Consider the following 70,905-nt stretch of genomic DNA (forward strand, 5'->3'; position numbering starts at 1 on the left):
GGCGCTTGCTGGCTGTGTGAACGCGAGCAGTGAATTCACCCTCCCTGTATCTGGATCTTTGCCTTGGTGAAATAAGGGCATCCACACCTCTCTTGTGAGGATTCTGTGGGAGCTCAGTTATTGGAAAACTTTCTTATTCTTCTTCAGGAAGTGCCTGTTGTACAGATGAGAAGTTTGGAGGCCTGAGAGGAATTGGGACTCCTTAGGCTTCTGAACCATTTGGGGTGGGTTCAGTCCCTCCTGCAGGCGTAGACCAAGGTCCAGCTGTGCTGTGTGAAGTTTTCACAAGCCCTTAGCTTTGGTGCATGTGGGAGGAATCTAAAGGCCAGCCAGGAGCTTCCCTGACTGCTCCCCTCTCTTTGCGGCCCCCCTCCTGTGCCCTGGGTCCTCTGTGTTCCCCTCATCAGAGCACCCGGCACCGGCCCTGTCATTGCTGGTGACTCGTTTCTCTCCTGCTGGGTTGTGCACCCCTAGGGCAGGGCCTGAGTCCTGTTCACTGGTCTGTCTCTGGTGCCTGGGACCCTGGGACCCAGGAGGTGCCCAGTCAACATTTGTTGAGTGAATGATGAACAATCAATGAGGGATTTTGCATTTGGCCAGGAAACCGTGCAGGTGGAAGGTCTGTGTGTGTGTGTGTATGTGTGTGTGTGTGCGTGTGCGTGTGCGTGTGTGTGTGGTGGGCAGGTGGAAGTGGGGTGGGGAATCCGGGAATTTGGGTCAGAGACTTAAAACCATTGGAAGGAAAGGAGGGGACGTATGGGAACAGTGGAGGGACCCAGGCCGTGTCCTTCCCACTAGCCCGAGGTTCTGTGTGGATCCTCCGTGAGCTTGGCCCTCAACCCCACCCTCAAGTCACTTCCATGAGGACCCAGACTCCCTCTCTCCTTCCCTTCCTTCCTCAGTTTGTTGAGCATCTACTATGTGCTAGGTACTGGGGACACAGTGGGGAGTCAAACATTACACTCAATCTCCCTTCCTTCAGGGATAAATCATAGAACTAAGTATGAAATTGCAACAGTGGTCAGCGCAGTAGAGAGAGCTTTGAGAGCCTAATGGGTTTGTCCTAGTCCACAGGACTAGGGTGCAATGGGGTCCCCGTAGGAGCTTTATTCTCTTCTGATCTCCCTGGCCCCTTCCCAGCTACCCCTGCTAATCCTCCAGATTTAGTAAAACACGCGGACCTAGTTATGCAAATGCAGCTCTGAGACAAGCTTGCCCCTTTCCCTGCTTATCTAAGCCCCTTGTCCTGTGTGGACATTTGAGGTCCATGCAGGGAAGGTTTCCTAGAAGAAGTGTCACCCGAGCTGGCATCTTTCTTTCTTTCTCCTTCAATGTCTTCCCCACCCCAGCTGGACTTCCAGCCGTAAAGACACACAGGGAAAGTTTCAGTCTTGGAAAAGGTGATTGAAGGGCTTTAAGTGATGGCATTGTATAATTACAACACTCCTGCCTCTCGGCAGACCTAACCAGGGCCTGTGCACAAACCTCCAATGGCAGAGGGGGAGATGGATTTCCATCCCTACGAACCCATACACTCATTACTTTTGTGCAGTGCCCAACCTGTATATCTGTTCAGGCAATTCTTGAACCCAGCTTGGGGAAGCCAGGGGCAGAGGAGAATTAAAGCTCCATTAGGTGGCCCTGGGGGACAGGAAAACTGTGCCCTTTTCCTGCTTCCAAAGGTCACTCCGCCTGCCTTCAAATGCCCCTTTCTGCTGCCCAGAACGATGAATCCTTGAGTGTCGCTCATCCATGACATGGGCGTGGCAGCCTCTGCCTTGCTGGGCTGGGAGGGCTGAAGGGAAGCATGTGAAAGCACCCAGCATAGGGGCTGGCAGGGTCAGTGCTCAGAAACTGCTATCCCTTCGCCTCATCTTCCTTCACACCTTGTGATGGAATGTCTGTCAGGTGTGCAGTCGGAACTCAACACACACCGGCCCTAAGAACACTTACAAGAGCAGGTGGGCAGGTGCTGGACCTGGAACTCAGGGAAGGGCTGGATGTGTGGATAGCAGTTGGGAGTGCCTTCCAGGCAGCCACTGGCGTGAGTGGAGCCTGAGAGGCTGGAGGCATGCTGGGAGGTGAGGGCTCAGCGAGGAGCAGACCTCTGTTTTGGTGGGGGTGAGGAGAGGGCCTCCCGACAACCTTCTCCTCTTGTCCTCAAGCCTCCCACTCCGAATCCTTTGGGAAGCCAGTGGTGGACTCCCATGGTGCTGAGGAGTGGGGCGCTTGGCCTCCTTCCCACTCACAGAAGCAGTCTGAGGCGGTGGGCAGAGAGGGGGTGATGGGTTAGTGGGGATGGCGAGGGCCTCCTAACACGGTCCCCCTGCCCTGCTCAGCTGGGGGCTGGTGAGCAGGAACCCTCCCTGGGGCCGGGGCTGGGGGGACCCCTCCATCACTGGTGAGGATAAGTGTTTGGGGAGCCAGTGGAGCCCTGCCAGATGTGTGCCTTGTGGGCTCTATGAGAACGAACACTCCCTTCCAGGCCATTTATCAAATTTAGCCATCTCGCCCATATTTTTTCCCTTTTGTTTCAGCCAAGGAAACTTTCTTCTAATGAAGATGAATGCAAAGCACTGAGCATCTTGGCAAACATCAACAGAGTCGTTCAGGGAAGTGAAAACCCTGGGTGGTGCTGAGTTTGGAGAAATATTTCAGAGAGTGCTAAGTGTCCTAGCCCTCAAGGGGTGTCTGAGGCCTGTGGGAGTTGCTTTTCCTGGACCCCTTGATGCCCAAGGACCTGCCACCTCACTGTCGCAAGGACTTAAAACAAGGCTCCATCCAGGACATGTTGCCTGCACTCATCTCTCTAGAATCAATGCATGCCCAACTGGCCAATGTTTGCAGCTTCTGGAATGTTCCAAACAGTTAGATACATTGCTTCCATGTATTGAAAATGCCTTCATTTGATCATTGCAAAAATCCTGAGTGTGGCTTGGGTACCTACTTTGTAGAATAAAACCTGCTGAGTTCAAGGGAAGTTCATAACTTGCCCAGGATGAACAGAAGCAGCAACGTCTGTGTTTTGACTCTTGGTCCAGCACTCTTTCTGCCTCACCCTCAAACTTTTCAATTTCTTCCCATTCTCTCTGTTTACACCATGGTCAGAGACACCACCATCACCTCTCCCTCTAGGTGGGGCACTATGATCAAATGCCCAGCATCCATCTTCCCCTCTCACATTGCGTTTTGGGGGGATGACATTGGGGGATTGATCTCCAGCCCCAAGGGGTCTCTGGTTGGCTTCAACCAATCATAGGGTCCCACTTCCATCATTTGCCAGCAGCAGGTTCAGGATTCCAGGCGAAGCCAATGCCCTTGGCATTCCCCAGGGGACAAGGGCTGCTTTAGGAATGGGCATGTGACAATTTGAGCCAATGAAATTCAAGAAAACCTTGGCTGTGGGTTTCTAGAAAAAGTCCTTGAGACATTACTGAGCCATTGGATTTCCACTTAGGGAACGCAATACATTTCCTTATTGTTCCGAACAGGTGGGGTTGGGTTTTCCACTCCTTGCAGCAGACAGCATTGTAAGTGAAATCCAAGTTATGGGGATTTCAGCAGCCACCTCCAACCTGGAGTCCTCACACCCAGTCCCCATGCTGCAGCTGGAGATGGTCTTGACGCTCATCTGACCAGTCAGCCCCGTCTCTACTGTCACATGGGCTGTTCCCACCTATCATTATTTGCCTGCCTGTCAGTCTCCCCAACTAACAGAGAAGGCTGTGAGGGCAGGGACCATCCCTTTCCATCCCTGGCTCAGTTCCCAGCACAGGGCAGCAGGTACCCACTTAATAGTCTACTGCGGAAGGCTGGGGCCGGAGAGAATGAAGATGCAGTGGATAGAGTTAGGTACCAGGAGAGAGTGCATTTAGTGGGCAGAAGTCATCTCCAAGGTGCAGCTCCATCCCCTCTTCATGGTGCTGGGGAAGGAGCTCCATGGCCTCTCTGGAGCTGCCAGGCATTGCAGAAATGCCCCGGTCCTGGCTGCATGGCCCTGTGCAAGTCCTTCCTCTCTCTGGCCTCAGTCTTCCCAGCTGTTCAACGGGGAGGGGATTGGGCCACATCACCAAGGGTTTTCCAGAGCTGTTATGTTGTGACTATGATTAAACCATAACAATGGGAGGGGGTCTGGGGATCTCCTGAGGACACTAGGGTGAACTTTATGGGACAAGCCAGTGGGAGAATAAATGCATGGGTGATGAGGATTATATTCCACATAGCAGGCCTGTTACACATCACACAAAGACCCGTGGCGCTGTTGCTTCCAGAAAGACAGAGAGAGGTGGGCATGTTGGGGGTTGGGTGGGGTTGGTCCACAGATGGAGGACTCTCCAGAGGGGGCCTGGCCTGGGCTTGCTCACAGCCTTTGCTCCAGGCTGGCTCACCACTGACCAGCTGGGGGAAGCACGTTTGCTGGATTCCAGCTTTTACATCTGCCATTGGGTTTGATAGTGATGCCCTCATTGGCTCAAAGGAAGAGTTGTGAGGCTCAGAAGAGGACGCAGGTTCAGGGAGAGACAACGTGGACTGAGTGCCTGTTTTGTCCCAGGCATGACATCATTTAGGTTTTACGATCATCTGAGGATTATTATCTTTTGTTTACTAAGGTAGAATCTGAGACTCAGAGAGGTGCGTTGACTTGTTCAAGGTTACAGAGGATGTGGAGGGACTGACTCAGGCCTGTCTGACTCTACAGATCCTGTTCCCAGTCACTGTACCCTGCTGCCTTCTCCCTGGGAGGGCTATCCCTGGGCAGGAGAAGGGCTTGGCCCAGGAATAGGTTTGGCTTTCAACCTGGGACGAGTTCTGACTGACCGGTATGGGAGTGGGATGCCGTGTTGAGGACTCTGAAGCTGTCTAGACTTAGTGGGAAAGTGTGCAGGGATGGACTGTGATGTCTGCCCGGATGAAGAAATAGGGAGAGGTAGTACGTGAGCTACACTTTCCCATTCCTGGGCTAGACCTTGTTAGGGTCTTTTCTAGGCCTGGGAAGCTGGCTTGCAAGATGACTCCCTGCCTTCATATTCAGCACAGATAGGATCTAGAGACTGAGCTCATTCTCCTCTGGGAGAGGAAGAGTGTTCCTGAAAGAGGGGATTGGCTGGGGCCAGGGCTCAAGGCTTGGCTGGGAAGGCAGCTCTGGGACTCCCAGGGGCTGTGTCAGATCATCGACCTGCCCTGACGGCAGGTGACCCACACTTACCCCTGCAGGCAAGAGTGAGCATTGCAGGGGGGTAGCGAGGGCGGGGAGTGACGGCCCCAGAATATCAAGCTTTTAGGGTAAGGCTGCTGGGAATGCTGAGGGAAGGCAGCAGATTCCAGGCCCGACTCCGCATGTGAAACAATGGGAGGTGGGAAGCAGAGGCCAGCACTAGGAGGTCCCTAGGTGTTATCTAGCCCAACACTCCCATTTTGCAAATGGAGAAACTGAGGTCCAGACTGCTTCCTCCACGACGTCCACGATGTGTTTTTCTTCAAATTTAAAAAATGTGGAATGGGCTGGGTTGGCAGAAAGTTTGGAGTCAAGCAGAAGGGAATTCAAATCCTGCCCTTTGTCCCACTAGCTGCATGACCCTGGCTAAGAAATCACGTCTTGCCTCTGAGTCTTAGTTCCCTGCCTTTAATGGAATAGGTCATCACGAGTTGGCTGAGGGCTAGAGCCTCCGTGTATCGGGCCCTCTGGGTGTCAGGCAGCATGATAAGTACTTTACCGACATTATCTCACGGAACCTCCCATGAGACGGATACCAGCCCCACTTTACAGGTGAGAAGCTGGGATCCAGAGGGGCTTAGTTCCTCACCGCAGTTATTAGGAGGAAGAACTGGGATCTGGGATCGCAGTCCCGGCCAGTGTAGGCTGTGAGCATGTACCAGAATCCCCCGGGAGCCGGTGAGTAAACTCAGATTCCCCCTCCCTCCCCAGAGGCTCGGACCTGGGAGGTCTGGGTGTGCCCTGAGAAGGCGACTGTTAAACAAGCCCCCCCCCCATCTTAAACGCTGAGGCAGGGGGTCTACAGACCTTATTTTCAGAAATGCCGCACTGGCTGTTATCTATAGCCACCCCCTTCCCAGTGGAGATGCCAGACTTAGAAGGTGATGGATAATAATATGAAGAGAATTCTATTAACAACAGATTAGAGCCTGTATATAGCCCACTATGTGCTAGGCACTCTTTCAAACACTTTCCATGGTTCTTTTAATTCTCACGACAAGCCTCTGAGGTCGTGGCTACTATTGTCCTCACTTCACAGACGAGGAGCTGAGTTACAGAAATCAGTAGCAATTGGTTGGCCAACTTAATTACAAGGATCGTTATTTTTTCTCTTGCTCCTGCACCCACCTGGGCCAGGCTCCCCTGGCGCTCGGGGAGGGGCGTCAGGGAGCCTGTATGCAGGGCAGTAAAGAGGTGTGTGTGTAGAAGACCAGGGAGGGCTGGGCAGCCCAGGTCTGTTTCAGAGATGGAGAGATCCGACTCCAGCCTTGCCCTGAGCCTCAGCCAGGTTTCTAGATGCAAATCTTAGCTGTGAGCTCAGGGAGGGAGGCCGGTGGGCAGTGCCCGGCTGAGGCTCCGGGGAGCCGGCGGGCGGTGGGTGAGGGCTCCCACCTGGCTCATGCAGCCTCCCTTCCCGTGGCCAGGGCCACAGCAGGACCCTCAGGGGCTCCTACCTTCTTCCCCTGGGCAGCTCCCATGGCACGAAGAGGGCGCCAGGCCTGGGGGTCCTCACTGCGGTGCTGTTTCAGGAGCCGGGGCCCGAGGGGTTCCCTGGGCCAGCGCCCCCCGTCCTCCGGCGGCTCATTCTTCTCAGGCACAAAGGCGGCTTTCACAGCTGCTCTAAGCCGGCAGCTCCTCAGACAGGCTTAGGGTGATTGATCCTGACCGAGGGGCCCGGTGTCCCCGGGCGGCCACATGCCCTCCTGGGGTCCCTGTGGCTTCTCAGGGCTTCTCCTGCACCCCCGCCCCTCTCAGGAGGGGACACTGAGGCAGTCGGGGTTGGGGAGAAGCAGAGCGGTCCTCTGCCCTCTGTAGCCGGCAGCTCGGCAGGCGGGTGACCTCTGGCGGCCCGGCGGGCAGGCCTTGACCTTCTCGCCAGCAGACTGGCCCAGACGGTGGAGGCTGCGTGGGGCGGCCGGGGCAGGGGATCGGGCGGGCTTGTGTGGGGATGTGACCTTCAGGCTGCTCAGCACCATTAATAATAGATCTCAGAAGACACTCGGGGCCGGGGCTCTCCCCGAGCAGAGACGCTGCGAGCAGAACCCTTCATTCACTGGGGCGGCTGTCCAGGCAGGGCGGCTGGTCTGGGCTCGGGCCAGGAAAATACCTGGAGGCCGGCTTCCAGGCTGGGAGCCAAGCTCTCAGCATCCCCCCGCAGTCACCCTCCTCCTCACTTCCACCCCTTTCCCTCTGCTTGTCGCCAGCCTGGAGCAAGATTCAGGCTGGAGTCACAGCTCTGTTCCTCACGTGATTTGACCTCTGAGCCACAGGTTCACCTGTGTGCGTGGGGTCAGATAACCACAGCGCACGGGGCTGCTCTGGGGGCTAGAAGGGAAGGCGGGCACAGCTGAAGCCATCGTCTTGTTACAGCTTAAATCAGATCCCGTCACTCCCTGCTTTATACATCTTCCTCTTGACCAAAGCGGACTGACAGTGGTCCCACCCAGTGGGGCTGTGAGGGTGAAATGAGGTAATTCACGTAAAGCTCTGAGCAGAGGATTCGGACGACAATCATTCTCCATAGACTTTAGATGCTGCTGTTATTCTGCTGTTAATACTTCCAGTGATTAACTCACTGCCCACCGCCAAGTCCCGGGTAACCAGTTTGATTAAGCACAATACCCTTTCCCAGGAGCTGGGCGGGTGAGGAAACCCTGGCACCATTCCCTTTCTTCCAGCACAGTGCCTGGTGCAGTGATGATTTATGACACAGACGATTTATGAAATGGCAGTTGGTGGTGAAGAGTCAAGGATTAGGTATTCTAGATCCAACTTTGCCCATAGAATGGACTCCCCCCTGGTCCATGAGGTCTGATTTATCAAGTGTTGCTTGCCTCTTGGACTTCGTTTCCCACACCCCTATCTCCCCGACAGTTCCTGGTGTTACCACTTTCCCCTTCACCTCAGGACCTTTGCACTTGCTGCTCTCTCTGCCTGAAATGTATCCCATCTCTCTCCCTGACTCCATTTTTTGATCTTCGCATGATTCTTTCCTCTTTATCCTTCAGGCTCAATTATCACCTCCTCAGAGAAGCCTTCCCTGATTCCCTATTACAAAGTGGCCTCCTGGGCTCTCTGTTTATTATTTATTATAGCACTTGTCAGAAACTGAAATGATCCTATTTCTGTGTTTATTGTTTGTTTTCCCTACCTGAATGGCAGCTCCACGAAGGCTGGGACCTGGTCTGTCTTGTTCATCAGTTTACCCCCTGGGTCTAGAATAGCGCTTGGCATGTTGCAGTCACTCAGTAAATACTGGTGGAGCAGATAAATAAATGATGGAGGATTAGATGAAATAGTCTAAGTGTGTAGAATGCTTAACACAGCCCTGACTCACCGCGAGTGCTCCCTGTATGGCAATCATCAATACTCTTATTGTTGTTGCTGTATTTCCCCCAACACCTTTGCCCCCTCCAGCCAAGCAGAAGTGTGGTTTCTTCCTTCTGCTGCTTCTCCTGGTCCAGCCCCTGCCTCAGTTGCTCCCCGTTCCTTTTCTCCCTGTTCCAGTCATGGCTGGGTACAGTTTCTGATTTCCTGCAGTAAGCAGAGCACCCACAAAATTGGAAAGAGCAGTGACAAAATTAGCAGTCAGCCAGAGCAGGAAAAATGCCGTAAGTCAGCCCTGAAGATCAAACTCCTTTGTCAGCCATCCCATAATTATCCACTGGCTCGGCTCTTGGTGGGATGGGAAGAGAGAAAAGGAATTTTATACATTTATTAATTTTTCCCCATCTGCTTGGAGTCCTGCTGAAATATGGCTTACGAGCCACACTGAAATCCTGCCTGACTGGAGGCCTTGATGGGCTGAAGGTCTGAAGCCCGGCTCCTGGCAGGATGTGGGTCTGAAATGCAACCTTTGGACCCTGTGCCATGCGTAGGAGGAATGAGGATTGTGGCCCCGGAGCCCAGCTCAGGGCCTGACACTGGGGAGATGCTTGGTACACAGACACACATGATTTATGGAATGACGGTTGGTGGTGAAGGGTCAAGACTAGCTGTTCCAGGTCCAGCTTTGCCTGGTCTCACTGTGTGGCCTGGGCACAGCTCTTAACTTCTCTTTCTTCATCTGCAAAACGGGGATAAACTTCTGCTCCTTCCTGACCCACAACCTTGTGGAGACAAGCAAGAACGGCAAAAGGTGGGAGAGTTTTGAAAAGAGGAGTTCCAAACCTCTCAAACCCAGCCCTCTCCATCATTCCCAAAGAATGATGGTAGACGGTGAGACTCTTAACTCAGAAGTTCTGAGCAGTTTTCAAATGTCTTCAGAGGCATGCGGGAGGAGGAGGCAGGGGAGGGGGAGTAAAAGGGGAAGGGTACAGGGGGACAGGAAACACTGTTTACCTTCGAGTAGTTTTAGGGCAAGTGTTTCTGAAGAGGAGTCTGTTTCCTATAGTGATAGAGATAGACTGGAATTCCAATCTTTATTCTGAGGCTCCTTGGCTGTGTGACTTGGGACAAGTCACTTGACCTCTCTGAACCTCATTTTCCTCATGTGTAAAAGGAATAACAAGGATCCCCACCCCAAGGGGCTGTGAGGATGAAATGAGGTAATTCATGTAAAGCTCTGTGCAGAGCATATTTGGACAACAGCAATTCTCCATAGAAGTCAGGTACTACTATTATGACGCTGCTAATGATAGTGGTGTTAAGTCCACTGCCCACTGGTAAGTCCCAGGCAACCAGTCCACTAAGCACAACACCTTTCCCAAGAACTGGGTGACCGCAGGGAAACCTTACCACCCTTCCCTTTCTATCTTGGGCTGCCACCTACTGGCGGGGATCAGAATTACAGCTACTGGAAAGACCTCTCTGTGGCTTGGGGAACAGATACACCTCCTCCCCTCACGGCCCCATCCTCACTCCGGCGGGAGAGCAGTGGCATGTTGGTGGGCAGGGGGTAGGGAAATATAAGACCCAAATTCCGAGGTCATGAGTACCTTGCAGAGATTCCTGAAGGCTTGTCCACCCCGATGATGAGAAAGTCAGTTCCCAAGTCTTGTCCATTTTATTTCCTGAATATCCCTGAGACTGGTCCCCTTTTTCCATCCTGTCTCCTGGCCAAGCCACCACTCTCTCTCCCTGGATGATACAGCAGCTTCCTCACTGGCCTTCCTTCCTCCACTCCCTTCTCCATACATCAGCCAGGAGGAATTTCTTAAAAACTGCATATCTGATCATGTCGACCCCAGCTTAAATCTCTCACTGTGTCCCCAGGGCTCCTGGGCAAAGTCTGAGACCCTTTGGCCAAGCCCACGGGCCCTTTGGGCTCTCAGCTCTGCCGCTCAGCCCTTGGGTCCCACCCTCTGCCCCTTGCAGGCCTGGTTCATGCTCTTGCTTCACCTGGCATACCCCTCCCTCCCCTCTGCCTGGTGAACTCTGACACACCCCAAGCCTCACCGTGGTTGCTGCCTCCTCCAGGGTGCCTTCCCTGCTCCTGCAATCTTTCCCCTAACATGGTCCTTATCAAGCCATATTGCCTCTCGATCTGTGTGCCTCCTAGACTACGAGCAGGAGCCGTGCCTGGTTTTCTTCACCAAGGTATCCCCGGTAAGTACCCAGTTCCTGACACATAGCAGGTGAGCAATAACTTTTTGCTGAGTGAGGAAACTGACTCCTAGTGGGTAATAGACTCAGCGTTACAGACTCAACTCTCTACAGCTGTTGTTTTTGGACTCTCTGTCCTGCCCCAATCTCAAACTGACCTGGGGGTCCCTACAGTGGCCACAGTGCCCTGAGATGACGTTGAGAGTCTGACGGGTGTTGGCCACTTTGTGATGCTCGCCCCAGCGAGGCCCGGGGTGGCCTCGAGAAGTGACATTTAAGGACATTGCCTGCAGGCAGGGTGGTCTTGTCTCTCAGTCCAGGCCTGTGCTCAGTCCCATCCAGCTGGCCACGCCCACTGCCTCTCCTAGGATGGGTCCCCCAGAAGCTGACTTTGGGATGAGGATCTCATGCAGGTGATTTATTAAGGACTGGCCCCTGGGGGGACACAAGTAAGGGAGTGGGGGAGCAGAGGATGGGGAAGTGGAAGCAACTGAGCAAAGGGACGCTTCCAGGCAAAGTCCCAGCTTCAATTTGAGTCCCCAGGGAACTCTGGAGTATAAATTACGCCTCATGGTTGTCCTGCCCCAAGACCAGAAGCTGGGCTTTCACATTCCCAGCCAGGCAGTCATTAGCTATGGACCATCCCGGGCTGATGTGAACTCTGGCGCTTCCTGGCCTCTCTTCTTTTTTTTTTTTTTAATTAATTAATTTATTTTTGGCTGCGTTGGTCTTCCTTGCTGCACGCGGGCTTTTCTCTAGTTGTGGCGAGCAGGGGCTACTCTTCGTTGCAGTGCGCAGGCTTCTCATTGTGGTGGCTTCTCTTGTTGCGGAACACAGGCTCTAGGCTCGCGGGCTTCAGTAGTTGTGGCACACAGGCTCAGTAGTTGTGGTTCACAGGCTCGAGAGCGCAGGCTCAGTAGTTGTGGTGCACGGGCTTAGTTACTCCACGGCATGTGGGATCTTCCCGGACCAGGGATCGAACCCATGTGCCCTGCATTGGCAGGTGGATTCCCAACCACTGCGCCACCAGGAAAGCCCCCTGGCCTCTCTTCTTTGCACCTGGGAGCAAAGAAATTTCAAGTAGCCCAAGGGCAGTTCTCCCAAGAAGAGTGCAGACTGACCAGTCTCAGCACAGGCTGCGAGAGACGACATGGGTGGGGCACCAACCTTCTCGCTGTGCTGCCCTTCCAAGCTCCCTGTCTCCAGGAGACCCTTCCCCGATTCCCTGATTCATCCTGTTGACGTTTTCTTTTCTTTTAATATTTATTTTATTTATTTATTGGTTGCCTGGGTCTTAGTTGCGGCTGGCGGGCTCCTTAGTTGCAGCTTGCCATATCCTTAGTTGTGGCACACGGGCTCCTTAGTTGCAGCATGTGGGCTCGTTAGTTGTGGCATGCTGGATCTTTTTTAGTTGCTGCATGCAGACTCTCAGTTGCAACTTGCTGGCTTCTTAGTTGTGGCATGTGAACTCTTAGTTGTGGCATGCAGGTGGGATCTAATTCCCTGACCAGGGATCAAACCTGGGCCCACTGCACTGGGAGCAGAGTCTTAACCGCTGCGCCACCAGGGAAGCCCCCCGCATTGACATTTTCTTCCTTCTTTGAAGTGTTGTGCAATGCAGCTTCTAAAAAAGTACCACAACCAGGTGGTCCTTTTTAAAGAGTGGCCCCTGCTGAGAGCTCTGCCTAGCCCTGTTCCTGGCTATGAACTCACTTTAGCAGTCTTTTTGGTCCTCTTTTAATTTTATAAGGTATTTTTGCTTGTTTTAAAGAAAAAAAATCAAAAATACAGAAGTCGTGTGTGGTAATCATGGACACTGCCTGCACCTTCATCCCCAGAGAGGGTATCTGGCCAGATGTTTTCCCAAACATCTTATATACATATTTTCTTCTTTGACTTCTGCTGATGTGGCTATTTTATCTTATTTAATGTCCACAAGCCCCTGAGAGACTGATACCCTCCCCGCATTTCTCAAAGGAGAACTGTGGCTCAGAGAGGTGACGTGACCTGCTCGTGTCCAGCTACCGGGTAGCAGGGCCAGTGCTCAGAGCCGGGCCAGGCTTTCTGTCCGGCCATGCTGCCTGCGAGGTGTAACTACCCATTAGAATGGAAGTGAGTCAGCTAAGAGAAACTGAGGGGCTTGGTCAGGGTCCAGGGCCTTCAGAAGCACCCTCCCCCCACCCCAGGATTGACCAATTGGTCCTGGGGGTCAGGAAGGAAGGGCACTGGGGTTCAGGGGCAGCCCTTTGTCAGCACGTCAGGTGTGGGAGGAGGGTCCTGCCACTTGGAACAAAAAGGGAGGATCGGAGCAAATCCATTTGCTCCCAGTGCTGTCAAGCGGTACATGGATGTGGGCGTCTGTGTAAGTGGTCGGGGGCGGGGGGGCTGCCAGCAAACTCTCCCCTGAGAGTGAGCTACTGTGCTTGGGGGAGGAGGGGCTATGGAACCGGCAGGTGGCTGGCTGGGCGCCTTCTGCTGACTTCCTCAGTCAAGCCTGCTCAAGGCCCTCTGAGCTGGCCGTGATCATGGATCACGACTGCAGCCCCTGTCCCAGCCTGCCATGGCCCCTGTCACAGGTTCCCGCACTCTGTCCTTCTCTACCTCAGGCCCTCTTGGCCCGTTTGAAGCCCTGCCTGTCCCCAGAGCTTGGTAACTGTGAGCCCCACGCCAGTGGAGTGCACAGGACTTCAGCTTCTGCTGTCCCCCTGCTTGGGGCGTTTGCCCTTGGGGCCTGGACATCTTCTCCACGAGCCTTGCAGTCTCCCCGGTACACCCTCCAGGAACCCGAGTACCGGTGTTCTCTGCTCCCATGCCTCTCCCAGGATTTGGTCTGCCCCCTGCCCCCCGCCCTTCTCAGAGACCCCAGTCTGGGTCTTACCACCATATCCCTTGGGCCTCACCACTTCAGTGGCCTCCAGCAGCTGGTATTGACATCTCTCGGCCAAGGACTCTCTGCAAAGGCAAGAAGGCCGCTCTTTCCCACACAGGTCAGACCAGAAGGGCCCAGGAATTCACATCAGCCCCAACACCAGCAGCCCTCCAACGATGGCCGATGGGAGTTGGTGTATAAGTACCCCAGCTCCCTCCCCTCTGCCTGAGATCTCTGAGGTGTGTGTCCTGCACCGATTCCTAAGGGTTCCCCGTGGGATTAAGTTCCACTCACCCCCAGCAGTAGCTGAGTCGACAACACACCCCTTCCTGGCTGCCTTCTCTTTTCTGTCTTACTTTCCCATCTGCTATGGGTGTTTTCTAGAATCACTTCCCAAATAAACAACCTGCACTCGAATCCTTATCTCGGGGCTGCTCCCGAGGGAACCCACACAGAGACAGCCGGGATGTTTTCCCCGAAGCCTTTCGGTCTGGCTGTTCCTTGCAGCCTTTCTCAGATCTCCTTGCTTCCTTCCCCTCTCCAGATCTGGATTTTCTCCAGCTCGCACTCAAGCAGCAGGTGAAGACAGTGTTCTCCGTGTCTGCTCCTCTGGCTGTCTCTGTTGCTGTGGATCTTACCCCTCACACTGGGAGCCAAGGATTCTTTCACACCTAAAAGTAATCCCTACGGAGCCGACCTCCTTTCTAGCTGCTTAACCAGGTGCTTGAAGCCGTCACCAACCTGTTGGAACTTGTGGCCGAGCAGACTCAGTCTAGACCACCCCAGGGGAAACGCTGCACATCAAGGGGTGGGAAAGTTTGTTCAAAATCATCAAAAATAAAATTTAATTGTGCTCAGGTGCAGGCAGTCCGTCCTGTCCTTCCTTGGGAGCCACAGTCAGCAGTCCCTGAAGGAAAGCACACCTGTTCTCTCCACAGACAGCCGGCTCCGGAAGCACCCTCTGAGGCTGGCCACCTCCAGGTAGGACGCCTCCACCCAGGGGGGGCTTTGTTTCCAACGGGGGAAGCGTGCAGGGTACTGGAGGACCCTCAGCACGTTCCACACTTCCGTTCCCTCTCCTGTCTCCTCCTCTGCTGGCCGTCTCCTCCTGTCAGTCTGGCTCGCAGTGAGCCTGGGCTCTGACTCCTAAGTCAGGCAGGAGCATCCTCAGGCCCTGGCCCAGGAAGAGCAACAGTCGCCCTAATATACCTTCTGGGGCACACAGCCCTCCAGCTCCAGCAGCTCCGGCCAGCCGTCATATTTATTCACGTCTGGGCTGTTCTTTAAGAACTAGAGAGACAGAAGAGAGACATTGACAATGTTAGGACTCACGCCTGCATTTGCGTTGTGCTTTAAAACCTAAATCGCTTCACTTCATCCTCGCTACTGCCCCATGAGGGCCATGGGAGGGTTGGATATTTCCAGCCCATTTCACAAATGGGTAAACTGAGGCTGGGGAGGGCAACTTGCCCAAGGTTTCAGAGATGAGATCAGGGCCTAGTCACTGCCTGTCTGCCCTGGACAGGGGGCGCTGTTACCAAGCATGTGGGGAGTGGTGCTTGAAGAGCTTTAGCCCCTCTAGGACGTCCCAAATGATAATAATAATAAGAAGAAGAAGAAGAAGAAGAAAAAGGAGCGTCCTAGCTGCAAACTATTATATGTCGCATGGATAAACAGCAAGGTCCAACTGTGTAGCACAGGGAACTATATTCAATATTCTGTGATAAACCATAATGGAAAAAATATTTAAAAAAGAAGGTATAGAATGTATATGTATAACTGAATCACTTTGCTGTACAGCAGAAGTTGACACAACATTGTAAATCAACTGTACTTCAATAGAAAAAGGAAGCATTCTAGAAATTCATGAATGCTTGCTCTATGCCAGGCACAAAGCGCCTTCTGTAATTAATCCTCACAGTAGCCCTAAGAACTGCTCGCTGTGATCATCTCACCTTACAGATGGGGAAACTGAGGCACAGAGAACCAAAGTAACCGCCTATGACTACCCAGTTGGTAAGTCGTGGAACCACTGTGTAATATTAATTAATAATAAATGTATAAAGAGAATAAAATCAGTTAAGATGGTGTTTAAAATGCTCAGGCTTAATTTATGGAAAAAAGAATGTAAATGATAAAATCTACAGGTGGGATAACTGTGGCTAACCCTTAGGAAGGAAAAATAAATTCTAGATGCTGCTTCTCTGAAACCCCGTTTCCCATGTGGGAGAACAAAAGACAGAATGGTGTTAATCACGTCGGGGGTCTTTGGTTCATTTTTGGGTGATGGGGTGCAGTCAGCTGATCAGACATCAGAAAAAAGGTGGTGCCGACTCTTCTCTACTTACGTGCCTCCTCTCTGCTGTAATTGGCCCAGTTTTGTTGGGGCTGGAAGCTGCGCTTTAAGGAAGAACAGCGCCCGCCCTGCCTCTTCCTAGAGAGTCCTGCCCCTGACACCTTCCAAAGGGACATTCTGGAGCCCCAGGCCCCTGCCCCTGTGTCCTTCACCCAGAGGGTATAAACAGAGGGTCCTCTCCTTTTCTCCTTTAGCACAAGCTACTTTGCACTATTCCTTACTTTTTTTTAAAAAAAATTATTATTTTTGGCTGCGTTGGGTCTTCATTGCTGCACGTGGGCTTTCTCTAGTTGTGGTGAGCGGGGGCTACTCTTCGTTGCAGTGCGCGGGCTTCTCATTGCAGTGGCTTCTCTTGTTGCAGAGCACGGGCTCTAGGCGCACGGGCTTCAGTAGTTGCGGCATGTGGGCTCAGTGGTTGTGGCTCGCGGGCTCTAGAGCCCAGGCTCAGTAGTTCTGGTGCACGGGCTTAGTTGCTCTGCGGCATGTGGGATCTTCCCGGACCAGATTTCAAACCTGTGTCCCCTGCATTGGCAGGCAGATTCTCAACCAGTGTGCTACCAGGGAAGCCCTGTTCCTTACTTTTTAAAAGTAATTTCTAATTACCTGAATATATTCTCTTGGAAACACACACATACAAACCAGGTCAGCATTTTCCAGACAAGGCAAATGCCCTTGCAGCCCACTCTAGCCTCACCCCCACCTCCCTGGAGCTCAGCACGAGGCTTCTTGACTGTCCCTTTTCTGCCTCCCACTGCCCCTCCCCCTCCAGGCTACTGGGTCTTGTCTGATTATCGCATTGGCTTCCTCCCTGCCTTCTGACTTGCGCCCCTTTCACATTGCTCCCCATGCACAGGCAGGGAGGCCATTCTAAAAGTATGAGGACAGGAAGTCCTTGGGGAAGCTGCAGACCTGGATGAGAAATGCATCCCTATCACTGAGCAAGCGGGTTAAAGCTTCTCCAAGGCTCTGATCCTTGTCTGTGAGAGGGGATGGATGCTCATTGCACCCACCTTGTTGTGGGTTAAATAAGATCCTGCAGGTCACTTGCTCAGCCGCGCCTGCACAGAGCAAGCACTTGCTGAATACTAGTCTTTCTTGTTATCAATCTGATCTGGTTACTCTCCCGCTTAAGCCTACCATGGCTCCCCATTGTCTCCAGGACAGAGTTCCCTTTCCTCACTGGTCCTATATATGTCTGAATCATTGACCCTTAGCTTCCCGTCTTGGATCTGGGCAGAGCTGAACGTTCTCACCACCAGAGACTGGCCAACTTCATGCTGGGGAAGCCTGGCCAGTTCTCCCCGGTTTTGGAATTGCTCTGAGCTGGGGATGCACAGATGGCGATTGTCCTGCAAGGGGTGCGGGGGAGAAGGTGCAGCATTTCCTCGAGGCCCCCAACAGTCATTGACTCCCCCTTCCTCCTGTGAGCGCTCCTCAAACCCCACCTCTGGATGCCTCCCAGGTGCACTCTGCTCGGGCCACCCCTGGGTAGTGACTGTAGCCAGATCATGGACCCCTCCTAACTCCCTCCGTGTACTCAGGGGGGCCCTCCTGTGTCCCCTTCTTGGTGCAAGTTCACCCTCTCCAAGGGAACTTAGAAGGGAACTTGGGGCTCCCCTGGCACAAACCTGCCCCTTTACAGGTTGGGAGACTGAGGCAGGGGGGAAGGAGGGGATCGCAGCGGGGACCAGAAGCTGGGCATCCCACTCCCTGCTCTGGACTCTCCCCCTCCCCATCATGCGAGCTTCACCTCTACATTCCTTTCCCTTTCCTCCATGCCTTAATTTCCTTTCATCCTTTTTATTCTTTTCTCCTTTTCCTTCTCCTTTTTGGTACTTACCTATGTATCTATGTATTTATATATGACCCACCTGGTCAAGGCTGCGTCCTGCTGGGGGATTAGCCAATCAGGCCGCCCTGATCTCCGGGGTGGACGACCGCTGGGTGGCCCTCCTCACATTGCTCCATGTGTCCTTTCCAGGACACCCCAGCCCTTGTCTGTCCATTCCTGGCATTGTCCCCCGCAACTCCCATCCCCCCCTTCACTGGCACAGGGAGGCTGCGAGGAACTCACCTCCTCAAAGGGGCTTTTACTGTTGAGGTCTCCGGCCCCTAAGAAGACCCAGCTGTCCCGGAAGCCCAGCTGATTTGCATAGGTGCTGCCCAAGTTGGAGAAGAGCTTCCTGATTTCATCATTCATCCTGCAGGGGACCAGAGAGGACGGTGAGCTCGGGATAGGAGAAGAGGGAGCGTCTCAGGCCCTTGACTCACCCTCCACCCCTCCTCCAGCGAGGGCAGCAGCCTCTCCCGAGCTCAGGAGAAACAGGGCGGAGTGGCCAGGATGCTTCTCCGAAAGCCAATCCGAGGGGCTGGCGAAGCGTTACAACGGTTTTGCTTCTTTTCGCAAATATAATAGATGTTCACTTGGAAAATATGGAACTTTACAAAGTAACTAAAAATTACTTAGTTTCACCCCCCCTTGACATAATTATTGTAAAATTTTAGTATATTTCCTTCATGTCTTTTTTCCCTCGTGCACTGTGGGATTATACCAATTTTTTTGTAAACTGCTTCTTTTTTTCCTTTTTTTAACTTAATGCTAAAGGGTGAACATTCTTCCGTGTCCTTAAATATTTTCTGCATCAGCATTTTTGATGCAGTATATCCTCTTTTATGTATATATAATAATACGTCCTATATCGCCATATATCATGATTTCTGTCACCAGTTCGCTATCACTGCGCAGGGAGAGTGTGTCCAGTTTTTCACTCTGTGACCACGGCTGTGCTGAACCCCCCAGAACGTCTCTTTGTGCGCTTGTCTGCTTGGCTCCTTAGGAGAAGGTGTCAGAAGCTGGAGCCAGCAGGATAGGAGGAAAAGGACTTGCAGTTTGGAGGTGTTTGATTCGCTTCTCCCCGTGGCCTGGCAGGCGGAGGTTCCCACTTACTTGGTCCCCGGGTCATCGTAGGAGGCCACCAGCACCAGCGTGCCCTCTGGAATTCCTTTAAGGAATTTCACCAGGAGGTTAGCATCTGTGGGAGGAAGGAAAAACGACGTGCTGGTCATTTAGGAGAAAGACGGCTGGTCGTTCTCATCCTCTCCTACGGCCCTAACGATCCAGGAACGCCCCGGCAGCCTGACACTGAGCTCCATCTGCACAGGGTGAGGCCATCCTCATTCAGCTGGTCTGGGGTGGGTTCTGGAATCTAAAAGTTTCCCAGGCGATTTTGCTCTGCCGCTGGGGTAAGAACCACGGTGTAAGGGCCCTTGAAGGTCTATCCCCACAGGGGACCGAGCACAGTCACCTCTCAGGAGCTCCGCTGCCCCTTCTACACTGTTTAAGATGCACCCAGCCTGTCTGTGCTGACGTTAGAAGGTACACCCACCGGGCATCTCGGGCCACTGAGAGAGAACATGGGGCTTCCACAACTCTCCAGCTTATGTCGAGGAGCAAGGCTCCATTCTCATCTCTAACGCCTGCCTGCACTTGAGAGATCTCTGGATTGAACACAGAGCAGGTCTGGGGGCAGCACCTGCGGAGGCGTCAGCACGCAGCTTGCCTCAACGACGCTGATTTCTTTTCTGTTGTGCTCATTTTTACGGTCACCTTCCATGCATAAAAAAAGATAATGGCTTTCTACTTAGGGCAGTGATATAATTTCCTTTTAAGATATATTTATTTAGGTTAAAAAAAAGTGAATGAGCTGATTTAAAGGAACACACAAACAGTGCAAATAGTACTCTGGATAAGGCATAACTTATACAGAGGGCTCTTGAACAGTGGAGGAAGTATGGGCAAGATTGGCCTGGTGGGCAAAGCAGGGGCTACATCTGTCCAAGGAGAATAATTAATAGCCCTGCTCAGAGCATTTCTGTAAAGCTCAAATGTGACGATGACTCTGGGCTTGCAGTAAGTGCGTTATAACAGAATTACAATTATTAGCAGGATTGGCTACATAATTTGCAGGGCCCAGTGCAAAATGAAAACGTGGGCCTTTTGTTGAAAAATTATTAATAATTTCAAGATGGTGAAGGCAGAGCATCAAATCAAGTTTCTTCTAAGCAAGGGGCCCTGTGTGTCCTTTCTGCTCACAGCCTGCGTGCCCATGAAGCTGCCCTGATTCTTACTATTCTGTGGGTATCCCTTGAATTCAGAGGAAAAATCGAGTCCCCCAAGCAAGGCCAGCCACCACCTTGCTCTGTAACACGGAGGCCTCCAGTCAATGACCACAGCAGCCCTTGAACTCTTGAGACAAAAGGTGGGAGCTCTGAAAGTACCCTCAATTTGTTTGAGCCGTCAGCAGATAGCAAGAGCCGGCTCTTGTCTGGAATGGACAGTGGATGTTTGGAAAAGATGAAGTGTACCTTCTGATAACTATCTTCTCACTTCGAAAAGTCATCTTTTTTTCGTCTTCTGTGGGAAGGGGCGACTTATTCTCAAAAGGCTTCTGTTTCTTGTTCCCCATCAGCCATGGTTACGTCCAAGTTTAGGATAAGGCATTATAAAACTTGGTTTATCTTTTTATTTTTTTCCCTTTTCATTTTGGCAGATGACCTCCTTGCTTCCGAATCACGTGGATTTAGTGAGGGAAGAGGGAGGGGAGATGAAGCTTCCCTGGGCTCCTCCCCCAGCCAGGCTGCGTCCCTCCCCCTGATTATTGCAGGTCATCATTTAATTCTCACATCCAGCTTATGAAGTGGAGGTCTATGGCTACCTCTGTTTTATAGATGACAAAACCGAGGCTCAAGAGATGTCACCTGCCTCAGGTCAGCCAACCTGAAATCTCTGACTCCAGAGATGACCTTTACCATAACCTGGTCCCAGGCCACCCTGGACAGAGAACAAATGAAGGTCCCTGCCCTCGGCCCATGGCCTGTTCCGCTGTCTCCTCACCCGTCTCCAGCTCTGTCCTGTACCAGGAGGGGCTGTGCATGCCTGCATGTGGACACCCACCCTGCCTGTCCAAGCTCTGTCATTCCCACCCTCTCCTCCAGCAGCAGCCGTCCCCTGGCCACCCCTCAGTCTTATGGGTGTGTCTGTAGCATGGGGGGCACACCTCCAGCAGCAGCCGTCCCCTGGCCACCCCTCAGTCCTATGGATGTGTCTGTAGCATGGGGGGCACACCTGGAAGAGGTCTGCACGGGCCCTGATGCAGGCTCCAGGTGGGCACGCCCCCTGGCCCTGCAGACCCTATCTGTGAGGTGGGACTCGGCTGGAAGGCAGCGTCGTGGGAAGCCCTGAGCCCAAGACACAGTCCCGGCTCCTGTCTCTAAGGATGCTGTCACCAGTCACCTTCTGAGCACCCTCCCCCGCTGTGACATCTGGGCAGCAGACTTCCATTTCCCCCATTTCGGCCCCTCCTTTGTCTGTAAAGCCAAGAGGGCTTCCTGCTCTCTGCTGCTTGGTGGTTTCTCCCCTTCTGGGCTCACATATTTAGGTGGGTGCAGTGAGGTAGGTTTTCCCTGGAGACGGAGGCAAAGGTGGGAGATTGAAGATAGAAGAAAACAGCTGATTGGCAGCAGGAGGGCCCTTCCATTCTGCGAGGAGCTTCTGGGGTGAGGGGTCTCATGCTCAGCGCCCTTAATGCCCGAGCCCAGAGCTGGCCCTGTGATCGCGGGGACACAGAGGGATACTGAGTCGGGCCGGGCGCCGAGAAGGAGGCTGAGCTCAGTTCATCTATCCTGGCGGAAGCCAGTCCTTGCAGGGCCCAGACGTCTGCTGCCTGCAAGGGGCCACCCTGCTGCTTTGTTGCTCCTGCTGAGGCTCCTGTGTTGGTGGGAGGCTGGGTTGCCGGCTGGGCAGCAAGTGGCATATTGGGCCCGGGACTGATTCCACCACATTTTGGAAGATGTCTCAAGCCTGCGTGAGAGTCCCGCCTCCACCCACAGCTTTGCCGGGCGGCCTGGCGGGGAGCAAGCTGCTGGTGGGGACTTAGGTATCCGGGCCTCCAGCCCAGGTGAGTCGGTGCCCTGTTGCTGGGCCGTGCTAAGGACAAGGAGAAAGTGACTTCCTGAGTAAGGGGTGTCCATGGGTACAGAGCAGCTCAGAAAGCATGTCTAGGTAGAGAGAAGAAAAGACAACTGCAGAAAGATGCAGAGAGCTTGGCGCCTCAGAGCTGTCCTTTCTGGGCCTCGGGAGGCCTTGTCCTGTCCTTGGGCTCAATAGCAACCTTGCAGCTTAAAAAAAATACCTTCTACCTAGCAGAGCAAACTGGGCCACATTCCCTCGTCCTCAGCATTTCAGTGCACACGTGCCTGGCCTCCCATTGCCAGCAGCAGCATTTCTTTGCCTGAAGGTCTTCTCCGGCCTCCACATCCTCCTTTGTACCCTGGGGCAGGCCAGAAGCGTGGGAAGTGCCAAGGAATAGGGGTAGGAGCACCGCGGCTCCCTTGCCCCTCGGGGTGTCTCAGGGGCACATGTTCTACACTGGCTTTCTGCAGCGATCGTGGCTCCGTAACGCTCTGCACTGGCTGCCTTCCTTTCCCCGGCTCACTCCCCCACTCCCTACTGACATTCCCTGAGATCACCTCCTTCCAAATAAACACCGCACTGGAATCCTTGCCTCAGGATCTGCATCAGGCAGTGCGCAGGAAGACAGCAGAAAGGAGTTTCAAAGGCGGCAGGATGGCCCCCCCCCCCCCCCCCCCCCCCCCCCGCCCACTGTGCCGCTTTCTGATTGGGCCCCTGGAAATAAGAGCCAAACTCCCGGCACCCAGATAGCCTCTTGCCACAGGAAGGAGCTCAGCCCGCCCTCGACTTCAGTGCCAACAGTGGTGCCTACCTCCAGAGTACATGTCGAAATATTTCTGTGTCATCACCTTTCCTGTGGTTCCTAAGGGATAAGAGAGCAGAACTATTATTTGCCGTAGCACGTCATTCTGTCTTTCATGTTGTAGAGAGTGGCTACTCTGTAGTCTAAGGTCTCAAAATAGAATAGAATAATAGTGGAACAAAATTAGGTCCTGTAGAAAGCATGCGGGACTAAATTAGGTGCCCAGTAACCATGGGGCTGATCTGAGGGGTACTAGCACATAACAGTGCAAGGTCTCTGGAACTGAATGGAATCCAACCAGTCTGGGTTTGTGTTCTGCCCTGCCACTTCCTAATGCACGACTTAGCATTTGACCTCAATTTTTGCATCTGTACCATGGGCTGTGGGAACTAAATGAGATGTATTTAAAATATATGCATGTGAGATAAATCTTACCTATAAAATAGTAACTAAAACTACAACCATCATTACTATTCTCACCTAAACAGGAACTCTGCAATTTGAGTGCTCCAACTCTTGAAGGCAAAGGGATTTTCAGTGGGCTGAAGTGTACTCAGTGTCCGGAGTCCAGTAATCTGGATTGCCTTGGTGGGCTTTGCAAAGCGTACAAATCCTACAGGGAATCAGGTGTTCTGGAGGAAAATTGCAATTCTTACCTTTGGCCACTGGATGGGGGTGTTGCAGAGGGGATGGCAGCTCTAGTTTCACCTTCACTGCCCCCTCCCCCAATTCAGTTGGTAGATTTGATAAGAGGGTGGCGACAGGGGCCTGGGGAGTGGCAGCTCTCCTGCGGGGTGGGAGCGGGCTCTCACTGCAGTCCCCCGTGAATTCTTGGAACCACTCGTGTCCAAGCCGTCCAGACACTTTACCTGGGGCTCTTGGGAAGGAATCTATGAAGCCGGTGAAAGTACTTTTGTGATCCTGTGCACTTGCAGATTTTTCTGGAACCGGGGGTGGGGGGTGGGGGTGGGGCGGAGGAGGTGTAGTTTGAACAGTTTCTCAAAGGAATCCCTGCCATCTCAAAGGTTGAGAAGTAGCAATCCTTTTGTTGTTCTGGCTCGTTATGTAGATGAGGACCCTGCGGCCCTGAGAGGGATTGGTTAGACTTTCCACAGCTGGCATGCAGTAGGCGCTGCGCATGTGCTTGGACACATTTCTAGTCTAGCGGGTAGTTTCGCTGAGTGATTAAGACCTGGAGTCAGCCAGAGCCAGGTTCAAATCTAGATGATTCTATTGGCTGTGTATCCTGGGCAAGTTGCCCAGCCTCTCTGAGCCCCCATTTTTTTACCTGGAGAACAGGGAAACTGAGCATAGCTGCCTTCTAGCATCGTGATGACGATCAGTGGAATAGCTAGCACGCAGTAAGTGCTCGATAAACATGAGCTCTCCGTGTCATCCGCGGTTGTTTTTATCTTTGGGCTTTGCGAGGGATGGGGAAGGAGGCCTCCGTCTGAGCCCATCTCCTGGGAGAATATTCAGGCGTTTTCTCCCACGGTGGTCCATTTGGAGGAAGAGAAGCCCAGCAGGTTTCAGCCAGGTCGGCTGCAGCTGGAGCCCTTCCCTGCCCTTCCCACTGTGGGGTGAGTGGAGACTGGGTGGGACAGTTGATGTGAGTGAGGCTGCTAGTCTCCTGGGGCCTGGCGGGCTGGGGGTGCTCTGAGACCGTCTGGAAGGGGCCAGCAGCAGGGGGACTCAGGCCTCCCTCTCCTCTAGGCTCTGGAGGAGGAGCGGCCCCCCTCAGCTTCCTGCCCCTCCTGGCCCACACCCTTCCTGGACTCCCAGGTAGTTGGCCCCAGCTGTCCTCTGACCCCTGTCCGGCAACGCCCCTCCTCTGTTCCAGGCTTTGACCTCTCCCCTGACGCAGCAGGCTTTCTTGGCAGACAGGAAATGGGTCCTCTAGGAGCAAAGGGCCAGGGTTCCAATCCTACCCTGTCACTTCCTAAGTGTGGTTGTGTGGTCACACTGCACACAAGCTTGAACCCTTTTTCTCCCAAGTGTCCATTGTGCCCTTTTTCCATCTGCCCTGACCTTTGTCCCAGGAATAGCTCTTAGATCCAGGCAAATAGCCCCTGTTCCCCAGATCATGTAAGAGCTGAAGGCAGACAGGAGGGGCTCAGCTGGGGCCAACCACCTGGTCCTTCTCGGCCCCTGTAACCTACCCCCTCCTGAAACATGTCCCTGTTCCTGGCTTGGCCTGCAGTTGGCTTCCTGTTCATCACCTGCTGGAGATGCAGGCTTACTGAGACTGTGGGCCTCCCTGGGTCTCCCTGCCTCTAGCCTCCCTATTCCAAGCTAGAAGGAGGTTTCAGGAAGGCAGGGCTGGGCCAAGGCCCTGCTCAAAGCCTTTCCAAGGCTCCCTATTTTGCTCTGCTTCAGGTCCACACTTCTTAGCAGGACACTTAGCCCCTCATCCTCTGGCCCTGCTGGTCCCCCAGCCTCACCTCTCACCACCCTGCTTTTATGTTATAGCCGGAGAGAGCCTGTGTGGACCCCCAAGCCCCTCTCCTCCTTCTTCCTTTCCCTGCGCCCTGCACAGTGTTGCCCTGCCTGGAAGGAGCCTTCCTCTTTTCTCCTGGTCAACCCCTACCATCCCTCAGGCCTCAGCTGACCATCACCTCCCTCTGGAAGTCTCCTCCCCCGCCTACCTCTGCTGCCAGCTCTGTGTCCCGATCCCAGAGCTGTGTTTCCTTTTCCTTCATATGTGCTTACCACCTTCTGATTTTTTTGTGAATTTCATGGGCGCCCACAGGGGCTTGTCAAGCCATGGTCTGTCCTTCTAGTTCACAGGTGACCCCCAGAACCCCATACGGGGCCTGGCCCACAGTAGCTGCTGTCACTCTTTGCCGAATGAGTGAATGAAGGCGTGCACTCAGCTTGAAATCTCACATTGTCCCCTATGGTTTCATGTGTGTTGGTTTAAGCCCAGACAGGGTCACGTTTCATAGGAGCAGCGTATCCTCCTGAGATGGGTGCACCTGGCAGGGACCTGGCCATGACTGCAGGGCAGACCAGCTCTTTTAGACCTGTTCCCACAGGCCAGCCAGGCTTCAGAGCGTGGTGGGGGCCGGCGGGGGGTGGATCGGCAACTCACCGTTCACCAGGGCGATGTTCAGGCCTCTGCCCATGTTGTTTTTCACAGGACTCATGATCCTGAAGAGAAAGAAGAAACACAAAATACAACAGTTGGTCCCGAGTGTGGAGTGAACACACTAGAAGCATCAGGAAACACACGGAATTATTTGGGTCATCTGTTTTCTCCTGGAAACGAGCGGTGGGCTGGATTCTCTGAGTCTCTCATGGTACGTTGGGACCAGAACACCCTGCCCAGGGAAGAGGGAGGGTCCCTGCCTGGGGCTCGGAGGTGCTGGAGGCATGGTCAGCCCATGTCCCTAGGCTAGGTGGAAGGCAGAGCCCAGAAAGTTGGTCCCGTCCTGCCATGTCTGGGATCCCCAAGTGGAGCCCAGCTGTGTTCCTGCGGCCCAGCATCCTCTGGTATCCCTGGGAAAAGTGTACTTCTCCTTCTCAGGCCAGGAGGTTCTCAGCACTGACCTCTCTCCCAGGCCTGGACAAGCCAGTATCCTGTGCCCCTGGTCACAGTGATTGGGCCAGTGTGGTCATGTGACCCAGGCCAGCCAATGAGCCCCAGCCCCGGGACTTTTGCAGGGTTAATTCAAACGGGAAATCTCTTCCCAGTGGGGTCCTAGACAGGGCTATTATGTCAACCCAGCTGGTGGCCTCCCTCCTTCACCACATGAAGAAGTCCATTTTCAGTAGAGAAAACCGAATCTAATGACAGAGGAAAGCAGAGCTGAAGGTAGTGTGAGAGGGAGCCCTGATGACTTGGTCTGAACCCCTGGATTCAGCTGGTGCTGGAGCCCACTGCCTCTGGCCTTTTGGGTACGTGAACCAGTAGGTTTCCTTGTTTTGCCTAAATGATTTGGATCTAGGTTCGGAATCCGTACTAAAACACCTGTCTCTGGCTTCTTTTGTAGGATGAACTTGCTGTCCCAGGGACTTTACTACCTAGAAAGCCTGGTAGATAGTCTTTCTCCTGCACCTGGGTAGAAGCCCTGGCACCTGCTGCATCTGGGCCTTGATACCTGGACCTTGATCTTGAACATTCCCCTTAGACATCCCCCGTCATAGGAAGCCCAGCAGCTTGGCTATCAGATACACCTGAGTTCAAATCCTGGCTCTACCAAGGGTTAGCTGGGTAACACTGTCTGAGCCTCAGTTTCCTCATTTTTACAAAGGGGAGGATTATCGCCCCACCTCCAGGAATGCTGGGGGATTGAGGGAGACGATGCTGTAAGGCGTCTAGCAAGGTGCTGGCCGATTTGCAAGATGTTAGGATTATTATCATGTGTGACCCACCCACCCAGAGTAAAAGGAAGCATGTCGAAGGTGTGGGCTGGTCTCTAGGGCCCGCCCTTGAGGCCTCTGAACTTGCTAATGAGTGAATTAATGAAAGAAAAGAAAAGAAATGCCAGAAACTTACATTTGGACTTCAAAGCACACGGAGGGGCCCACGACGTTGGCGGCCCCGCTGGTGATTTTAAACGCAAAGAAGTTGTCTGGGCAGGATTTGCTGAGGCCACACTTGGTCTTCACCGAGTGTGAAGCTGGGGACGGAACAGAATAGCTTTGGTGGCGGCAGCTAAGGAAGGGGCCCAGGAGGAGGAGAGGGGCAGGGACAGGGGGCCTCCTCCCAGGGATGCCTTCCCTGACCACCTAGGTCTGCGGATTTGCCCCTTTCTGTGCTCCCACAGTGCTTCCAACAACCCCATCAAAGACACGGGACGCTGCGTGTCTGACCGCTCAGCGTTCATTTCTGGGATTCCCATCACAGCCCCAGCCCTGGCACAGCTCCTGGCTGCCCGCAGACCTTCAGTGACTGTGTGCAGAACAGTGAATGGTGGCTAATGACCCGAGTCACCGTGATGAAGGGATTCTCTTGAGAGCTTTCTCTTGAGACATGGCAGCCTTTTGAGCTCACAGAGGCCCCTGTTGACAAGCTCCTGGGGGCCCAGCATGGTGGGTGGGAGCGCTTCTCACCAGCCAGGTTCCCTTGAGCAAGTCTTCAACCTCCTTGCAAATCTGCTCCTTCATCTGTGAAATGGGCCAATGATGGTACTTCTCCACTGGGTTCTTGTGCGGGATTAACGAACTCAGGTTAATGCTCAGGGCTTATTGGCTATTCTTCTTATCACTCATTTCCGGAGCACTTACTTTGGACCAGACCCTGAGATTCAAAGGGACCAGGCAAGTGGTTCTGGAACTTCCCTCCTGGGGCTTAGCACGGTCCCTGGAACCCACTGAGGACTCAGTATGTGGGACCTCTGATTATTGTGGCTGCTATTAAGACCTGCGTCCTCTCCACATGGCCCTCCCAGGGCGAACTCTGGAGGCCTGTGAAAGGCGGGAGAGGCAGATGCGCCCCCAAGCACAGCCGCTGAAATGTCACCCACACTTTCAGCCTGGCAGTTTCTAACTTATATTCACACATGTTGTTTTAACACCACCTGACAGTTCAGAAGGTGCCAGGAGGGAGAACTGGGTAAACAGGGAATTAGAGAAAGTTCACCTGCAAAGGGAGAGCAGTGATCAGGCAGCCTTTCTCTCCTTCAGCCCCCGCGCCAGGCGACTGGCTGAGCCGCGCCAGAGTGCTTGGAGCAAACCCACAGGCTTCCCAATAGACGCTGGCACACGCCAGGGCCTTGCTGCCTGCTAGGCACTGTGGCAAGCCCTTTGTCTTTACTGTCTTGTTAAATCATCCCCATAACTCCTGTGCCTGCCATAGAGGAGGCACTCGATAAATCTTCACTGAATGAACACCTAGAGCATTTGGGCGGGTCTGAGCCCAAGCTGGGGGGGTGATTAGGGTCTCCAGGGCCTAGAGGGAGCCCTAATGGGAATCAGGAAAAAGCGTCCCTCTGGGGGGACACAGCGCACTAGTGCCAGGCTCGGCGAGCCTGTGGTGCCTCGGAGTGGTTGATGGTGCCCCTACTTAGGAGTGGATGCAGCCTGCACCAGGGCTCCCCTGGTGGAGTGGGCGGCCCTGAGGATCTGAGCAGAAAGCCCATCCTAGGCTCTCTCTCCTCACCCTGAGTGCCAGCATACAGGCCTGGTGGGTGTAACCAGAGCTCCAACTGGGACACCATCACCAGAGAGTGAGGGCCGGGAGTGGAGACACCCCCTAGTGGCTCAGGAGAGGGATGGCTGGAGATGTGGACCCGACGGCCCTACCCCTTCCTCTGGACAGAACCCCCCCCCCAGAGTGGCTAGTTGAGGGTGAGGCTGGGAGGGGTCTTCTTCTCCTATGAGCCTTGGGGCTCCACCTCCGCCCCCCCTCCCCCCAGAGAGCCCAGTTTACTTTCGAATCCAGAGGTTTTCACCTTGCCGGAGGGGCTGGGCCAGGCTTCGGGGACCACCCTGGAGTTTGCCCAGAGCCTAATCAACAGCGGCTGAGTCGGATAAACCCCATGTCAACAGGCCGGCTTAGCAAGCTTTTCCCAAATTGATTTTCTGACCATCCAGCCTTCACGGTCAAGCTACTGGATGAGGCGGGGAGGAGGCCCGGGGTCTCAGTCACTGGGAGGCAGGGGATTTGCTCTGTGGGTTTGGGTTTCAGGGGTTTCCTAAGCTGCCCAACCCCTCTGGGAACCCAAGAGGCTATTGCTCAGGGCATGGAACTGAGCACCGGAGGGGAGTTGCCGTCAGGGAACTCGGGCGACTTCAGTAATCTGCTGTGTGACTTGCCAGAAATCTCTCCCTTTCGCTTAAAAGTGCCAACTGTAACATGAGAGAGTTGGTTTAGATCAGGGTTGTCAAACAGGTTTCCTCTTCAACGTTAACGGATCTACTATTAAAGGCTTAATGATAAAGCCTTGAGGCTACCTGTGGGCTTGGAGGGAAAGAGTGCTGGGATTGATTGGTGATGTCTACTGTGGGAACCTGCGAAGGTGAGAGGCAGCACGTGTGCTTGGATTGCCTTCCCCCCAGCAGGTGACGTCTGAGTGTTCGTTCAGCACCAAGATGCTGTGTGACAGTGTCTACTTCACAGTGTGACTCAGGAGGCTTCGGTGAGACAGGGTTCAGGGTGTGGGGTGAATGGTTTGTGTTGGTGCAGTCTTTGCTCTCTGTAATTCCACAGTGCACAGGGGCTCCCATGCCCTTTTCTGTTCTTTTTAAATATTTATTTGGGTGCACTGGGTCTTAATTGCAGCACGCGGGATCTTTTTTAGTTGTGGCGTGTGGGATCTAGTTCCCTGACCAGGGATTGAACCTGCGCCCCCTGCATTGGGAACATGGAGTCTTAACCACTGGACCGCCAGGGAAGTCCCCTCCATGCCCTTTTCAGTCCGGGAAAGTCCCGCTCCCCCCCGAGCTGCATCCCCCTTCAGTCACCACCGTGTTGGTGTGGAAAGGGGGACTCGGAGGTGCTGTCTCTTGTAAGGAGGTGTTGAGAGGGTGTGCTCTGGATTAGATGGGGAGGTTGACTGCCTCCCCGCCACTTACAGCTGCATTGCCGTGGCCAAGAGATTTCACCTCTCTGAGCCTCAGTTTCCTCATCTACAAAATGGGGATACTTATAGCATCCACATAGGGTTGTGGTGAGGATTGCATGAGATGCCTGTGAAGTTCTGAATACAGTGTCTGGCACACAGTAGGCACTCAATCACTGTTACTATTATCATCACCATAATTGTCCCTTCCTTCCACCTTCTCTGTACTTCTCTGCACTGTTCAGACGTCTCAGCACTCCTGCTCTCCTGGTGCTCTTTCCACTCCCCACACTTGCGTCCCTGACTTAGCAGCCAAGTTCTCCACTGGAGCCCCAGCATTCCTGCCCCTAGGCCTTTGCACAGGCCAGTCTCTCCTCCACAAGGCACAGCTAAATAGCCGCCTCCTCCCTGAAGCCTTCCCTGACCCCTTTCCATTGGAAGCAGGCGGCCCTCCTGGAGCCCATGGCATGTCGCCCCACCTCTCTTGGCACATATGGCCCTTCTGCCCCCTTAGACTATCAGCACCCCCTTCTGTTTGCCTCTGGGGGCCCCTGCGGTGCTCAACATGGCCCTGGTACTTTGGAGCAGGAAACATAAGCCAATTCTGGGGTCACTGAAATGATAATAAGCACAGCCTGCATCCTTGGGGCTCCCAGCTGGGTCAGGGGATGAGAGAGGGGGGCAGGGTGGGTGCAGTCCAGACTGCAGGCTGGGGGTGCTGTGGAAGGGAGACAGTTGAGCCCCCCCTATGAGTCCGAATGGCTGAGAAGGGGCCACAGGGCTGGGTGCTTTGGAAGGCACCATCAGGCCATGGAAAGAGTGAGCTGGGCAGACTCTGGGAACCAAGGTTTTTCTAGAACCTTCAGGGCTGGGACTAGAGACTCTGGAACACCTCACCCTAAGGGCTGGGGAGTGGGAAGAAGGGAATTCAGGGAGGTGTTGTCCTGGCCAGGCGCAGTCCCTGTCCCGTGGCAGGGGTTGAAATGAGTTGAAAGTCCCATCTGGTCTGGAAGTCCTCCCTAATTTGCCACTGTCACCACTTCTCTCTCTCACGTGCACACACACACACACACACACGCACATACACACAAAGCGTGCACACAGACGTATGCACATACACTTACACATGTGCATAGACACACATGTGCGTGCACGTGCACACACACGCACGCACACAGAGGACTCTCTCATGGTTAAAAAGAAGCAGACCTCTGTTGTGAGGCCCACTGGACTTGGAGCCTGGCCATGTGTGACCACGTGTGAGTTTTCTCCTCTGGGGCTCGGCCTCCTCGCCTGCGCAGTGGGGGCCATCACACCCACTCTCGCCGGCTGTGGAGAAGAGCCAGTGAGAGGCGCCGAGAGCCCTGGCCCCCCAGGAAGGACAGGATGGTGTGGCTGTCACTTTTCGGGCCCGGATCATCCCTTCCCGACTCCCGCAGCTCTGAACATCTGAACAGGTTTCACGTCTTAGCTGTGCTGCGTCCTGCTTATTTCTGCGGTGCTACGTCCGGTCTCCCACCAGCTGAGTGCTAAGTCCTAGAGGACAGGGCCCCCAGGGGACACAGAAATGCCGGCAGGGAGCGGGGGAATGCTCCTTTTTGGGGGACACCCACACTGACACGCTTTCCGTTTGGTCCTTGAGAAGCTGTCCCCCTACCCTTGCCTCCAAGGCCCGAGGGGTATCACGTGTCCCAGGCTGAGCCAGTTACAGCGTTACATTCGTCTGGAGACGGAGCCCTTCTAGGGGTTGATATGTGGCCCTGGGGGAGAGAGAAGCATCTTGCAGCTGAGCTGCAAGGTGAACATCCAGAGAGCTGGTAGCCACCATGCCTGCCTGGGAGAGAAAGCTGCCCATGGAATGAGGTTAAACAGTAAGGAGCAGAGCCCAGGGACACAGAGACAGACTCTGGGGCCTTTGTCGGGGCCCCTAGATCCAGCCACACCTAAAATCTGATGCCATGGGCTTCCCAATGACCTGACTCAAAAGACATCCCATTTTGCTTAAACCGCTTACAGTTGGGTTTGTCACTCCCGTCTGAAAGAACCCTGCCCAATTTATTAGGTAAATCAGAAATTCCTTAATCACCTGATTTCTGTGCCATGGACCCCTCTGGTGATTTGGAAAAGCCTATGAACTCCCCTTACAGTAAATTTATTCCCACTTCTCTTGAGACACTCAGCACTTCCTACTCTACCAGATGGCAAGTTATTAAATGCATAAAATAAAATAGATTGGATTAAAAAGGAAACCAACTATGTATCAAGATAATAATAAAAACATTAGAACATTCTGTGCTGTAGTAATATATGTGCTTCCATATTAATGCATTAAGTCATCAGGTGGGGTGCATGCAACCAGGTCAGGAATGTTTGAAGTAAATGAAGGTTCCCCTTTCCGTGCCTGAGCACACTAGTGGCTTTGGATGGCTGCTTTTCCCACTGGTTACATTTCCTGCCACTGTAAGCATTTTGCAAGACTTGGGTCATGTTAATGCACTTCCATTTTTGTATATTCTATACAGTAAGTCCCTTACATATGAATGAGTTCCATTCCGAGAGCACATTCCTAAGTCCAATCTGTTCGTACGTCCAACAAAGTTAGCCCAGGTACCCAACACAATCGGCTATGTAGTACTGTACTGTAATAGGTTCATAATACTTTTCACTCAAATAATACATAAAAAAACCCACAAAAAATAAAGAAAACATTTTTAGTCTTACAGTACAGTACCTTGCAAAGTACAGTAGTACAGTACAACAGCTGGCATACAGGGGCTGGCATCGAGTGAACAGGCAAGAAGAGTTACTGACTGGAGGAGGGAGAGGAGGTGGGAGATGGTCGAGCTGAAGGATTGTCAGCAATAGGAGTTGGAAGGCAAGCTGCATGTGACAACGTACGCCAGACATGTGAACTAACTCACGTGCCTGGAGCTGGGGCCACGTGTTCCTCGTTCTGGGGTCTTTGGGACCTCACACAGAACAGTTGCTTGATGATCGTTGGGGGGAGTGTTGATTTGTCAAACCCCAGGTGGTTGAGTTCTGAGAGGGAAACATCTGGGGGCTCCTTTCAATTCCTCCCCTCTGCCACCCCAAGCTGAGGCTCTCTTCTCTAGAGCTTGCTCCTGAGCTCGCCTCCGGCTCTGAGCCTCCTGTGCTTATCTGGCACACCTCCTCCGAGTCCAGCAGCACAGCCCAGTCAATGTCTAGTCTGTAAAAGTAGGGCCTAAGATATGTATCCACGTGAATCATCCTGACCTGGGTGCGGGCCATGCTTGACAAGAAGCACATGAGGTAAGGGCCCTCTGAGATTCCACTGTGGGGAGTTTGTGTTAAAGGCAGGGTGATTGGCTTCTCACTGCTGTGAAGCCATGAGCTGGTCTGGGCCACTAGAGGTTATTATGTTTGATTATGTTGATGGAGGTGGTTCTTGGTCTTTAAGGAGGACGAATCCAGAGGTAGAAATTCCTTCCCTTTCTCTCCTTCCTTTGAAAGGATTTGGATCTGGGAGACCTGTGTTCTCATTCCCGTTCTGACATCTACAAGGGACATCTGGGTAAGTTTCTCAATTTCCCTGAGCTTCTCTTTTTCTCGGACCACACATAAAACCACAACATGAGGTCATGCATGAGTCCACTCCACAAACATACCATGAATCACCCCCTAGGTCATTTGTGCAGATTAAATGAGACCATGCATGTAGAGCAGCTAGCATCCATCACCCATCCACCATCCATCCACCCATCATCCACCTATCCACCCATCATCCATCTATCTACCCATCATCTATCCATCCACCCATCATCCATCCATCCACCCATCATCCACCTATCTACCCATCATCCACCTATCCACCCATCATCCACCTATCCATCCCTCTTTCTTTCACTTATCAAATGTTTCCTGAGCATCTGCTCTGAGGTGCTAGAGAGATGGATGTACACAAGGCAAAATTCTGCCTTCAGGAAGCTCACATTCTATGGGATGGGGTTGGGCAACAACCAAGTAAACAAATAAATAAACAACCTAATGATGGGTGATAATGATGTTCTGAAGGGAATAGGCTGACATGAAAGACTCTAAACTAAGAAAAGCGGGTGCAAGTATAGCTGGGGTGGTAAAGGAAGGCCTCTCTGAGGTGGTAACATTTGAGCAGAGGCTTGAAGGCTGAGAAGGGGCTGGCCACAGGGAGGTCTGAGTGAAGAGGGTTCCAGGCTGAGGGAACAGCAGGTACAGGTGGAAGGCACTCAAGGCCCGGGAAGTTTTCTCCCTCCCTTCTTTTCTTCTTCCCTCTGTCCTTCCTTCTTGGGTCATGTTTCCAAAATGGCCCTTGAGGCAGGCATATGTTCTGGCCAGGGCCTTGGGACACTTCTCTGGCCCCCATGGGCTCCCAGCCTTCCGGACAGCCTGGGGGTTCCTCTTCTCCCACCCCGAACGCCTCGGGTCCCAAGGGCAGTCCTCAGCTTGCCATGGCTGGCCACCTCCTGGGTCACCCAGGGATGGAATAGATCCTTGGCCCCTATCCCTGGTCAATAGGCCTTGCCCCAGTAGCGAGCTCCACTCACCCAGGAGGATGGTTTTCATGTTGAAGTTGATATATCTGTGGATGAAGACCCATGTGGTGACCAGGCCAAAAATGAGGGCCAGGAGGTGAAGCAGACCTGCAGAGCAAGGAGATGCTGCCATGAGACCACAGCACCAGACCACGTTGCAAGGCCAGGCAGCAAGACTACATGTGGGTCCTTCCCAAATCCCCTCAGTGAGACCACATCCTGTAGGTCCGGACCCTGCCCACACTGTGGACCAGTCCATGGCCTGCATGGTGGGGCTAGCGTGAGCCTACGTGATGACCATGCTGCATGGCAGTGTTCCCCAAAGTAGGGCCGCTGGGAGGGAGGGTTAGAAATGCACCTTCCTGGGTTCTACTTAGCGCTCCAGAGAGCATCTCTGGGGTGAGGCCTGGGAATCAGCATGCTGAGGGGAGGCCTGAGAACTGCGGCAGGAGAGCAGGAGGCAGGTGAGCCCCGGCATGGGAGGCAGGAAGGCTCAGGGCGGCCACCTGCCACTGTGTGACCGCGGGCAGGGGCTCAGCACCTCTGAGCTGGAGTTCCTCGGTCACAGAGTGGACAGGGTGATGCCCTTGATGCTGAGCCCATGGCTTGTTGGGAAGGATGTTACAGTTGTCACCACTAGGCAGCCTCCAGGGTGGCTTGCGGGGTGGGGTTGGTCTCCTGTATTTGCCATCCACTCCCCCTGAAAGCCACCACAAATAGCACACAGTGCTCTCTGTAGGAACACACACCAGCCTAGCCGACGCGGCCTCCCCTGCCTCACAGCCATATTGCTCCCTATTCCCCCATGCATCACTGAGGAGCAACTCCAAACACATGATGGACCACCAGAGCCCCCGGCCGCTCTCCCTTTCCTCACTCTTCTGGGAAGGCTGTACCACACCTCCCGCCTCAAGGACTCTGGTGGTCCCACAGCCTTGGGAGTCAAATGTAACCATCAGGCCAAGTTCCCTTGCTCCTTGCCTGACCTCCCTCTCCATCTATGGCCATACCACCCTAAACACGCCGGATCTCGTGTGACCTCCCTCTCTGCACCACCCTTGCTCCTCAGCCCTGAATTCAGCTGTGGCCTCCTGCTGGCCTCAAGCTACTGCAGTGGGGGAGAAGGCCCCCTGGATCCCATGGGGTGGGGTCAGGTCTGTGGGGTCCTCGTCTTCTAGGGCATCGGCTCACATTATACGGCACTCATTTTGTGTCGGGTTCTGGGCGAACGGCATTTACACACATTATTTCAGTTCATCCTGGAAGTAACCCTCTGTGTTGTACGCTATTGATTACCCCCATTGGACAGATGAGGAAACTGCAGCTGGGAGAGCTGGTCACTAGGCTAGTAAGTGACAGGGGGGACCTGAACCCGGGGAAGTAAGCTGACTCTAAAACTCGTGCTTGGGACTTCCCTGGTGGTGCAGTGGATAAGACTCCACACTCCCAATGCAGGGGGCCCTGGTTCGATCCCTGGTCGGGGAACTAGATCCCACACGCATGCCGCAACTAAGGAGCTGGTGAGCCTCAACTAAGGAGCCTGCAAGCCGCAACTAAGACCCAGTGTAACCAAATAAATAAATCTTAAAAAAAAAAATTCATGCTCTTCAGGGAACTATATTTAATATCCTGTGATAAACCACAATGGAAAAGAATATAAAAAAGAATGTATATATGTATAACTGAATCATGTTGCTGTACAGCAGAAATTGACACAACATTGTAAATCAACTATACTTCAATAAAAATAAATAAATAAAACTCGCTCTCACCTTTCTCCTGGTGTTTGAAAATATAAATGGATTGTGTCAGTTTCCTATTTGGTGCCTCAGTTTCCCTACCTGTACAAAGAGGGTACAGTATGAGGGTGTAGACCAAAAGGCAAAGGCCTCTCCTTGTGTCCAGCCCTGTGGTTTGAGGATTCTAGAATAGCCCTCCTTGAGGCAAATATTTTGTCTGTAATAGCCAACCACAGTTAAGTGTTTCCAAGATAGGATGAACCTCCATGATCCCAGCCAGGTGGGGCCATGGTGCCCAAGTTCCTGTAGTCCTTCAGCCTTGAGGCAGGAAGTCACCTCTTATACTCTTCCAAGCTCTCCCTGTATTGGTTTCCTCCTGGAATTCTGGCCTGACCAGTTGAGAACAAATAAAGCCAAGTAACCTCTGAGTCCAGGATGGGCAGACACTGCTGGCAGAAAATGGTTTCCAAAACCAGTTTCAGACCTCAACCTTGAGGCTTAGAATCCTCAGAGCCTGGCCCTACCTGACACTCTCATTGTGTCCAGGTGAAGAGTGGCTTGGGGTCAGTGTTCCTGTGGAGAGAAGAAAATAAAATGGGAAACTGGTATCTAGGGTCTGAAAGTGGACAAGACTGAAGGTGAGGAAAGGGTACCTAAAACTGAGGGGATTGCAGTCCTTTCAGTTTTGTTCCCCATCGTCTGCCATCATCTGTTCCTTCTCTGCTCCCACCTCTTCTTCACTTTTGCCCCTGTAATTCTGTATTCAGTTCAACATGCCTTTTTTGAATGCAGAGATTAGGAAGCAGAGGAAGATGCAGTCTACCAGCCACTGTCCCTGGAGGATTGATTTATTCACTCATCCATTCATGTATCCATCCATCTGTCCATCCATCCATCCATCCATCCATCCATTTGTCCATCTATCCATCCACTTGTCCGTCCGTCCGTCTGTCCGTCCATCCATCCATCCATCCAACCATCCATCCATCCATCCATCTACCCATGCATCTATCCATCGTTCTGTCCTCCAGCCAGCTGAGAGACATTGAGCTGGCCAGCCCCCGTGAAACCGTTAGGGAGCAGAAGCTCAAGTGACCTTTGCTGATGGACCAAAATTAAGAGTAATAGGGACCCACATAGCACAGGTGAGCTTGCGCCAGGTGCCATACATGCACTATCACCTTTAATCCTCATAGCTCCCCACTTTAGGGGTAAGTAAGCTAAGACTCACCACTGTTAGGCCCACAGGCATTCAGCTTGCAAGGGTCAGGGGCAGAATTTGGATGCAAGTCTTGGCTGCCCAATCCCCACAGGGAAGCCCTGCCAGTGTCTTTTGTCTCGGAGGAGAGTTGAAACCGAAGTTTCCCCCCTTCCTGAGTCCTGGGCCGGGGTAGGGTCAGCCTCAGTCCCACCGCTCCGCTGTGCCACCCCCAGGTACCAGTGACTTGGCAGCGCTGAAAACCCTCAGGAGGTCTCTGGAGTCTCCGAAGAGGGGAGGGCGGGGCTCGTGGTCGCTGTTCCGGGTCTCAGACCCCGCCCCCCCCCCCCCCCCCCCCCCCCCCCCCCCCCCCCGTAGCCATCTGGAGGGTCTCTGACGGCAGTGACTTGCTTCCACCACTCTTCCAGCTCTCCACCCCAGAATCCTCTTTATCCTGAGAATCCATCTCAGCAGACATAGTGTCCAAAGCCCAACGGCCAAGGATCCAGAAGGAGACAGAAGACCTGGACAACACCCGGCACCGAGGCAGGCGGGCTGGGTCCGTCCTCGGTGTTTCAACAACAGCGACAGCAAAGGCAAACCCACTTTTCTATCTGAGAAGGATGAAAATCCCCCCATCCACCCTGGCCCTACCCCTCTAGGACCTTCCAGGGGAGGAAGCTGAGCTATCACCTGGCCCCACCCACAGGGATTTTGTAGAGCTTTACATTTCTGAAATTCGTATTACCAACCTTTTTTTAGATACAAAAATATACTGTGCTCTTGAATGTTCTCAGGATGTGACCTACGGAAGTCCAGGAGCCCAGGCCTCTGGATGAGGCTTAAAGGACATCCTGTGGGGTCCCCCCTGTGAGGAGAAGCCAGGAGAGCCGGGGGCGGAACAGGATGGAAAGACAGGCACAGCGTGTGACAGATGAACGGACAGACATGGATATTCATGGAGAGAGTGTCACGGAGACAGAGACTAGAGAGACAAAAACAAGGACAAGGGGGAGAGGCACATGGCAGAGGTACAGAGACAGAAAGAGAGAAAGAAGACAGAGCAGAGAGACAGGAACAGAGGACGAGAGGGACAGAGAACAAGTCCTCAGGACAGGCTTACACCTGGCTTCAGAGAGAGGGAGTAGAGAGACAGGATGGGGACACATACCCGGGCAGGGGGCTAGCCTCTCGCGTGGTGTCCTTGCCAAGCAGGGCTCCTGGCTTTAGGGGTGGGGGCGGTGAGGGCTCTTCTGGCCTGACGTCCCTTCCAGCCAAGTCCCGGTGACCCCCTCAGCCCTTGCAGAGCTCGCTGCGCTCCTGAGTCCCCAGCCCGCTCACCCTGGCAGCCAGCGGGGGTTCTGGAGCTGGATCTGAAGGTGGGGCAGGAGGGAGAAAGGCACCTGGGACAGGTATGCAGGTGGGGCAACAATTCTCTCTGCACCTACCCAAACCCCAAACACTTTCCTTCCTCCTTGTTTCTGGGGTTACTTCAACCTGTTATTCAGGTTACGAAATTGTGAGGCAAAGGCACAGGAAGAAACATCCTGCTGCCCCGCCTGCTGGCTTGACTGGCCCGGGCACAGACTCGGTGGCCCCAGGGCAGAACTGGGTCACAAAGTAGGTGGTGGTGGGGGGGGGGGGGGGCAGGGTGGGAAGTAGGAGATGGAGGTGGGGAGGTAGGAAGTGGAAGGCATGAATGGCTGAAAACTGCCCCACTCCGACCTGACCAGAGAGCCCATGGTCCACCCTCACTGTCCATGAGCCTCTCCATTCTTCCTGTCCTTCCCCCTGGACCACTTCTGATTTCTGGCTTCAGGTCTGGCCCTGTGCGTTAGCCCCAGGCACGCTTTGCTTTTCCACAGCAGGCCTTGTCTTCTGCAGGCTTGGTACAGCGCTGAGCGCTGAGGAGGTGCTTGGTAGATATTTGAGGACTGAATGAATTGGATTCCTGCATAGTCCTGGAAGGTTAGGAAGATGAAAGCACCAGGTAGAGAAGGAAGCTGAAGTTCAGGGAGGGCAAGTGACTTGTCTAAGGTCACACAGCAATGGTGGATTGTATTCCTGAAGCATTCTCTGAGCACTGGTTGGAAGGCAGGCTGTGCATGCTCTAGGAATGGAGATATGGCTGTGAGCATCATGTGCCCTGGAGTATCCCTGGGCCTTTGGTATTGCTAGTCCCTCTGTGTGAACACTGCTCCTCTGCCTCTTTGCCTGGAACAGTCCAACTCACCCTTCAGGTCTCAGTGTAGAAGTCACTTCCTCTGGGAAGTTTTCCCTGACCCTCCAAATCAAGATTAAACATGTACCTGTGGTCTTGAATGGGAGAACTCCCTTCATGGTACCCCAACCTGTCAAAACGGGCTGACCAATCAGAGCACTGTGATTCCTTGTGATTGGTTCAGGAGGGAGCAGGTGACCCAAGCAAGGCCAATCAGAATTTTTCCTGGGATGGATCTATGGGAACTGGGGAGAGGGAGGCACTTTTCTCCTTGATGATGCTAAGCTCAATGTCTGTAATTCTGGGGCTGCTGGAGTCCCTTTCTCAGCCACTGCAACACATCACCTCCTGTTATAGACAAGTCCCACAGGAAGATGCAAATGCAAGGGCTGAGCAGCAGGGGCAGTACATGTGGTCTTGGTCTTAAAAGAGTCAGGCAGCAAAAAGCATGTGAAGTCAGGAAAGAGGATAGATTTGGGGATTAGACAGGCCTGGGTTTGTCACTTACCAGTTGTGTGTTTTGGGGCACACGCCTCTGGGCCTTGGCTTCCTCCTTTATAAAATGCGGGTGATGCTATCTACCTGTCCTGAAAAGGATGCCAGGTAGGGAGGCCACCTGTCTGGAAGGGGTTTGCTGCTCTGACAGCATCCGCCCGGTCTCCTCCCTGTGGGCAGGCCCCATTCGCCCTGCTGCTTCCTGCTAGCATACCCCCATGGCAGGATTCCTTTACGGATGTACGCTGTTTCTGTGGAACCAAAATCCCATCACAGCATCTTTCTGCCAGCTTGTTTGTGATATTTCTTAATGACCCTACAGGAGCTGGGATGTCAGCATCTTCCTGTTTCCTGGAGCCTGTTTCCTGTTTCCTGAGCCTTTCAGCTCAACCTTGACCTGTCCCAGAGTACAGACAGATGAAGAAAGGGTTACTTTCTCTCCAGGCTGGGAAGGCTGAGGAATGCACCCTGATGGAGAAATAAGTGGGTAGTTCCCCTGATTAAGTGGTCTATGGTCCCTGTTGAGCTCAGGATAAAGGCCAAAGTATTTCACGTGGCTTATATGGCCTTGAATGATCTGAGGCCTGACATGAGGGTGACCTTGCCAACCTCAACAGGTACTGTCTCCACTTCACACTCTGCTCTAACCCCCAGAACTGCCCTGAGTGAGGTCCTCTCCCCTTCCAGCTTTGCACACATTGTTCTGTCTACCTGGACTGCCTTCCCTGCCCGTCCCAGTCCTCAGGTCCTTACCCAGCAGCCCTTTGTTGTTGGAAAGACAGAATTCAGAAGCTGTTTCCTAACCCGTCATAGGGATCCAGGCTTGGCCAATAGTCATTTCAGGATCAGCCCTAAGTCGCAGGGAAAGGGGACACTGAGCTCTGTGAACATGCTCGGCACCTTGCCTGTTGTGGGCATTGGCCACAGGTCAACTTCGAGGTCTGTTTACCAGGGCATTTCTAAGGGGGTGTGAACTTGAGGCCAGATAAAGAGCTTGGAGAAATCAGGTTGCAATGAGCACCGGCTGGAGCTTTATGTCTGAGCTTTCAGTAGCTTTAGTCCTTCAGCTCTTCCAGCACCTCCTGGCAATCTGGCTTCTTCCTGTCTGCCCAGAGCCACACCTCAAATTACAGGCACACCTGGGGGATATGGTGGGTTCAGTTCCAGACCACCGCAATAAAGCGAATACTGGAGTAAAGTGAGTCACACGGAATTTTTCGTTCGCGAGTACATATTAAAGTTGTATTTACACCATATTGTAGTCTATTAAGTGTGCGAGGGCATTGTGTCTAAATAAACAAGGTACGTACCCTAATTAAAAAATGCTCTATTGCTAAAAACTGCTAACCATCATCTGAGCCTTCACCCAGTCGAAATCTTATTGTAACAGTAACATCATAGATCACTGATCACAGAAACATATAGTAATAAGGCAAATGTTTGAAGTATTTCAAGACTTACCAAAATGTGACACACGAAGTGAGTAAATGCTTTTGGAGAACTGGCACCGATAGACTTGCTTGACACTGGATTGCCACAAACCTTCAATTTGTAAAAAATGCCGTATCTGAAAAGCCCAATAAGGCAAAGCATAATAAAATGAGGCATGCCTGGCCTGCTCAAATTCCAGATCCTTAGTTCCTACAAAGCAGGAAAAAACCCGTTTAGTTATACCTGGCAGAAGAAATGGCAAACACATGGCATGCATGCTGCCTCTTGGTACTCCACTGCCCATGGCAGACATCAACAATCAATCATGGTCTTGGCCTCAGTACCTTTTCAATGTAGCACCTTAGGCAGAAGCAATCTATTCCCACTCCTCTCTTACAGGTTTCCTGGAGTAGAAAATAGCAGACACTCACCATTCTAGGACATACTCTTCGTATTCTATCACAAGATCCTGTGACACCCCACCTGAGGGCTTTCTCTTGGCCCATCCGGGGGCAGGCTGGGAGAGCCAGGGAGTTCCTGCCCTCAGGAACAGTCCTCAGCTAGTATGGTTGAGAGTGTGAGGATAATACTTTGGCTTTCTCATTCCTAGACGGGTGATGGAATTATGTCCCTGCAAATTCATATGAAGTACTAACCACCCGCCGTACCTCAGAATATGAACGGACTTGGAAATGGGTTGCAGGAGTAATTAGTTAAAGCGAGGTCAGTAGGGTGGGCCCCGATCCAATATGACTGGCGTCCTTCTAAAAAGGGGACATTTGAACACAGAGACACACACAGAGAATGTCATGGAAAGACAGGAGCTACCCTGCCGCAAGCTATGGAACTACCAGAAGCTAGAGAGAGGCCCCTTGCTCCCTGCTCAGTACCTTACAAGGAAGCCTGGCCTTGCTGACACCTCGATCTCAGGCTTCCAGCCCAGGACGGGAGACAATGCATTCCGGTGGTTTCAGCCACCCCGCCTGTGTACTTGGTTATGCAGCCCAAGCTGACTGGTACAGCGGGTCAGCCCTGAGGTGTGCCCCGCTCTGCTGCCCAGAGTCCTGCAGGGGCATCGGGCTTCATTCACCCACAGCAGCCTGTTGGACACGACACCCTCTACAGTGTCCTTCCCTTCCTGTCTCACTTCCCCAGCTCCCTGCCAGGGCCATCTGGAGTCACGTCCCAGATAAGCTACTTTCTCTAGTGTCTTTTTCTTAGGGTCTACCTCTGAGGAAACTGGCTCAACACAGCACAAAATTGATCTGTCCTTCCCTTCCCTTGGGTTTTCCAGTCCTGGGCCCCCTGCCTTCCCACAGCATCACCCTTCTCCCTGCTTCTGACCAAAGGCTCTCCCGAAGAAGTAGCCTGGCCCGGGGGTGGCCTGGGTGTGGGCGTGGTCTCTGCCTCTCCTCCCCCACCAGACCTTCTCACCTGTGTGCGAGACCCCCTGACCGTCATGTTACCGCTGCCTGGGGGCAACGACCTGCGTGATCCCAAGCCCAGGAGGCGGAGCCTTCATCTAGCCACACCTCCACCTCTTCCTGGGAGATGTTTTCCTGAGTTCTCTTCATTGCAACCCCAGGCCCCGGGATCCCCTCCCTGAACCTCTATCAGGAGAGATGGATCAGACTGTTTTCTGGGTGATCTGATGAGCAAGACTTGTTTGAGCTTGTAATAAATAAATTATAAATAAAATAATAAAAAGAGCTACCATTTACTGAGTGCTTACCGCGCAGGGTGAGAATTTACACACCTATCTCGCCAAATGCACACAGCAACCCGATGAGAGGGATACACTGCTGTCTCCACGTCTCAGAGGAGCAAGCTGAGGCTTGAGGAGGGTGAATAACATGCCCACGGTCTCCCAGCTGTGGCAGCAGAGCTGAGATTCACACCCCTGACAGCAAACAGCAGAGGGTGAAAACACTGGGCACTGCGGCGGGTGGGTCCGAGGCTGACCCGCACTCCGGCGCCCCAATGAGGAAGGGCAACGGGCGTGGAGGAGTTTCGTGTGTGTAGGAATAAGACTTCACTTGTGGAAAAGTACGTATTGAGAACCTACCGTACAGCACAGGGAACTCTACTTAATGCACTGTGGTGACCCGAACGGGAAGGAAGTGCAGAAGGGAGGGGATATATGTATATGTATGGCTGATTCATTTTGCTGTACAGTGGAGACCAACACGACATTGGAAAGCAACTATGCTCCAATAAAAATTAATTTAAAAAAAGGCATTTTAATTTGAATTCAAAGGATGAACGTTCTCCAGGGTAGATCGCATCTTGGGTCACAAATCAAGCCTCGGTAAATTTAAGAAAACTGAAATCATATCAAGCATAGTTTCTGACCACAAAGGATGATTCTACCCCAAGACAATGTCCTGGCTTCAGGGACAACAATTACATGCCACTGAAGGCCCAAGTTTTCCTTCATTTGAGCACATGAACTTTGGGGGCAGGGATGGTAGATATGAGCATCTGTGCAGCTCTTCTGCTATGCCTTACCCGGGGCAGCACTAGTGAAGCGAGGGCAGCACTTGTTCCGGGTGACAAGAGGGCTCAGGCTTCTCCCCGCCGTATCTCGGGGGTGGCGCACCAGATCCCTGTTCCCTGCAGTGGGGCCCTCTCAGTGTGGAGGGCACGGCCTGGTAGAGAAGGAGCTGGGAACTCCCCACAGCATCAGCCTGCAGGAACCGGAGGAAACACACTGGGTGTGGCCGAATCCTCCCTCTTCTCACAGACACGCCTGAGACACCACACTGTCATGAGCTGAGCAGGTCTGAGCCCTTGCCGAGATATCTGGGGATTTCTGTGACTTTTTTTTTTTTTTAATTCAACTCAGTGATTCATCCTACAATATTTCCTGAGAATCTCCTCTGTGCCATCACTATGCTGGTCAGGGGGCAGGGAGAGAGAAGAGAGCCGACAAGGTTCTCCCCTTCTACAAACACAAGCGTAAGGGGGAAGGGACAAGTCCATGGATGGCTATGGGGCAGTGGGACAGGTGCTCTGGTGGGGTTCCTTCAGGAGGTCTCCTGGCCTGGGGGGCTGTCAGAGAAGACTTCCTGGAGGAAGTGACATCTAGGCAGATGAAGTTCTCCTGGAAGGGGCCCCAGGCAGAGGGAACAGCATGTGCAGAGGCTCAGAAGAGAAGCAGAACATGATACTCTGATGGTAGAGACCAAAGTGAAGGGGGGAAGGGAACTGAGTCATTAGGGCCTTAAGGACTGGGCTGGTGACCTTGGGCTTTGTTCTGAGGGCAATGAGGGGGGGCGCAGGAAGAGTTAAACAGGGCCAGGGATGAAACCTCAGCTCAGCTTGGAGGAGGTAGCACTTCCTTCTAGAAGCCGTCCCTGAGCCCAGGCTCCTGGCCCTTCCCTGGCGCCCTGAGAAGCCTTCCATAATGGCACCTTGCCATGCTTCGTGGGCAGCCCTGATTTGGGGGCTGGCTACCCCTCCAGTGGCTCTCGAGTGCCACCTTCATCCATGTGGTGCTAGTGTCAAGGCACGTAGTAGGTGTGCAGTAAGTGTTGTTAGAAGGAAGTGAGTGCTTTCCGTTTGGGAAAGAAAATAAAGGAGGGAAAATAAAGGAGGGAACAAACACACAGGGGTTTCTCCCTCCAGCTAAATGGCATCTTCTTTATGACCCCGCACTCAACATTTTTCTCTAAAGTTGAACTCTGTCCGGAGGAGTTAGACTTCAGAATCTAACAAGCATTTTCTGGAATTCCACCTCGCCGCTTTGCTCGTCATCCCTGGAAATTTTGTGGACTAAATGTCATCACCAAAGGCGGGGGTTGGGGGGTGGGGAAACTATCTATTCTTCCGTGGGCTTCTTTCTGTTCCACTCACGCATGGGCAGGGGTTCAAAGAGAGGGACGAATTCTGCATGTGTGGGTATGGGAGATGGAAATGCTACAGAGGGAGTGACAGGGTCCCGAGGAGACAGACTCAGGAAGAAAGAGAGAAGACTGAGGTATAGACCTGGTGGTGGGAATGTAAATTGGTACAGCCACTATGGAGAACAGTATGGAAGTTCCTCACAAAACTGAAAATAGAGCTACCCTATGACCCAGCAATCCCACTCCTGGGCATGTATATGGAGAAAGCCATAATCCAAAAGGATCCATGCACCCCAGTGTTCATTGCAGCACTATTTACAATAGCCAAGCCATGGCAGCAACCTAACGGTCCATCGACAGAGGAATGGGTAAAGAAGATGTGGCCCATATACACAATGGAACACTACTCAGCCATAAAAAGAGTGAAATAATGCCGTGTGCAGCAACATGGATGGACCTAGAGATTATCATACTAAGTGAAGTAAGTCAGACAGAGAGAGACAAATATCATATGATATCACTCATATGTGAACCTAATTTTAAAAATGATACAAATGAACTTATTTACAAAACAGACACAGATTTACAGATGCCAAAAACAAACTTATGGTAACCAAATGGGAAATGTGGTGGGGAGGGATAAATCAGGAGCTTGGGAGGAACACACACACTACTATATATAAGCTAGATAACCAACAAGTACCTACTGTATAGCACAGGGAACTCTACTCAATATTCCAGGATGACCTATATGAAAATAATCTAAAAAAGAATGAGTATGTGCATATATATATCTGAATCTCTTTGCGGTACATCTGAAACTAACACAACATTGTAAATCAACTACACTCCAGTAAAATTAAAATTTAAAAAAGTTTTTGCTAAAAAAAAAAAAGATTGAGGTAGAGAGACATGAAGAGAACAAAAAAGAAGTGGAGACACTAAGAGACTGAAAGTGACAGACATTTGGACAGACATACGAGCACCCACGTGGCTTCACTCGCACAAGCACGCACAACACACACCTGTGAGTCAGGGCATTGCTGAGTCTCGCCTGGAACCAGCGGATGCATGTAACCCCACCAGACCCGGGTGTCCCTACCCTGAGTTTCCAGTCACTCCCCAAGGCTGTCCTGAATGCTTACCGTTGCGGCCCAGGCCTATGTGAGGTCATCACAGTAACCAGAGGCTGCATTTCATTCTCTAAATGGTCCTTCCTGTAAACTCTCAGTATTTATAGGCAATTATTCATCATGTCACCAATACAGAGGAAGACAAACAGCAAATAAATCCATAAACAATAAGGCTGGTGGCTGGAACAATTTGTTCTAGTGATGTTTATTTCAGAGGGAAATAAACCCATTACTTCCATTATGTCCTGTTTTAATTTTATTTATTGGTTTTAATGGTCTTCCCCAGCTCTGGCCAATGGTAGAATTACTGGGCCATGCAGGGCCGTGCAGCCAGAGATGCAAGGATATGTGAGGAGATGCAGGGCTCTGAGGGCTTTTACTCCCAACTTCCTGGTGTGTGTCCCAGAATAAGGCAATAAATACACATGCCAGGTGCTGCTCTGAGACTCTTCCTTGTTTTAACTAATTTAATCCCACAGCAGCTCCATGAGGAATTTGAGGAAACTGAGGCCCAGAGAGGTCAGGTCTCACAGACAGTAAGAGTCAGAGGAAGAAAAGATCTCAGAGGCAAAGCAGACAGAGATGAACCTAGGAATCCACACTCTTAACCGATTGCCCTCCTCTCGACCAGGGCTTGGCAGTCTTCTGTGAAGGATGAGAAAGGAAATATTTTGGGCTTTGTGGTGCCCTATGTTCTCAGTCATGACTGTACGACTCTGCCGTCAGAGCGGGAAAGGATGTAGACAGTATGTAACTGAATGAGTGAATGAATGTGGCTATGTTCTAATACAACTTTATCTATGAAATAGAATCTGGCCGTGGGTAATGACTTGCCGACCCCAGCCCTGGGTGTAGCCCCTCTTAGCGTGGCTCTCCCTCTGCTGAGCCTCAGCCAGCCTGGGTCTGGCTTAGCCATGGTGGTGGAGAAATAACGCTTCCGTGAGATAAGAGGGAGTTTCTAAGATTCCATCTCTCCTCCTTCTTTGCCAACCACTGCCCTCCTCAGGGCCCTGCTCGCTTTGGAGGGAGGCCTCAGCTGCCTGTCCTAGGTCCTCGTGTGGGTTTTTAGAGGGACTTTCCTTCCCGTTCACCTGACTGGATTATCACCTGAAGGTGCCTTGCTCAGTGCCTGGCACCCAGGAGGCCTCCAGTAAACAGCTGCTCTAGCCGTATTTGCACCTTCAGGTTTGCAGAGGCCTCATCTGACCTGGGCATTGCCGTCTGTATAACATGGCGGTTAAGAGTAGGGGCTTTGGAGCCCCGTCTGGGTTCTGCCATGGGACTATGGACACAATCCTCTTTCAGCCTCAATTTCCTTGTCTGTCCATGGCCATCACGCTCCCTAATATAGTGAAGATTAAATGCAAGAATGCACCCAAAGCATATGGTATGGAGGAATTTGTTAATCAAGCAGGCCCCTTGCCCTCTTCCTTGGGGATGCCCCCTGTGCCCTCCACTCTCCCTCCCAAGGAGGCAGAAATCCCTCCAGGATGACAGAAAAGTGTGCTCTGAATGGGGAATGGGTTCTTCCATGACCTGACAGAACAGTGGGAGAAAGGAGGAGGTCGTCTGGCTAAACACGCAGACTCTTCCCCTCCCCTCCAGCGTCCAAGGGGACAGGGTGACCTCAGGCAGCTGGGCATCTTTGGGTACAATAGCCTGCGGGGCTAGTTTCTGCCACCAGAGTTTTTCTTTGCTGAGAGCCTGGCTGTGCATCACCAGAGAGGACTATCTGAATCAGGGTGGGGCTACCTGGAGTTTCTGGGTTTGTCCTCTGAGCCATGGCAGGCCTGCTGTTGGCCTGTCTGAACCACTTCAGCAGGTCAAGCATGAGAAAATTCACCTCAGACTCAGTGGGTAATTCTATTCCTTTTCGTCAGAGGCAGCTGGGTCTTGGCCTTTTTGATTAGCCAAGATGGCGGCCTCCACAATGACATCAATTGGATGTTGGGAAGGCACTGGGAGATAAGCCTTACATAGGGAGGTGTGGGATCCAGAGATGTCTGAAGGAGAAAGAATCTTAATAATAATCAAATTAATGATTGTAATAAGTATTATTATTCCTCTGCCAGTTTTGAGAGTCCTTTTATTTAATCTTCCCACAATCTTGTGAATCAGATTCTTTTTTCTGATTGACGTATAGTTGGCTTACCATGTTGTGTTAGTTTCAGGTGTACAGCAAAGTGATTCAGTTATATCTTTTTCAGATTCTTTTCTCTTACAGATTATTACAAGATATTGAGTGTAGTTCTCTGTGCTATACAGTAGGTCCTTGTTGGTTATTTACTTTATATTTAGTGTGTATAATTTGATCCCAAATGCCTAATTTATCCCTCTCCCTCTTCCCCTTTGGTAACCATAAGTTTGTTTTTTCTCTCAGTGAGTCTATTTCTGTTTTGGAAATAAGTTCTTTATGTCATTTTTTTAGATTCCACATATAAATGATATCATATGATATTTGTCTTTCTCTGTCTGACTTACTTCACTTAGTATGATAATTTGTATGCAAACACAAAAGACCCCGAATAGCCAAAGCAATCCTGAGAAAGAAAAACGGAGCTGTAGGAATCAGGTTCCCTGACTTCAGACTATACTACAAAGCTACAGTCATCAAAACACTATGGTACTGGCACAAAAATAGAACTATAGTTCAATGGAACAGGATGGAAAGCACAGAAATAAACCCATGCTACTATGGTCAATTAATCTATGACAAAGGAGGCAAGAATACACATTGGAGAAAAGACAGTCTCTTCAATAAGTGGTGCTGGGAAAACTGGACAGCTACACGTAAAAGAATGAAATTAGAACATTCTCTAATATCATACACAGAAATAAACTCAAAATGGATTAAAGACCTAAATGTAAGGCTGGACACTATAAAAGTACTTGAGGAAAACATAGGCAGAACACTCTTTAACATAAACTGTAGCAATATTTTTTTTTGATCCTCCTAGAGTAATGAAAATAAAAACAAAAATAAATAAATGGGACTTAATTAAACTTAAAAGCTTCTGCACAGCAAAGGAAACCATAAGCAAAATGAAAAGACAACCCACAGAATGGGAGAAAATATTTGAAACCAAAGCAAACGACAAGGGATTAATCTCCAAAATATACAAACAGTTCATGCAGGTCATATCAAAAAAACAAACAACCTAATCAGAAAATGGGCAGAAGATCTAAATAGACATTTCTCCAAAGAAGACATACAGATGGCCAATAGGCACATGAAAAAATGCTCAACGTCGCTAGTTATTAGAGAAATGAAAATCAGATGCTTTCCTTAACTGCATTTTACCCATGAGGAAACTGGGGCTTAGAGAGATTAAATGGTTTGCTCAAGGTGACACAAGTAGAATGACATGCAATATTGCCATCTGTTACCTTAGTAACTAATTAAGTGAAGGAGGGGTTGTTGGACCTAGGATTTAGTAGACATCTGTTGCTTTGGTCACCTGACCAACATCCATTCTCTCTTTTTCTGGTGACTGCTCTGATTTCCCTTTGGGACCCCGTCCTCCCACTCCTACCCTTCAGCTGGGTAGGGCTGACCCCATCCTCTGGCTCCAGGCCTGGCCATGTTGTCCAGGTGTAGTTGATGAATGTGTTCCATCTCTTGGTCACAGAGATAGGATCAGAAATGGGTAGGTGACCCCAATGGGGAAGATCAGAGCTCTCCCAGGGATTTTTATGGACTTGCCAGGAAAGAGGAGCTGCCTTCCTGTTGGGGTTTCTGAGTTGGGGCTACTTAGACCTGGAGATGCTGACGGTTATGTTTGCCACCATGTGAGGAGATGCTCCTGAGAATAAAGCCGCGTGGAGGAAAGGATCCCAGAGATAGAGTCCTGGGGATGTCATCTGAGCCCTAGATCAAGCCTTGCTTGAAGTCAGAGTTATGTATGGACTTTTCCATTATGTGAGCCAATACAGGTCCTTTGTTAGGCTGGTTTGAGTTTGCTTTTTTTCACTTGCACCTGGAAGAGTACTATCTGACACACAAGGATTTTCCTGTTTCAAACCACAGTTACATCTATGAAAATGACTCAGATTAAATTCCCATCCTATCCCATCCCTCCTGAGGTTTGGACACCTCAGCCCCTGCAGAGGCCAAAAAATTCAGGCCGACACTTGGCTTTTTCTCTGTGGTCTCCTGAAGGCTTTCCACCAGAAGCCACGTTGTTCCTGACATTTTCACCAGAATATTCCTCTAACACACAGCCCATTGTGCCTGCAGAATGATGTGGGTCCTTGGCGCTGTGCCCACTCCCAGCCTCTTTCTTGGCCTCCTGTTGACTCCCAGCTCCCACCTCCAGGCCTCTGATCCTGAAGTCATCCTCCTCCACCAGGGCAGCCCTCACCTCTCTCCTGGGGATCCTGTACTTTGTGGAATGCTGCCTCCTTTGTGAGATCTCTCTGCTGCGGCCTGTGTGGCTCTCTCCTCAGTGTGTGTGTGCAGAGCGGGACGTGGGGACAGAGGCAGCAGAGTGCACGGACCCTGGGGCTGGATGGCACAGGCGCAAAGCCTCTCTCTATCGTTCAAGCCCTGCCACCTTGGCCAGGTTACCCCACCTCCTTAGGCCTCAGCTCTTCACCTGTAAGATGAGGATAATAAGACCTACCACGCCACGTTGTTATACTGAGATGAGATAATCCACATAAAGCCCTTGACACCATTCCAGGCACACAGTGAACCCTCAATACGACTAACCTAGGATGATGGCTGTTGTTGGTGTTGATCACATAGAACCTGTGCACATCTCTCTCCCAGGGCCCCACCCAGACCCTTTACACTCAGTCATCCAGCTATTATTTCATCTGATAGACTGTGAGCTCCTGAGATAGCGCCTAATCATTTTTAAATGCCCAACACCAAGCAGAGTGCCCGGCACGTGGTACTGCTCAGCTCTGACAACAACTCCACTCTGTATTCTGCAACTGCTAGGTGCCAGGCATCGTGATAGGCGCTTTACATCGTCTTTTTCAAAATTCACAGCGGTCAAACCTCCAAGGAAGTTATAAATGTCCTCATTTTTCTGAGATAAGGGAGGCTCAGACAGGTGAGGCACCGTGCCCAAGGAAACAGCTGAAAAAAAGGCGAGCCGGGATTCAAACTCCAAAGGCCGTGCTCTCCCCATGACTTTTGCATCTTTGTCTCCCCAGGCCACCTCCCCGGGGAGCAAACCTCAGTGCTTCCACCCCTACTTCCCACAGCCTCCCAAAGCAAGAGATTGGTACCAACCACAGGATGTGTCTGCCCCTTGCCAGGGTGCCTGCCCTGTGGGACTCCAGGCTGGATGGAGGCTACCACCCACACACAGACAGGCTGGCCGCTGCCCATATTAGACGGGCTGGTGTCATCTGAGGAGAAGCAGCAGTCCAGCCCAAGGACGTGCTGGCAAACCAGAGCTTCAAGTATCCCCCAGCCCAGGAAGTGCCCCTCGGCTCTGCAGCCTCCCAAATTGCTACTGGAACGGATGAGCTGGGTCTGTGTGTAAACGTGGAGTGGAGCTCAGAAAGAGATGTGTAAACAGTGACCAAAGACAGAAACCCCAGTGGCAGCTTCTTCTCCTGGACGAGACCAGCACATCTAATACCGGCTGGTGTGGTGTGGCTTCAGGCGGGCAGCGGCCAGCCTGTATGGGGGGCTGGCAGATGCACTAAAGCAGGCAGACAGATGGACGGATGGGAGCAAATACTGGGCAAAGGCAAATTCCTCCTCACAGCTGTGCTTGGCCCGGGCATGACCACCTCGCAGAACTCACCTCCCACCACCACTCCCCCGCTTCTCTGAGATCCTGCGGTGTGCCAAACGTTCCCCTCCCCTCCACTCCTACCCCGAGAGCATTCCTCCACAAATTTAATCTCAGAGAAGTCTGTTCTGATTCCTGGGCTATCTCCTTTATGGCACATGTCAAAACTGTTTTGCAATGACTATCCGTGCAAGTTCTCTTTTACTTTCTAGCTGGAACCATATCTGTTTTGCTCTTGTCTTGTTAATCACTATATCCTTGTGCCTGACATGCAGAAAGTGCTCAATTAATGCTCACCGAGGGAATCATCTGGAAGGATACTCCTGCACCAGCTCTCTTCTAGCCATGGACTCAGAATGCATCACTGAGGCTGCATAGCGGTGGGGAGCACAAATTTTGCAGCCACACTGCCCAGGCAAGCTGTTTAATCTCTCAGCGCCTTGGTTCCCCATCTGCAAAATGGGAGTACTAATGGCGCCTTCCTCAGAGAGGTGATATGAAGAGTAAATGTGTTATTACATAGACGCTACTTAGCACAGAGCCTGGCTAAGTACATAGTAGGTGCTATTTTATGCTTTAGTGATTATTATCCTAGGCGCCTAGACAATGAGAAGTACAGGGAAAAATAGTGGAGATCCAGACTATTACTCCCATTTTACAGATGAGAAAATTGAGGCTTAGTGAAAGGGACTAGGCTGACTTTACCCAGCTAGAAAAATCTCTCAAGACCATGCACCTTTGTTGTACCTTTCCAGGTGATTATTTTCAGAGAAAAATGAGATGTGGGGCAAAGAACAACATTCCTTCCTTCTTCATTCATTCTTCAAGTATTTGCGTGGCTCATAGTGATGCTCAAATGTATCTTTTGAATGAATAGATGAATGAATGAATGAATAAATGTCAAGGGGTCCCTGTGGGTAAGGAAAAAAAAAGCCCTCCATGTGGATTATCAAGTCCCTGGCTTGCATGCCTCACATCTCAGTCTTATGCTCATGGCAGGTGTAACTAATCAATCATGGTATACCTTTGCATTGAGCCTGAACCAACCTCAGAATCCTCATCGTGGTCCACTATTAAGTCATCAGACTTGGCCCCTCAGACAAAATCTATTACCTTCCTGAGTCTGATCTCAGAAGTCTCTTTGATTACGTAGTCTCTTCTTCCTCTCTTTTCATGCTTCTCTCTCAGGCTCTTTCATTCCTCATTTTTTACCCAACCACCTCCATTTTTACCTGAGGGCTCCCGGCTCCCACTTTCCTGCTTCAGTGGAGGAGGTGAGATGCCTGGCTGGTGCCTTGGGTCCCTGACCCAGCCAAACACCACCCTGGATCAGCTACTGACAGAGTCCAGTCTCTTGGTTCTTGAAGGAGTTGGGGCCTCCCTGGTGGGTCCTCTTGATGCAGCAGGTCCAGAGGGAGGAACAAAGTAGCTCACAGGTACCTCGGATGGGCCAGCTTCTCCTAGTGGTGCCCTGGCTCTGCCCTCTTTTGAAGAGGCCTGCCATAAACTCTCCCTGCCCTGTCAAACAATCTCACCAGGAAGAAGGAAGTTAATCTAGGGGCTCAGTGGGAAGAAATGGGTCTAAAGTCTTGCCTGGCTGAGGAGCCACCTGGAGCACTGGCTCGGCTAGGCTGTGTCTTTTCCACGGAGCTCTCCTGGCCTTGGTGGAGGAGGTTTGGGTGGGGATTTGAGCGACTTAGGAATGAAATACTGCAATCACTGCCTGAAAAAGTAAAACAAAACACAAGAGGACAACTTCCAACAAACGAAAGTCCAAGACCAGATGACTTCACAGGCAAATTCTATCAAACGTTTAGAGAAGAGTTAACACCTATCCTTCTGAAAAATCACAGAGGAAGGAACACTCCCAAGCTCATTCTATGAGGCCACCATCACCCTGATACCAAAAACAGACAAAGAGGTCACAAAAAAAGAAAATTACAGGCCAATATCACTGATGAAAATAATCACAAAAATACTAAACAAAATACTAGCAAACTGAATCCATCAATACACTAAAAGGAGCATACACCATGATCAAGTGGAGTTCATCCCAGGGACGCAAGGATTCTTCAATATACGTAAATCAATCAGTGTGATACACCACATTAACAAATTGAAGAAGAAAAACCATATGATCATCTCAATAGATGCAGAAAAAGCTTTTGACAAAATTCAACACCTATTTACAATAAAAACTCTCCAGAAAGTGGGAGTAGAGGGAACTTACCTCAATATAATAAAGGCCATATATGATAAACCCACAGTTAACAACATTCTCAATGGTGAAAAGCTAAAAGCATTTCCTCTAAGATCAAGAAAAAGGCAAGGATGTCCACTGTCGCCACTTTCATTCAACAGAGTTTTGGAAGCCCTAGCCATGGCAATCAGAGAAGAAAAAGAAATAAAAGGAATCCAAATTGGAAAAGAAGAAGTAAAACTGTGATGCTTGGCAGATGACACAATATTATACATAGGAAATCCTAAAGATGCGACCAGAAAACTACTCACCAATGAATTTGGTAAAGTTGCAGGATACAAAATTAATACACAGAAATCTCTTGCATTCCTATACACTAACAATGAAAGATCAGAAAGAGAAATTAAGGAAACAATTCCACTTACCATCACATCAAAAAGAATAAAATACCTATGAGAAAACCTACCTAAGGAGGCAAAAGACCTGTAGTCAGACAACTATAAGATAGTGATGCAAGAAATCAAAGATGACACAAACAGATGGAGAGGTATACAATGTTCTTGGAGTGGAAGAATCAGTATTGTCAAAATGACTATACTACCCAAAGCAATCTACAGATTAAATGTAATCCTTATCAAATTACCAATAGCATTTTTTACAGAATTAGAGCAAAAAAGTTTATAATTTGCATGGTAACACAAAATACCCCAAAGAGTCAAAGCAAAAGAAAAACAGGGGCTTCCCTGGTGGTGCAGCGGTTGAGAGTCCGCCTGCCGATGCAGGGGACGTGGGTTCGTGCCCCGGTCAGGGAAGATCCCACATGCCGCGGAGCGGCTAGGCCCATGAGCCATGGCCGCTAAGCCTGCGCGTCCGGAGCCTGTTCTCCACAACGGGAGAGGCCACAACAGTGAAAGGCCCGCATACTGCAAAAAAAAAAAAAAAAGAAAGAAAAACAGAGCTGGAGGAATCAGGCTGCCTGACTTCAGACTATACTCCAAAGCTACAGTCATCAAAACAGTATGGTACTGGCACAAAAACAGAAATATAGGTCAAAGGAACAGGATAGAAAGTCCAAAGATAAACCCACTCACCTATGGTCACCTAATCTATGACAAAGGAGGCAAGACTATACAACGAAGAAAAGACAGTCTCTTCAATAAGTGGTGCTGGGAAAACTGGACAGCCACACGTAAAAGAATGAAATTAGAACATTCTCTAACACCATACACAGAAATAAACTCAATGGATTAAAGACCTAAATGTAAGACTGGATACTAAAAAACTCTCAAAGGAAAACATAGGCAGAACATTCTCTGACATAAATTGCAGCAAGACCTTTTTTGATCCACCTCCTAGAGTAATGAAAATAAAAAGAATAAACAAATGAGACCCGATTAAACTCAGAAGCTTTTGCACAGCAAAGGAAACCATAAACAAAATGAAAAGACAACCCACATAGTAAGAGAAAATATTTGCAAACAAAGCGATTGACAAGGGATTAGTCTCCAAAATATGCAAACAGCTCGTGCAGCTCTATAGCAAAAAACCAAATAGCCCAATCAAAAAATGGGCAGAAGACCTAAATAGACATTTCTCCAAAGAAGGCATACAGATGGCCAATAGGCACATGAAAAAATGCTAAACGTCACTAATTATTAGAGAAATGCAAATCAAAACTACAATGAAGTATTACCTCACACTGGTCAGAATGGCCATCATCAAAAAGTCTACAAACAATAAATGCTGGAAAGGGTGTGGAGAAAAGGGAACCCTCCTACACTGTGGGTGGGAATGTAAATTGGTACAGCCACTATGGAGAACAGTATGGAGATTCCTTAAAAAACTAAAATTAGAACTACCATATGATCCAGCAATCCCACTCCTGGGCATATATCTTGTGAAAAACATAATCTGAAAAGATACATGCACCCCAGTGTTCATTGCAGCACTATTTACAATAGCCAAGACAGGGAAGCAACCTAAATGTCCATCAATGAATGAATGGATAAAGATGTGGTACATATATACAATGGAATATTACTTAGCCATAAAAAAAGAATGAAATAATGCCATTTGCAGGAACAGAGAAAAATATCATGATATTGCTTACATGTGGAATCTAAAAAAAATGGTATAAATGAACTTATTTACAAGACAAAAATAGAGTCGCAGATGTAGAAAACAAACTTATGGTTACCAAGGGGGAAAGTCGGCGGAGGGATAAATTGGGAAATTGGGATTAACATATACACACTACTATATATAAAATAGATAGCTAGTAAGAACCTACTGTATAGCACAGGGAACTCTACTAAACACTCTGCAATGGTCTATATGGGAAAAGACTCTAAAATAAAGAGTGGATATATGTATATGTATAACTGATTCACTTTGCTGTACAGCAAAAACTAACTTTGTAAATCAGCTATACTCAAAAAATTAATTAAAAAGAAAAAAAAAAAGGAATTTACTATGTAAGTTCCCTGAGGGCAGCTGATATGTCTATCTTGCTCACTGCCATATCCCCACTGTACAGAATTGTGCCTAAAACATGGTAGACACTCAAGAAACACCTGTTGGTTGAATAAACAAAGGAATAACTAGTTCCTTCCTTCTTGTATTCAAAAAAAAAAAAAAAGGAAGAATAAAGGGAGAAGGACTTAGCTGGAGATGCCAAATTGAAATGGTATAAAGCGCTGGGGGTGAGGGTAAGGAAGGGAGAGGAGAAAAATATCTGTGAGACTAGGAGTGCAGGGACCTGGGTACATGCCATCTGGAGAGGCTGTTGCTGGGTGTGAGAAAACTGGGACAAAGAGGCAACAATACTTGGGGGTTATTAACTAGCTCTCCTTTCGGTTCCCTGAGAAACACAGATAAAAAGAGAAATTCTTAAAAACTTTTCCCTTAGAGGCTGGACCTCTCTTATATGAACATGACTCTGCAGAGATTGGGCCAGGGAGGCTCCTAATATATTGGGGTTACAAAAAACTTTCATTACCTCTACTCTGCCAGACTCTGTGCTCGGCACTGAGGGAGCAAATCTGAGTGAGAAATGATCCATGCCCTGGAGGAATTCACGGAATTCAGTGATTCTAAGAGGTGATGACTCCAAGATCCTAATATTTCAGAATTCCATTTTGCTGAAATTCTCAACCCCACTGCAATGGCTGGACAGTACATTTCCAGCATTTGAGTCAGGGGGCAGAATTTCTGGGAGAAGACAGTTCATGTCTCCTCTCTCTTAGGAAGAATCTGGGCTCTGCAGAGCTTCCGGGAGCAAATTCCAGCTGCCTCTGGAAGGATCCCTACCACCAACTCAGAGGACTGTTTCTGTTCCTACAACAGAAAACTTATTGTGGTAGAACCATGACTCTAGTTCCATGTCTGGTTTTTGTCCCAGCTCTGTCTTCACTCTTGGCTGTCTCTCTGTTCACACTCGGCCACTAGAACAATGCTTGAAAACCACTGCAGAGGCCAACCTTGACCTAAATCCATAAAGAGAGCTAAGTAAACTCATTGACCTGGGTCCCTTTTAGTCTCTGTTGCAGGATAATAGCCTGTTAGTTTAACTAAGCCTCTGTACCTTGATGAGAAATGTTGTTTAGAGAAAATATTGATTGAAGTTTTGTCCCTATCAGAAGGCTTAAGTGTGACAATTCGCCAACACTCATTTGTGAGTCTTGATGTCTTAGGGAACAGCAAAAGTGGCTGAGATCCCAGCAGATGGGTAAACAGGACCTAACTGAATGGATGTTTCAACTGTCCCTTTTTGCTTAACGTTAGTCCCTCTTACATCTCTTTAGTTTTCACTCATCTGTCAATATTTCAGTTTACTTTCCCCCCTCTTGTGTGTATATTACAAACATTTGTATCCATTGGACTGTCACTTGCTAGAAGCTATGACTTTAGCTTCTGTAGCTCTCTTACAGTTAATAATAACAACAGCCAGCCCTGATATCTGATTATCACTGTATGATTGACACAGTGGCTTCACTTGCATTACTCAACTTTACCCTTGTGGAGCAGGAGGTAGTGTAGCCCACTGATTGGCAGCATCCGTTTTGGGTCAGAGAGACCTGGGACCAAGCCCCAGCTCGACTATTGGCTAGCAGTGGGATCCAGGGCAAGTTGTTTAACTTTCTCATTAGCTCTTAGGATTTGGGGGATTAGATAAATTACATTCAGCCTACTGCCTGGTGCATAGTTGATGATCAATATATAGGATTATTTTTCCCATGTTTATCGATTAAAGTATAGAGAAGCTAAGGACTTGCCCAAAGTCATACACTCCCAGTCCTAGGTTCTTTCCTTCCCATGAGGCTGCCTGGCCTTTCTCCATGAGGACGGGCACCAGTGTATCTTGCGGCTTGAAATCCCTCTGAAAAGATGAAGTCAACGCTCACCAAAGCACTGGGCCATTGTCTTTTCATGTTTCCCCACGGGATGAAATACAGTGTCTGGTGATGAACAGATGTTGCCTCTCCCAGCCCCAGGTCAGTGGTTTAGTGTATCCCCATCTCCTACCTAGCTGGCCAAGGCTGGCCAGAGCTTGGTGGGGACCCCACCCCTTATGCCACAACTGGGGGAGAGTTCTCTTGCTTCCTGTTCTGCTCCTTCTATCTCTGCCCACACCCACAAAGTGTAAACAATAAAAGCAAATGTTTGAGAGGATGCTTGTTCATAGAGCTGGACGGTTTCAGGTTATAGAGAGTAATCATCGCCAAATACACTTCTGTCCTAATTTCCTTATACCAAACACATGTTTTATTGCTGGGTGGATTTTCTTCACACCCGACCCACCTCTAACAGAACGTGAGGGTTATCCAGGCTTTCACAAAGGCTTAGCTTTCCACCCTGGCTGCCAACTTGCACCTTTGTTCCTAGAACTGAAGTAGAACTAGGCAGGAAAGAACAAGGGACGTTTGGACAAGGGGAGGGTTTCATGTGGCTTTTTTTTTTTTTTAAACAGGCTAGACTCTTCCTGAGGGATGGGAGGCCTTAAAGGCCAGGTGTTCTGGCTGAAAGCAGTAGAGGAAATTCCAGGCATTTTTGCCACTGGTAAGGAAAGCCAATGCACTTGGCTGTTCCCATCACCTCCCTCCCTCTGCCCCTCACCATTTGAGGCACCCCACTCTGAGTCCAAGGTGCTTGATGCAAACTCACTGTACGTCTTGGGATCTGACCACTAGGGGAGCACAAAAAGCAGGAACCCAACCAGCTCTGTAATGCTCAAAGTTCAGATTCAATATTGACATTCTATGCAATCATCTCAGCTGCTTCCTGTAATAAGGAGGTTGGTACATGGTGAGGGCTAGGGGCTATTTTGTGTGTGTTCTTGTGCTCACTGGTCTCCCAGCTCGGACAGCTTTGTTAACGGGTAGCTCAGCCTTGGTGCATTAGTTATCTATTGCTGTGTAACAAAATACTCCAAAATTTAGTAGCTTAAAAAAACAATAAATGTTGATTGTCTCTCACAGTTTCTGTGGGTCAGGAATTCAGGAGCAGCTTAGCTATGTGATTCTGGCTTAGAATCATAGGGGGTCAAAAGAGGCTGGCTACAGACTGCATGTTTGTGTCCCCCTAAAATTCATGTTTTTTAAAAAAAATTTATTGGAGTATAGTTGATTTACAGTGTTGTGTTAGTTTCTGCTGTACAGCAAAGTGAATCAGTTATACATATACACATATCCACTCTTTTTTAGATTCTTTTCCCATATAGGCCATTACAGAGTACTCAGTAGAGTTCCCTGTGCTATACAGTAGGTAATTATTAGTTATCTATTTTATATATAGTAGTGTGTATCTGTCAATCCCAATAAAATTCATATATGAAATCCTAATGCCCAATGTGATATTTGGAGGTGGGCTTTTAGGTCATGAAAGTGGAGCCCTCATGAATAGGATGAGTGCCCTTATCACTGTATGATTGACACAGTGGTTTCACTTGCATTACTCAACTTTACTCTTGCGGAGCAGGAGGTAGTGTTCTGGAGGCCCCAGAGAGCTCCCTCGCCCCTTCTGCCATCTGAGGACATTAAGACAGACATCTGTGAATCAGGAAGTGGGCTCTCACCAGGCACCAAATCTACCTTGATCTTGGACTTCCAACCTCCAGAATTGTGAGAAATAAATTTCTATTATTTATAAACCACCCAGTCTATGGCGTTATTGTTATAGCGGCCCAAATGGGCTAAGACAAGGTCACAGTCAAAATGATGGCTGAGGCTACAGCCATCTGAAGATTTCATTAGGGTTGGACGATTCTGTTCTAAGACAGCTCACTCACATGTCTGGCCAATTTGGCCTGATTGTTGGCTGGAGGCCTTAGTTCTTTACCTTCTGGGTCTCTCTGAAGGGTTGCTTGAGATTTCCCACAACATGTCAGCCGGCTCCTCCAAGACAGTGATCCAAGAGAGGGGAACATGATGCCACATGTCTTTTCTGACCCAGCTTTGCAGGTCACATGCCATCATTTCTCCAATATCCTATTGGTGACACAGGGCAGTCCTATTCCATAAGTGAGGGGACTACCCACGGGTGTGAGTAGCAAGAGGTGAAAATCACTAGGAGTCGCGCTGGAGGCTGGCTACATTTGGTTTACACATTGTAACCCCCGTTTTCTTACCTGCCTTTTTACTATTTTCCTGAGGAGGGTTAGTTTTGAGACTCGTGCTTGATTATACCTGCCTGGAAACCTATCTACATGTTCCTCCATGCAGTTAGGACCTGTGGGGGACAAGGGACTCTCTTGGCACCATAGAATATATAGAAGAGGTAGTAACAGGTCTGTTAGCTTCTGTTTATCTCAGGATACAATGTTGGAGTTAATGGGGATGAGCATCAAGCATTTACAGGGGCTTGCATGCAGACGGGAAAAATAGTTAAATTACGTGCTAGGCATTGTGTGAAGCCGCTCACATGCTCACGTAAATGTGCATATGTGAGGCACTGATGTAATTAAACTCTTGCTTTTTACAAAAAAGGAAATGGAGACACAGAGACATGAAGTGTCACAGCCCAAAGTGCCACAGCTAGAAAGCAATGGGGTGGGGATTTGATCACAGGCTGTCTATCTGAGGCTCACGGTCTGCTATCCCCCAACCCATTTTCCATCACAGTGAGAGCTCGCTTGTTCAGCCTATCTGTAGTGATTACTGCAAGTCAGGCTTCCATCTTAACAAAAATACAGCTTAAATTAGGGGGCTTTTTACAGGCCCAGTATGTTTCACACTTTACAAAAGGCTTGTGGAAAATATTTCCTTTAAACCACAAGAGCTGTAACCAGTTGTCACAAGCTTGGTGTCTTAAAACAACACAAAGTTATTATCTTACGGTTGCGTAGGTCAGAGATCGAACACAGGTCTAAAATCAAAGTGTTGGCAGGGCTGCATTCCTTCTGGAGGCTCTGGGGAGAATCTGTTTCTTGGCCTTTTTACCTTCTAGAGGCTGCCTGCATTCCTTGGTTCATGGTCCCTTTCCTCCATCTTCAAAGTCAGAAATGTGACATGTCTCTGATCCTTATTCTGATCTTCTCATCTCTCTTTCTCTGACTACAGCTGGGAAAGCTGCTTTTTAAGGACTCATGTGATTAGACTGTGCCCACTCAGATAATGGATCCTCTTCCATCTCAAGGTCCTTAACCTTAATTTCATCTTCAAAATCCCATTTGCCATACAAGATTAATATATTCACAGTTTATGGGACATTTGGGGGGCATTATTCTGCCAACTATTACTGTAAGTGAAGGAACTGGGACTCAAACAGGGCTAACAGTACAGATATGGTCAGTGAGGCATTGTGGTATTGGAGGAAGGGTAGACATATAGATGAGCTGAGCATAAGAGTCCAGAAATGGACACACACAAGTATGGCCAACTGATTTTTGGCGAAGGAGCAAAATGGAAGAAGGATAGTCTTTTTAAATAAAAGGTGTTGAAATAATTGGACATCTTTAGGCAAAAAAAATGAATCCTGACCTAAACCTCTCATCTTGTACAACAATTAACTCAAAATGGATTATAGATCTGAATGTAAAGTGTAAAACTATAAAACTTCTAGAAGAAAATAGAGAAGAAACTCTTTGTGACCTGGGCTAAGGGCAAAGAGGTCTCAGATGTGCCGGCAAAAGCACAATACATAAAAAGAAAAAATTTGAAAAATTGGACTTCATCAAAATTAAAAGCTTTGTTCTATAAAAGTCCCAGGTAAGGGATGAAAAGACAAGCTAAAAAAATGGGGGAAACATTTGCAAGTCACATATCTGACAAAGGACTTGTATCCAGAATATATAGAGAACTTTAAAAAAAATAATTAATTTTTGGCTGCGTTGGGTCTTTGTTGCTGCACGCGGGCTTTTCTCTAGTTGCAGCGAGTGGGGGCTACTCTTTGCTGCAGTGCGCGGGCTTCTCACCGTGGTGGCTTCTCCTGTTGCGGAGCACGGGCTCTAGGCGTGCGGGCTTCAGTAGTTGTGGCTCGCAGGCTCTAGAGCACAGTCTCAGTAGTTGCGGCGCACGGGCTTAGTTGCTCCGCGGCATGTGGGATCTTCCCGGACCAGGGTTTGAATCCATGTCCCCTGCATTGGCAGGCGGATTCTTAATGACTGCGCCACCAGGGAAGCCCTACAGAGAACTTTTTAAACTCAAAAGAAACAAATAATCCCATTAGAGAATGGACCGAGGACTTGAACAGACATTTCAACAAATGGGGAAACAGATAGCAAATAGACACACGAATATATGTTCAATATTATTGGCCATTAGTAAAATGCCAATTAAAAGCATGATGAGATACCATGACATATCTATTGGAATGGCTACAATAAAAAATCCTGACGTATTAAGTGCTGACAAGGATGCAGAGAAAGTGCATCACTAGTACACACCTGGTGCCAATGAAAATGGTATAGTTAGTCTGTAAAACTGTAGCAGTTTCTTACAAAGTCAAGTATACATTTACCTTGCAACCTAGCAGTTGCACTCCTGGATATCTATCCCAGGGAAATGAAAACATTATGTTCCCACAAAATCCATATACAAATGTTTATAGCAGCTTTATTTATAATAGCCCCAAATTGGAAGTTGCCCAAATATCCTTCATCATGTGAATGATTAAACAAATGGTCTTAAATCCACACAATAGAATATTATTCAACAATAAAAAGAAATAAAGTGTTGACACACGCAACAGCTTGGATGGATCTCAAAGATATGATGCTGAGTGGAAAAAAGTCAACCTCAACCGTTACATATATTCGCATTTATATAACACTCTGAAAATGACAAAATGATAGTGATGGTTGCCAGGGGGTAGGAGTGGTGGAGGGTGTGACTATAAAGGGAGAAGCTGAGGGAGTTTCTTTGTGGCGGTGGAACAGTTCTGTATCCTGATTGTAGTGTTGGTGGCATGAATCTATACATGTGATAAAATTTCATAAATCGATACACCAAAAATAAAAAACGCAAGTAAAAACTGGTGGAATCCAAATAATAGTTTAGTTAATAGTGTTGTATCAACTTGTTGATAATGTGGTTATGTTACATGTTATCATTAAGCCATGTGAAGTGTACATAGGAACTCCCTGTGCTATTTTTATAATTTCTTGTATTTTTTCTTTCAAATATAAAGTAAGCCAACAAACAAAACTCCAAAACAAAACACCCTGGCTTTTCTCACTCCATATCTGAGCTATGTCTAGGTAGCACTGATACTCCCTATCTCATGCTTTCTTACTTGCCTTTGCCATGAAATCTGAACTGAAAAAGAGAGTAAACCAACATTTTGGGTAAAACGGTGTTTCCCAAAGGGCACTAATTCAGCAGGATTTCATGTTAGGCAAGAATAAATATTCTGTGTCCAGGAATATTTGGGAAATCCTGGGTTAGCTAGATTTCCTTACTGAGAGACTCCTTTGTAGGACACGGACATACGCTGCAGATCTCCGAGAGGGGACTATAGCACATAGCAATTCTCTCAATTTTTTGTTCATAGAATTTTTTTTTCCTTCTCTGAGTATCTCAAGGGATTATGGCTTTGTGTACTTTAGAAACACTGAGCTAAAGCATTCATCAGAGAAGAGAAGAGCAAGGAGCGTGGAATCATTTTCATCTTGGAGCCAGGCATCTGGCTTCAGGCATTGGATCCTCTCAGCCCTTTGTCATGTAGTGCGTATAACTCACAGGAGATGTGTAGGAAAGAAAGGGGGTCAATCTTCATCGTGTGAAGGGTCTGAGTTTTATTTTTGATTTTCCATTTTGAGCAGAGAACTTGGAGAGAATTCTTTCTCCCCTTCTCCATTCCTCCATTCTGAGGGTCAGAGGCTCCATTCCCCATCTGATGGTGGAACTGGATGAAATAGAGAAGGACCAACAATGCACTCTGGAAGCTGAATGTAAGGGGCTGGGTCTTTGGGAAAGTGAGGTGGAGGGTCATGAGGAAGCAGATCCAGGAGGGCTATTTCCTGATGACTATAGGGTTGGCCATGTGGTGATCCTAAGTTTCTAAAGACACCTACTTGTGTGGAGAAGAGGGAGCCCTCCTACCCAGCTGGTGGGAATGCAATAAAATGTATTACTTGACACATGCCTTCGATAAGGAATTCAGGAGTGACTTAAGTGGTTCTAGGTCATGGTCCCTCATGATGCTGCAGTCTCCTGAAGGTTTGTTTGGGGCGGGATGATCTGATTCCAAGACGGCTCACTCGCTTGGCTGCCCCATACGTGTTGGTGGTTGGTATGACATTTCAGTTCTTCACCATGTAGACTTCTCATAAGGCTGCTTGAGTGTTCTCACAACATGGCAGCTTGTTTCTTCCAGAACAAGTGATCCAAGAGAGAGCAAGGCAGAAACTGCTATGTCATTTATGAGGTAGTCTTGGATGTTATGCCCCAACATTTCTGCAATATCCTATTCGTTACATATGTCAGCCCTTTTCAGCCCTATTCAGTGTGGGAGGGGACTTGAATACACATGGCATCAATTCCAGCATGAAAGAATCATTGGGGGCCATCATGAAGGCTGGCTACAAAAACCTATAAGAGAAGATGTTAAAAAAAAAAAAAAACCTATAACAGAAAGAAATTACTGAAAGAACAGCCTTAAATGGATGATAAGTGTTCTCAAATGGCTGAATGATCATTTTCTAGAGGCTGTACCACTCTTCCTTTCCACAAGAAGTGGCATAACACCGGGGTCACAATTTGCTCATTCTTTCAACGGGCATTTATTGAGCACCTACTGTGTGCCATCAGTTTGCTTAGGATCTCTGTAGAGGGAGCCCTGCAAGAGAAGCGTATCCCAGGAGCACAGTTTCAGAAACCAGACACACAAGCCCAGGAAGAAGTATCACCTTGATTCACGACCAGATGTGCATATTTACCATTCATCCTAATCATTCTTTTAAGTAGGGGTTCCAAGTAATCATACTAACCTGAATAGCACACTTCTGTCCTTTGTCTGTTTGTTGGATAATGACTTCATTGCACCTGCTCTGCTTAAACGGATGGACTCCCCTCTCCCGTCCCTCTCTCTGGTCATAATTCTTTCTGTTCCCATTTCAGATGGAGACAGGTGCCCTCCAAACCACACTCCCCACATTTATCAAAGCTAAATAGATGGCTTCCTGCTGCCTTCGCCCGTATTTCTAAAAGCAAGCTCTTCCTACCTCACACAGAGAGCCTAACCGGAGCAGGAAACTTGACTAATGCACAACTTACTTCTTCCCTCAGGTTATTTATGTCTCAGTCAAAATTCCCGGTTGCCAGCAAGAAACGGACTCGCCATCTTCAGCATAAGGGGATGGATTAAAAGGACATCAGAGTTCTCAGAACGGAGAAGTGGTTTGAAAACCAAGCTTAGGAGATGGGTGAGAACTCAGGGCTTTCTGAAGGGCCAGGCAGCAGGGGCAATGTGCTCAGTGTGCACTATGGTCACTGTGATAACACACCTTCCAGAGCTCCTCCTGTCCTGACTTCACAGCCTTAAGATTCAAAATCTTGGGAAACAGCATCCATTTGGCTTGACCAAGGTCAACACCGGCCCCAGGCTTCAGAGGTGGGAAGAAGCAAGACCTGACCCATTTTGTCTTTCAAAAAAAAAAAAAAAAGTATTTCAAGACATTTACTAATTCTCTAAATAGCTCTGGTTGATTTGTCATCATGCTCTTCAAAGGGAAGCTCTCCATCGCTCAACGAGGAGTCGATTACTGCACCGTCCTTAGGATCCAACCAAGGCTTGCATTTTCCATTAACAAGCCCTCCGAAATGGCAAACACTCTCACGAAGTGTTTCAATGGGATATTCTGTTAATTTACTAATAATCATCTCCTAATGCCATCTATTACAGAAAATTAGATGAATGTAGCAGGAGCAGAAAAATATTGATTGCCACCCTCTGAATTTTTAATATGAGTGTTTGATTTATAAATTAAACCGTTTCATTAATTACAGTAGCAAGGCCATCTCTCAATTCAAGCTACGGTGCTGACTTTCTCATCAGCAATATTAGGTAATAACGATTCATTAACATGAGTTTCGTCCCTGGTCCAGGTTGTGTGTCCTGCTCTAGCAAAGAGCCTCATGCTTGCTGGGTTTGTAGTTATCTTTCTATGGCCCATCCCTCATCTTTCATTCTCAATCTACTTGCCCATTTTGTCCAAATGAGCATCTTCCACAGGTTGACCTCTACCTTCCCCAGGATCTTATAACCTCATTCAGAAAATATTTGGTTCTTGTTGGATCAAAGGGCCTCTGATTGTCCAAGTGTCTGTCCCCCCAAACCTAGCCCCAGCTTGGTATGTAGCAGAGGCACAATTAGTTACTTGTTGAATGTTTGAAAGAATAAGTGAACAAATGCTATTTTCCAAGCATCTTCCACAGTGATTATTCTGTTCCATCTTTTGAAACACTCCCAGAAGTGGAGAAAATATAGCCTTGTTGATCAGAAGCTCAGGTTCTGGAGTCAGACAGCATCTTATCTTTGCTATATACTAGCTATGTGGGCCTCTGTTTCTTCATCAATAGAATGGGAATAATCAGACTCCCTATCTCACAGGGTTTACTTTGTGGGTGCCCTGTGGGGAGGGCATGACCAGCCTCCCCCAACCCAAAATTGTTTCAGATGGGAGTGTCTGGGCTTTCTTATTGGCTTGCCCAGAGGGGGACAAAGGGAAACGGGAATGGTGGGGGCTTGAAAGCTGTCAGTGGTCAAACATAAAAAATGGAGTCTGACTCTTTATTATAGGACTGTGGTGAGAAAATATCTGCTTAAAGCACTTAGCATAGTGTAGGGTATAGTGTTTCATAAATGGATTATTAATGCAATGATGGTTTAATCCTTTTAAGAAGCTTTTGCATCTGTTATCCCATTTTCTCTTTATATCAGCCCAAGCAATTGAGAGACCTGGTCAGAAGAAGTAGATCTGGTACAACGGAAGCATTCAACAAGTGATAGCTGTTAACCTCAGCATCACCATTCCCATCATTATCACCAGCTTTACCATCATCACCATTGCCACCATCACCACCATCATCATCATCACCATAGCTACTGCCACATCAGCAGCAGCATCACCAGCAGCGCCCCCATCGTTATCACCAGCAAAAGCAGCACCATCACCACATCACTATCTCCATCATCATCATCGCTGTCATCATCAGATTTCTCTTAGATTATCTACTTTCTTAGGTCGCAGAAGTATATTTTCTCTGTTGTTGCAGACCAAATGACACGAGCTATTAGTAACAACAACAACAACAAAATACAGGCTCACCTGGCTTAAAAATAATTAGTGTCTCAATTAGCAAGAAGTCCAAGAAGGATGATTCTTGGGAGCTCAAAGACATCGTTATAGACCCTGGTTCTTTTCTCCTCTGCCGTCATCATTGCATTACCGGGTTCTCAGGTGGTTCACAAGGTGAAGCTGCAGGAGCATCAACAACCACACACAGAAATGTGTGTTTCGGTAGAAACAGATTATCCTCTTTAATGTGGGTGGGCCTCATCTAATCAATTGAAGGCCTTCATAGAATAAAGCTGAGCAGGAAGGAATTCTGCCAGCAGACTGCCTTTGGACTTGAACTGCAACTCTTCCCTGAGTCTTACCAAGCTTCTTACCAAGCCTCTGCAGATGCATCATTCAACTCCTTGTAATAAATCTCTCCCTCTCTCTATACATGCTTCTTGTTGGTTCTCTTTTTCTCGAGAACTCTGACTAACACTTTGGGCCAAGTCTGAATCTCCTTTTGTGGGCAGGGCGTGAGGATAGTCTTAGAGCACATTAACAGTTAATTTTGATGACGGCACAGGTAGAAAGATTCTGGAAACCGCATTTTGTTTCCTGCAGCTGCAGGTCAGATTTACTGCCCTGAGCAGATTCCTTCCTGGGTAGACACTGAACATGCAGCCAGCTACATAGAACACCGGAGACATTGGGTTCTTCCTACTCCTTGTGTCCCTAACCCAGTGATAACCCCTGAGGGCCCAATCTTGGCTCTAGATCAGTGGTTCTCAATACAGGTGATTTTGTCCCCTGGGGACATTTGGCAAAGTCTGCAGACATTTTTGGTTAGCACAACTGGGAAGCAGGTGATGTGACCGCTATTTCTCTAGGAGGTAAAGGTCAGGGGTGTGGCTAAGCACCCTACAAGGCACAGGACAGCCCCATAGCCACCCCCTGACAAAGAACTGTCTGGCCCAAATGTCAACTGTGTCAAGATTGAGAAACTCTGATCTAGATAATTAACTAACAAATAAAGCAGGCCTTCCTTTCAACTCTTATCTTCCAAGTGATGGCTGTTCTCTCTCTCTTTCTCTGTCTCTCCCCTTCCTGCCTTCCTTGCTCTCTCTCCTCTCTGTCCCTGTCTCTGTGTGTCCCTGTGTCTGTCTGTCTCTCTGTCACATACACACAATCTCTTTTTGTAGTGTTAGTTTATAAGCTGAGAGAATTATGACAGAGACAGAAAAGACAGCATTTATTTCACTGTATCTCTGTCCTCTAACACCTCAGCGCTCACAGCTCTGAGCCTTTGGTGCCCCAGCATAAAATTTGTGAGATTTAAACGTATACTAGGCGATGCCTTGTAAAACATACAGAATATGATCTGACAAGGTCCTTTCCCAATGCCCTACTCCACACAAAATCTCCAAGCAGTAATTCAGTTTCAGGGCTTTTCTCCTCTTAAAAGAGGTGTGTGACGCCACCCAGGCCCTGTACTGAAGAGCAGTCTTGTAGTTAACACTGGCATTTCCTTCTCTGGGTAATGGATTTTATTTAGCCAAAAATAAGCATTAAAGCAATTTTAAGGAGACACCATTCTATTTTTTTTTTTTTTTTTTTGCGGTACGCGGGCCTCTCACTGTTGTGGCCTCTCCCGTTGCGGAGCACAGGCTCCGGACGCGCAGGCTCAGCGGCCATGGCTCACGGGCCCAGCCGCTCCGCGGCATGTGGGATCCTCCCGGACCGGGGCACAAACCCGTGTCCCCTGCATCGGCAGGCGGACTCCCAACTACTGCGCCACCAGGGAAGCCCCGACACCATTGTTTTTAATGATGGTTTTGTTTGCCTTGGAAAATGTGAGACGTTGCTGCCTAATGATAATAACCATTAACTTTGGGTTTATTCTGGGGTTAATGGATTATTATAAGGCTGAGGAAAATTATTTTCCAATAAATGTAAATTTCATTTTTTCTGCGCCTCCTCTCTCTTTGCCACATGTTCGGTGTTTTCTTCTTCTGCTTTAAAAATGTGTAGACCCCAGATAAATGGGCTGACAAAGCCTGCTGTGTTTTCTTTACCATTTATGATTCTTGAAAAAAAATCCCATGTTAACTTTTAGTTTGCATTAGGGAAAAGGAATGGTATTCAGTATCTTTCCTTAATAGGAGAAGTTTGGTGACCTTTTCTTAATAGAAGTTCCATTTCTGTGAGGCTCACACGCATCAAAAATTGGCCATTTCCAAAAAGCACATGAAAAGATGCTCGACATTGCTAATTATCAGAGAAATGCAAATCAAAACTACAATGAGGTATCACCTCACACTGGTCAGAATGGCCATCATCAAAAAGTCTACAAACAATAAATGC

The 70,905-nt window shown here is 49.8% G+C and overlaps 1 protein-coding gene across 14 annotated transcripts; it reads right to left on the reverse strand.

The window, feature by feature from the left end:
* Positions 1 to 11,766: 11,766 nt before the first annotated feature.
* On the reverse strand, positions 11,767 to 39,187 carry FAM3D (FAM3 metabolism regulating signaling molecule D). Of its 14 annotated transcripts, none has more exons than XM_027121258.1 (11): positions 38,921 to 39,084; positions 37,076 to 37,124; positions 34,825 to 34,920; positions 27,256 to 27,379; positions 25,849 to 25,907; positions 22,767 to 22,817; positions 18,932 to 19,016; positions 18,059 to 18,185; positions 14,838 to 14,918; positions 13,638 to 13,711; positions 11,767 to 11,818 (listed from the first exon to the last, which is right to left on the reverse strand). In XM_027121258.1, exons 2-10 carry the CDS (start codon positions 37,086 to 37,088, stop codon positions 13,664 to 13,666), a joined length of 684 nt encoding a protein of 227 aa, XP_026977059.1. In that variant the 5' UTR covers positions 37,089 to 37,124; positions 38,921 to 39,084; the 3' UTR covers positions 11,767 to 11,818; positions 13,638 to 13,663. The 14 variants fall into 14 exon arrangements, with proteins under 14 accessions (XP_026977059.1, XP_026977058.1, XP_026977061.1 ...); XM_027121260.1 differs by lacking the exon at positions 11,767 to 11,818 and adding an exon at positions 12,279 to 12,383; XM_027121261.1 differs by lacking the exon at positions 11,767 to 11,818 and adding an exon at positions 12,365 to 12,383 and having other exon boundaries at positions 13,660 to 13,711.
* Positions 39,188 to 70,905: the final 31,718 nt, after the last annotated feature.

This window comes from Aethalodelphis obliquidens, unplaced genomic scaffold, assembly GCF_003676395.1.
Source record: "Aethalodelphis obliquidens isolate GAN/ISIS:26980383/991018 unplaced genomic scaffold, ASM367639v1 scaffold22, whole genome shotgun sequence".
Lineage (NCBI taxonomy): Eukaryota > Metazoa > Chordata > Mammalia > Artiodactyla > Delphinidae > Aethalodelphis > Aethalodelphis obliquidens.

What these genes read in the sequence shown, in the direction of transcription:
- FAM3D (XM_027121255.1), bottom strand. An exon ending in GTGTGCTTTGAAGTCCAAAT is followed by an intron (nt 25,908 to 27,255) that starts GTAAGTTTCTGG and finishes CTTTCTCTTCAG; the next exon opens with GATCATGAGTCCTGTGAAAA. An exon ending in GAACATCGCCCTGGTGAACG is followed by an intron (nt 22,818 to 25,848) that starts GTGAGTTGCCGA and finishes CTTATCCCTTAG; the next exon opens with GAACCACAGGAAAGGTGATG.